The sequence below is a fragment of the Carcharhinus amblyrhynchos genome, chromosome 24 (assembly GCF_965287045.1).
Source record: "Carcharhinus amblyrhynchos chromosome 24, sCarAmb.v2.hapA, whole genome shotgun sequence".
In the NCBI taxonomy this organism is placed as follows: Eukaryota; Metazoa; Chordata; class Chondrichthyes; order Carcharhiniformes; family Carcharhinidae; genus Carcharhinus; species Carcharhinus amblyrhynchos.
The window spans coordinates 41,992,978-42,064,734 of record NC_137347.1 but is presented as its reverse complement, the minus strand read 5'-3'; the positions used below and the strand labels follow the sequence as shown (position 1 = coordinate 42,064,734).

The following is a 71,757-nucleotide window of genomic DNA, read 5'->3' as shown; positions in this document are numbered from 1 at the left end:
ACTGTACCCTAATAGGGGAACTGTCTGGGTATACTGTGCCCTAATAGGGGAACAGTCCGGGTACACTGTGCCCTAATAGGGGAACTGTCCAGGTATACTGTGCCCTAGTAGGGAAACTGTCCGGGTATACCGTACCCTAATAGGGGAACTGTCCAGGTATACTGTGCCCTAATAGGAGAACTGTCTGGGTACACTGTGCCCTAATAGGGGAACTGTCCAGGTACACTGTGCCCTAATAGGAGAACTGTCTGGGTACACTGTGCCCTAATAGGGGAACTGTCTGGGTACACTGTGCCCTAATAGGGGAACTGTCTGGGTATACTGTGCCCCAGTAGGGGAACTGTCCGGGTACACTGTGCCCCAGTAGGGGAACTGTCCGGGTGTACTGTGCCCCAGTAGGGGAACGGTCCGGGTGTACTGTGCCCCAGTAGGGGAACTGTCCGGGTACACTGTGCCCCAATAGGGGAACTGTCCGGGTATACTGTGCCCCAATAGGGAAACTGTCCGGGTACACTGTGCCCTAATAGGGAAACTGTCCAGGTGTACTGCATCCTAATAGGGGAACTGTCCAGTCATACTGTACCCTAATGAGGCAACTGTCCAGGTACAATGTGCCCTAATAGGGGAACTGCCCAGATATACTGCACCCTAATAGGGGAACTGTCCAAGTACACTGTACCCTAATAGGGGAACTGTCCAGGTATACTGTGCCCTAATAGGGGAACTGTACGGGTACACTGTGCCCTAATAGGGGAACTATCCGGGTATATGGTGCCCTAATAGAGGAAGTGTCCAGTTATACTGTGCCCTAATAGGGGCACTGTCCGGGTATACTGTACCCTAATAGGGGAACTGTCCGGGTATACTGTGCCCTAATAGGGGAACTGTCCAGTTATACTGGGCCCTAATAGGGGAACAGTCCGGGTATACTGTGCCCTAATAGGGGAACTGTCCAGTTATACTGGGCCCTAATAGCGGAACTGTACAGGTACACTGTGCCCTAATAGGGGAACTGTCCGGGTATACTGTGCCCTAATAGGGGAACAGTCCGGGTACACTGTACCCTAATAGGGGAACTGTACAGGTACACTGCACCCTAATAGGGGAACTGTCCAGGTGTACTGCATCCTAATAGGGGAACTGTCCAGTCATACTGTACCCTAATGAGGCAACTGTCCAGGTACAATGTGCCCTAATAGGGGAACTGTCCAGTTATACTGGGCCCTAATAGGGGAACAGTCCGGGTATACTGTGCCCTAATAGGGGAACTGTCCAGTTATACTGGGCCCTAATAGGAGAACTGTACAGGTACACTGTGCCCCAATAGGGGAACTGTCCGGGTATACTGTGCCCTAATAGGGGAACTGTCCGGGTATACTGTGCCCTAATAGGGGAACTGTCCGGGTATACTGTGCCCCAATAGGGGAACTGTCCGGGTACATTGTACCCTAAATGTTAGTAAAGGAGCACATCACAGCAGTGCAGAGGGAGGACAATATGCAGGAGTTAGGGATTGAGTTGCTGTGGGTGGAGTTTAGGAATAAAAAGGCAGAGATTACGATGCTAGGGGTATACTGTAGGCCACTCAACAGCCCGAGGTCAGTGGAGGAAGGTATTTGCAGAGGCATTTTGGACAGGTGCAGAAAGAATAAGGTGGTTGTAGTGGGTGACTTTAATCTTCCTGGAGTGGATTGGAAGGTGCTCGAGCTGGGGGTACGGAGGGAGAGGAGTTTGTAAAATGTGTGTTGGAAGGGTCCCTGGAGCAGTACGTAACTAGCCCGACTAGGGAGGGGGCTATACTGGATTTAGTGTTGGGAAATGAGCCAGGGCAGTTGGTTGAGGTTGAGGTAGGCGAACATGTGGCTAACAGTGACCACAAGTCCGTCTACTTTAGGATAAAAATGAGTGCCGTCCGAAGGGGAGGGTTCTGAACTGGGGGAAGGCGAGCTATAGCCGGATTAGGAGGGAGCTGAAGGACACTGATTGGGAGAGGTTGTTAGCTGGCAAGTCCACGGTTGGTAAGTGGGAGGCTTTTAAGGGCAAACTTAAAATATTGCAGGAAAGGCATGTTCCGGTAAAGAGGAAGGATGGGAAAGGCCGGATTAGAGAGCCATGGATTACAGGGGGTATCGAAGACTTGGTCAGGAAGAAGAGGGAGGCATATGTTCGGTCGAAACAACTAGAAACAGAGAGTGCGCTGGAGGAATATAGAGAGAGTAGGAGGGAGCTAAAAAGGGGAGTTAGAAGGGCAAAAAGAGGGCATGAAATGGCTTTGGCTGATAGGATTAAGGAAAATCCAAAAGCATTTTACTCTTATATTAGGAGCAAGAGAGTGGTTAGAGGGAAAATTGGTCCTCTTAGGGACAAATGAGGGGAGCTATGTATCGAGTCTGAGGGAATGGGGGAGATCCTGAATGAATACTTTGCGTCAGTATTCACGAAGGAGAGGGGTTTGGTGTCGTGTAATGTCTTGGAGGGAGCTGTAGATCAGTGGAAGGAAATATCCATTACGAGGGAGGAAGTGCTAAGGTTTTTAGGTAGCATAAAAACGGATAAAGCTCCGGGGCCTGATGGTATTTATCCCAGGCTGCTTAGGGAGGTGAAAGATGAAGAGACCCAGCACTGACGTAAATCTTTGTCTCTTCTTTGGACACAGGTGAGGTCCCAGAAGACTGGAGGGTAGCTAATGTGGTACCGCTGTTTAAAAAGGGTAGTAGGGAAAACCCTGGTAATTATAGACCAGTGAGTTTGACATCGGTGGTGGGAAAATTATTGGAAAAAATTCTTAGGGATAGGATGTATGAGAATTTGGAGCGTTGCGATCTGATTAGGGATACGCAACATGGCTTTGTTCGGGGGAGGTCTTGCCTTACGAATCTGGTAGAATTCTTCGAGGAGGTGACAAAAACGGTTGACGACGGGCGAGCCGTTGATGTCATCTATATGGATTTCAGTAAGGCGTTTGACAAAGTCCCTCACGGTAGGCTGGTAGAAAAGGTTAAGGCACATGGGATACAAGGACAGGTAGCTAGGTGGATCGAAAACTGGCTGGGCAATAGGAGACAGAGAGTAGTTGTCGAAGGGTCCTTTTCTGGCTGGAGGCCAGTCACCAGTGGTGTGCCGCAGGGCTCACTACTGGGACCTCTCCTCTTTGTAGTACATATAAACGACTTGGAAGATGGCATACGTGGTGTGATCAGCAAGTTTGCGGATGACACCAAGATGGCAGGATTGGCAGATACTGAGGAGGACTGTCAAGTGACACAGCAGGATATAGATAGATTGGTATATTGGGCTGATAGATGGCAGATGGAATTTAATCCTGACAAATGCAAGGTGATGCATTTTGGAAGGAATAATGCAGGGAGGAGTTACATGATAAAAGGTAGACCGATTATGAGTATAGAAATACAGAGGGACCTGGGAGTGCAGGTGCACAAGTCTCTGAAGGTGTCAACACAGGTAGAAACTGGGGCTCTTCTCCTTAGAAAGACGGAGATTAAGGGGGGATATGATAGAGGTGTATAAAATACTGAAGGGAATAGATAGAGTAAACAGTGGTAGGCTTTTCCCTAGATTGGGGACAATTACAAGAGGTCACGATCTAAGGGTGAGGGGGGAGAAGTATAATTTGGGTATGAGAGAAATGTTTTTCACGCAGAAGGTCGTGGGGGTATGGAACGTGCTACCGAGTAAAGTGGTGGAGGCAGGCACGTTGGACTTGTTTAAGGTTTACTTAGATAGACACATGAGCGAAACAAGGATGGAGGGTGATAGTAGAGTGTATTAAATAGGGTCAGAGCCTCGGGACGACACCGGAAATGTAGTATTACATGTTAATGTTTTGTCTTTTTATTCCACAGGTGTCGGTCCACCTTGTTGTCAAACGAGGGGCATGCACACAGTGGGTGGTGCGTGGGCTGCTCATGGAGGTTCCAGGAGTGGCCTAGTACTTCGTGTCGTTGTGTGTGCTTAATCCTGGACCAGCAGACGGGCGCCACAACAGCTCAGTGACTATCACTGCTAGCTGTGCAGATACATGGATTTGGGCCAGTGTCTGTGGGAGTTTGCGCATTCTCCCTGTGGTTGCGTGGGTTTCCTCCGAGCGGTCCGGTTTCCTCCCACACCCCAAAGATGTGCTCTTAGGCTGATTGGTGTACCAAATTGACACTATTCTCCCCTGAATCTGGCTACATTAGGGGTTCCACTCACATACACACAGAGCAGGGTAGGTGTAGGAAAATGCGGCGGCGCGGGCTCATTGGGCCGAAGGGCCTGTTTCCCGTGCTGGGATGTTCTTTGTTCTTTGTTAACTGTCCAGGTACACTGTGCCCTAATAGGGGAACTGTCCAGGTGATGAATGGGATGGATAGGATAGAGGTGGAGAGGCTCTTCCCGCTCAGAAAGGACAGTAGGACTAGGGGCCACAGCCTCAAGATAAAGGGGGGGCGGTTTAGAACGGAGTTGAGGAGGAACTTCTTCACTCAAAGGGTGGTGAATCTCTGGAATTCTCTGCCCGTTGAAGTGGTGGAGGCTGCCTCACTAAATATTTTTAAGACGTGGGTTGATGGGTTTTTGATAAGCGAGGGGATTGAGGGTTATGGGGAGAGGGTGGGAATGTGGAACTGAGCCACGACAGATCAGCCATGATCTTGTTGAATGGCGGGGCAGGCTCGAAGGGCTAGATGGCCTACTCCTGCTCCTATTTCTTATGTTCTTTTGTTCTTATGTACTGTACCCTAATAGGGGAACTGTCCAGGTATACTGTGCCCTAATAGGACAAATGTCCGGGTACACTGTTCCCCAATAGGGAAACTGTCCGGGTACACTGTGCCCCAACAGGGGAACTGTCCAGGTATACTGTACCCTAATAGGGGTACTGTCCGGGTACACTGTGCCCCAAGAGGGGAGGTATACTGTACCCTAATACGGGAACTTCCAGGTATACTGTACCCTAATAGGGGAACTGTCCGGGTACACTGTACCCTAATAGGGGAACTGTCCGGGTACACTGTACCCTAATAGGGGAAGTGTCCAGGTACACTGTACCCTAATAGGGGAACTGTCCGAGTACACTGTGCCCTAATAGGGGAACTGCCCGGGTACACTGTGCCCCACTAGGGGAACTGTCCGGGTACACTGTGCCCTAAAAGGGGAACTGTCCGGGTACACTGTGCCCCAATAGGGGAAGTGTCCAGGTACACTGTGCCCTAATAGGGGAACTGTCCGGGTACACTGTGCCCCAATAGGGGAACTGTCCGGATATACTGCACCCCGATAGGGGAACTGTCCGGGTACACTGTGCCCCAATAGGGGAACTGTCCGGATATACTGCACCCCGATAGGGGAACTGTCCGGGTACACTGTGCCCCAATAGGGGAACTGTCCGGATATACTGCACCCCGATAGGGGAACTGTCCGGGTACACTGTGCCCCAATAGGGGAACTGTCCGGATATACTGCACCCCGATAGGGGAACTGTCCGGGTACACTGTGCCCCAATAGGGGAACTGTCCGGATATACTGTGCCCCGATAGGGGAACTGTCCGGGTACACTGTGCCCTAATAGGGGAACTGTCCAGGTACACTGTGCCCCAATCGGGGAACTGTCCGGATATACTGTGCCCCAATAGGGGAACTGTCCGGGTACACTGTGCCCCAATAGGGGAACTGTCCAGGTACACTGTGCCCCAGTCGGGGAACTGTCCGGATATGCTGTGCCCCAATAGGGGAACTGTCCGGGTACACTGTGCCCCAATAGGGGAACTGTCCAGGTACACTGTGCCCCGATAGGGGCACTGTCCGGGTGTACTGTGCCCCAATAAGGGAACTGTCCGGGTATACTGTGCCCTAATAGGGGAACTGTCCGGGTACACTGTGCCCTAATAGGGGAACAGTCCGGGTATGCTGTGCCCTAATAGCGGAACTGTCCAGGTACACTGCACCCTAATAGGGGAACTGCCCAGATATACTGTGCCCTAATAGGGGAACTGTCCGGGTACACTGTGCCCCAATAGGGGAACTGTCCGGGTACACTGTGCCCCAATTGGGGAACTGTCCGGGTATACTGTGCCCTAGTAGGGAAACTGTCCAGGTATACTGTGCCTTAATAGGGGAACTGTCCGGGTATACTGTACCCTAATAGCAGAACTGTCCAGGTACACTGTGCCTTAATAGGGGAACTGTTCGGGTACACTGTGCCCCGATAGGGGAACTGTCCGGGTATACTGTGCCTTAATAGGGGAACTGTCCAGGTACACAGTGCCCCAATAGGGGAACTGTCCGGGTACACTGTGCCCCAATCGGGGAACTGTCCGGGTATACTGTGCCCCAATAGGGGAACTGTCCAGGTATACTGTGCCTTAATAGGGGAACTGTCCGGGTATACTGTACCCTAATAGCAGAACTGTCCAGGTACACTGTGCCTTAATAGGGGAACTGTCCGGGTACACTGTGCCTTAATAGGGGAACTGTTCGGGTACACTGTGCCCCGATAGGGGAACTGTCCGGGTACACTGTGCCTTAATAGGGGAACTGTCCAGGTACACTGTGCCCCAATAGGGGAACTGTCCGGGTACACTGTGCCCCAATCGGGGAACTGTCCGGGTATACTGTGCCCTAGTAGGGAAACTGTCCAGGTATACTGTGCCTTAATAGGGGAACTGTCCGGGTATACTGTACCCTAATAGCAGAACTGTCCAGGTACACTGTGCCTTAATAGGGGAACTGTTCGGGTACACTGTGCCTTAATAGGGGAACTGTTCGGGTACACTGTGCCCCGATAGGGGAACTGTCCGGGTATACTGTGCCTTAATAGGGGAACTGTCCAGGTACACTGGGCCCCAATAGGGGAACTGTCCGGGTACACTGTGCCCCAATAGGGGAACTGTCCAGGTACACTGTGCCCCAATCGGGGAACTGTCCGGGTGCACTGTGCCCCAATAGGGGAACTGTCCGGGTATACTGTGCCCCAATAGGGGAACTGTCCAGGTACACTGTGCCCCAATAGGGGAACTGTCCGGGTATACTGTGCCCCAATAGGGGAACTGTCCAGGTACACTGTGCCCCAATAGGGGAACTGTCCGGGTACACTGTGCCCCAATAGGGGAAGTGTCCAGGTACACTGTGCCCTAATAGGGGAACTGTCCGGGTACACTGTGCCCTAATAGGGGAACTGTCCGGGTACACTGTGCCCCAATAGGGGAACTGTCCGGGTACACTGTGCCCCAATAGGGGAACTGTCCGGATATACTGCGCCCCAATAGGGGAACTGTCCGGGTACACTGTGCCCCAATAGGGGAACTGTCCGGGTACACTGTGCCCCAATAGGGGAACTGTCCGGGTACACTGTGCCCTCATAGGGGAACTGTCCGGGTACACTGTGCCCCAATAGGGGAACTGTCCGGATATACTGCGCCCCAATAGGGGAACTGTCCGGGTACACTGTGCCCCAATAGGGGAACTGTCCGGATATACTGCGCCCCAATAGGGGAACTGTTCGGGTACACTGTGCCCCAATAGGGGAACTGTCCGGGTACACTGTGCCCCAATAGGGGAACTGTCCGGGTACACTGTGCCCCAATAGGGGAACTGTCCAGGTACACTGCACCCCGATAGGGGAACTGTCCGGGTACACTGTGCCCCAATAGGGGAACTGTCCAGGTACACTGTGCCCCAATAGGGGAACTGTCCGTGTACACTGTGCCCCAATAGGGGAACTGTCCGGGTACACCGTGCCCCATTAGGGGAACTGTCTGGGTACACTGTGCCCCATTAGGGGAACTGTCCGGGTACACTGTGCCCCAATAGGGGAACTGTCCAGGTACACTGTGCCCCAATCGGGGAACTGTCCGGGTACACTGTGCCCTAGTAGGGAAACTGTCCAGGTATACTGTGCCTTAATAGGGGAACTGTCCGGGTACACTGTGCCTTAATAGGGGAACTGTTCGGGTACACTGTGCCCTAATAGGGGAACTGTCCAGGTATACTGTGCCCCGATAGGGGAACTGTCCGGGTATACTGTGCCTTAATAGGGGAACTGTCCAGGTACACTGTGCCCCAATAGGGGAACTGTCCGGGTACACTGTGCCCCAATAGGGGAACTGTCCAGGTACACTGTGCCCCAAATAGGGGAACTGTCCGGGTACACTGTGCCCCAATAGGGGAACTGTCCGGGTACACTGTGCCCCAAATAGGGGAACTGTCCAGGTACACTGTGCCCCAATTGGGCAACTGTCCGGGTACACTGTGCCCCAAATAGGGGAACTGTCCAGGTACACTGTGCCCCAATTGGGGAACTGTCCGGATATACTGTGCCCCAATAGGGGAACTGTCCGGGTACACCGTGCCCCATTAGGGGAACTGTCCGGGTGCACTGTGCCCCAATAGGGGAACTGTCCGGGTACACTGTGCCCCAATAGGAGAACTGTCCAGGTACACTGTGCCCCGATAGGGGCACTGTCCTGGTGTACTGTGCCCCAATAAGGGAACTGTCCGGGTGTACTGTGCCCTAATAGGGGAACTGTCCGGGTACACTGTGCCCTAATAGGGGAACAGTCCGGGTATACTGTGCCCTAATAGGGTAACTGCCCAGATATACTGTGCCCTAATAGGGGAACTGTCCGGGTACACTGTGCCCTAATAGGGGAACTGTCCGGGTACACTGTGCCCCAATAGGGGAACTGTCCGAGTACACTGCGCCCCAATAGGGGAACTGTCCGGGTATACTGTGCCCCAATCGGGGAACTGTCCGGGTACACTGTGCCCCAATAGGGGAACTGTCCGGGTACACTGTGCCCCAATAGGGGAACTGTCCGGGTACACTGTGCCCCAATAGGGGAACTGTCCGGGTACACTGTGCCCCAATAGGGGAACTGTCCGGGTACACTGTGCCCCAATCGGGGAACTGTCCGGGTATACTGTGCCCTAGTAGGGAAACTGTCCAGGTATACTGTGCCTTAATAGGGGAACTGTCCGGGTATACTGTACCCTAATAGCAGAACTGTCCAGGTACACTGTGCCTTAATAGGGGAACTGTTCGGGTACACTGTGCCTTAATAGGGGAACTGTTCGGGTACACTGTGCCCCGATAGGGGAACTGTCCGGGTATACTGTGCCTTAATAGGGGAACTGTCCAGGTACACTGTGCCCCAATAGGGGAACTGTCCGGGTACACTGTGCCCCAATCGGGGAACTGTCCGGGTATACTGTGCCCTAGTAGGGAAACTGTCCAGGTATACTGTGCCTTAATAGGGGAACTGTCCGGGTATACTGTACCCTAATAGCAGAACTGTCCAGGTACACTGTGCCTTAATAGGGGAACTGTTCGGGTACACTGTGCCTTAATAGGGGAACTGTTCGGGTACACTGTGCCCCGATAGGGGAACTGTCCGGGTATACTGTGCCTTAATAGGGGAACTGTCCAGGTACACTGTGCCCCAATAGGGGAACTGTCCGGGTACACTGTGCCCCAATCGGGGAACTGTCCGGGTATACTGTGCCCTAGTAGGGAAACTGACCAGGTATACTGTGCCTTAATAGGGGAACTGTCCGGGTATACTGTACCCTAATAGCAGAACTGTCCAGGTACACTGTGCCTTAATAGGGGAACTGTTCGGGTACACTGTGCCTTAATAGGGGAACTGTTCGGGTACACTGTGCCCCGATAGGGGAACTGTCCGGGTATACTGTGCCTTAATAGGGGAACTGTCCAGGTACACTGTGCCCCAATAGGGGAACTGTCCAGGTACACTGTGCCCCAATCGGGGAACTGTCCGGGTGCACTGTGCCCCAATAGGGGAACTGTCCGGGTACACTGTGCCCCAATCGGGGAACTGTCCGGGTGCACTGTGCCCCAATCGGGGAACTGTCCGGGTGCACTGTGCCCCAATAGGGGAACTGTCCGGGTATACTGTGCCCCAATAGGGGAACTGTCCAGGTACACTGTGCCCCAATCGGGGAACTGTCCGGATACACTGTGCCCCAATAGGGGAACTGTCCGGGTACACCGTGCCCCAATAGGGGAACTGTCCGGGTACACTGTGCCCCAATAGGGGAACTGTCCGGGTACACTGTGCCCCAATAGGGGAACTGTCCGGGTACACTGTGCCCCAATAGGGGAACTGTCCGGGTACACTGTGCCCCAATAGGGGAACTGTCCGGGTACACTGTGCCCCAATAGGGGAACTGTCCGGGTACACTGTGCCCCAATAGGGGAACTGTCCGGGTACACTGTGCCCCAATAGGGGAACTGTCCGGGTACACTGTGCCCCAATAGGGGAACTGTCCGGGTACACTGTGCCCCAATGGGGGAACTGTCCAGGTACACTGTGCCCCGATAGGGGCACTGTCCGGGTGTACTGTGCCCCAATAAGGGAACTGTCCGGGTATACTGTGCCCTAATAGGGGAACAGTCCGGGTATACTGTGCCCCAATAGGGGAACTGTCCGGGTACACTGTGCCCCAATAGGGGAACTGTCCGGGTACACTGTGCCCCAATAGGGGAACTGTCCAGGTACACTGTGCCTTAATAGGGGAACTGTTCGGGTACACTGTGCCCTAATAGGGGAACTGTCCAGGTATACTGTGCCCCGATAGGGGAACTGTCCGGGTATACTGTGCCTTAATAGGGGAACTGTCCGGGTATACTGTGCCCCAATCGGGGAACTGTCCGGGTACACTGTGCCCCAATAGGGGAACTGTCCAGGTACACTGTGCCTTAATAGGGGAACTGTTCGGGTACACTGTGCCCTAATAGGGGAACTGTCCAGGTATACTGTGCCCCGATAGGGGAACTGTCCGGGTATACTGTGCCTTAATAGGGGAACTGTCCGGGTATACTGTGCCCTAATAGGGGAACTGTCCGGGTACACTGTGCCCCAATAGGGGAACTGTCCGGGTATACTGTGCCCTAATAGGGGAACTGTCCGGGTACACTGTGCCCCAATAGGGGAACTGTCCAGGTATACTGTGCCCTAATAGGGGAACTGTCCGGGTACACTGTGCCCCAATAGGGGAACTGTCCGGGTATACTGTGCCCTAATAGGGGAACTGTCCGGGTACACTGTGCCCCAATAGGGGAACTGTCCAGGTACACTGTGCCCCGATAGGGGAACTGTCCAGGTACACTGTGCCCCAATAGGGGAACTGTCCGGGTACACTGTGCCCCAATAGGGGAACTGTCCGGGTACACTGTGCCCCAATAGGGGAACTGTCCGGGTATACTGTGCCCTAATAGGGGAACTGTCCGGGTACACTGTGCCCCAATAGGGGAACTGTCCGGGTATACTGTGCCCTAATAGGGGAACTGTCCAGGTACACTGTGCCCCAATAGGGGAACTGTCCGGGTACACTGTGCCCCAATAGGGGAACTGTCCAGGTACACTGTGCCCCAATAGGGGAACTGTCCGGGTACACAGTGCCCCAATAGGGGAACTGTCCAGGTACACAGTGCCCCAATAGGGGAACTGTCCGGGTACACTGTGCCCCAATGGGGAACTGTCCGGGTACACCGTGCCCCAATCGGGGAACTGTCCGGGTACACTGTGCCCTAGTAGGGAAACTGTCCAGGTATACTGTGCCTTAATAGGGGAACTGTCCGGGTATACTGTACCCTAATAGCAGAACTGTCCGGGTACACTGTGCCCTAATAGGGGAACTGTCCAGGTACACTGTGCCTTAATAGGGGAACTGTTCGGGTATACTGTGCCCTAATAGGGGAACTGTCCAGGTATACTGTGCCCCGATAGGGGAACTGTCCGGGTATACTGTGCCTTAATAGGGGAACTGTCCAGGTACACTGTGCCCCAATAGGGGAACTGTCCGGGTATACTGTGCCCCAATAGGGGAACTGTCCGGGTACACTGTGCCCCAATAGGGGAACTGTCCGGGTATACTGTGCCCTAATAGGGGAACTGTCCAGGTATACTGTGCCCCAATAGGGGAACTGTCCGGGTACATTGTACCCTAAATGTTAGTAAAGGAGCACATCACAGCAGTGCAGAGGGAGGACAATATGCAGGAGTTAGGGATTGAGTCGCTGTGGGTGGAGTTTAGGAATAAAAAGGCAGAGATTACGATGCTAGGGGTATACTGTAGGCCACTCAACAGCCCGAGGTCAGTGGAGGGAGGTATTTGCAGAGGCATTTTGGACAGGTGCAGAAAGAATAAGGTGGTTGTAGTGGGTGACTTTAATCTTCCTGGAGTGGATTGGAAGGTGCTCGAGCTGGGGGTACGGAGGGAGAGGAGTTTGTAAAATGTGTGTTGGAAGGGTCTCTGGAGCAGTACGTAACTAGCCCGACTAGGGAGGGGGCTATACTGGATTTAGTGTTGGGAAATGAGCCGGGGCAGTTGGTTGAGGTTGAGGTAGGCGAACATGTGGCTAACAGTGACCACAAGTCCGACTACTTTAGGATAAAAATGAGTGCCGTCCGAAGGGGAGGGTTCTGAACTGGGGGAAGGCGAGCTATAGCCGGATTAGGAGGGAGATGAAGGACACTGATTGGAAGAGGTTGTTAGCTGGCAAGTCCACGGTTGGTAAGTGGGAGGCTTTTAAGGGCAAACTTAAAATATTGCAGGAAAGGCATGTTCCGGTAAAGAGGAAGGATGGGAAAGGCCGGATTAGAGAGCCATGGATTACAGAGGGTATCGAAGACTTGGTCAGGAAGAAGAGGGAGGCATATGTTCGGTCGAAACAACTAGAAACAGAGAGTGCGCTGGAGGAATATAGAGAGAGTAGGAGGGAGCTAAAAAGGGGAGTTAGAAGGGCGAAAAGAGGGCATGAAATGGCTTTGGCTGATAGGATTAAGGAAAATCCAAAAGCAGTTTACTCTTATATTAGGAGGAAGAGAGTGGTTAGAGGGAAAATTGGTCCTCTTAGGGACAAATGAGGGGAGCTATGTATCGAGTCTGAGGGAATGGGGGAGATCCTGAATGAATACTTTGCGTCAGTATTCACGAAGGAGAGGGGTTTGGTGTCGCGTAATGTCTTGGAGGGAGCTGTAGATCAGTGGAAGGAAATATCCATTACGAGGGAGGAAATGCTAAGGTTTTTAAGTAGCATAAAAACGGATAAAGCTCCGGGGCCTGATGGTATTTATCCCAGGCTGCTTAGGGAGGTGAAAGATGAAGAGGCCCAGCACTGATGCAAATCTTTGTCTCTTCTTTGGACACAGGTGAGGTCCCAGAAGACTGGAGGGTAGCTAATGTGGTACCGCTGTTTAAAAAGGGTAGTAGGGATAACCCTGGTAATTATAGACCAGTGAGTTTGACATCGGTGGTGGGAAAATTATTGGAAAAAATTCTTAGGGATAGGATGTATGAGCATTTGGAGCGTTGCGATCTGATTAGGGATACGCAACATGGCTTTGTTCGGGGGAGGTCTTGCCTTACGAATCTGGTAGAATTCTTCGAGGAGGTGACAAAAACGGTTGACGACGGGCGAGCCGTTGATGTCATCTATATGGATTTCAGTAAGGCGTTTGACAAAGTCCCTCACGGTAGGCTGGTAGAAAAGGTTAAGGCACATGGGATACAAGGACAGGTAGCTAGGTGGATCGAAAACTGGCTGGGCAATAGGAGACAGAGAGTAGTTGTCGAAGGGTCCTTTTCTGGCTGGAGGTCAGTCACCAGTGGTGTGCCGCAGGGCTCACTACTGGGACCTCTCCTCTTTGTAGTACATATAAACGACTTGGAAGATGGCATACGTGGTGTGATCAGCAAGTTTGCAGATGACACCAAGATGGCAGGATTGGCAGATACTGAGGAGGACTGTCAAGTGACACAGCAGGATATAGATAGATTGGTATATTGGGCTGATAGATGGCAGATGGAATTTAATCCTGACAAATGCGAGGTGATGCATTTTGGAAGGAATAATGCAGGGAGGAGTTACATGATAAAAGGTAGACCGATTATGAGTATAGAAATACAGAGGGACCTGGGAGTGCAGGTGCACAAGTCTCTGAAGGTGTCAACACAGGTAGAAACTGGGGCTCTTCTCCTTAGAAAGACGGAGATTAAAGGGGGATATGATAGAGGTGTATAAAATAATGAAGGGAATAGATAGAGTAAACAGTGGTAGGCTTTTCCCTAGATTGGGGACAATTACAAGAGGTCACGATCTAAGGGTGAGGGGGGAGAAGTATAATTTGGGTATGAGAGAAATGTTTTTCACGCAGAAGGTCGTGGGGGTATGGAACGTGCTACCGAGTAGGGTGGTGGACGCAGGCACGTTGGACTTGTTTAAGGTTTACTTAGATAGACACATGAGCGAAACAAGGATGGAGGGTTATAGTAGAGTGTATTAAATAGGGTCAGAGCCTCGGGACGACACCGGAAATGTAGTATTACATGTTAATGTTTTGTCTTTTTATTCCACAGGTGTTGGTCCACCTTGTTGTCAAACGAGGGGCATGCACACAGTGGGTGGTGCGTGGGCTGCTCTTGGAGGTTTCGAGAGTGGCCTAGTACTTCGTGTCGTTGTGTATGCTTAATCCTGCACCAGCAGACGGGCACCACAACAGCTCAGTGACTATCACTGCTAGCTGTGCAGATACATGGATTTGGGCCAGTGTCTGTGGGAGTTTGCGCATTCTCCCTGTGATTGCGTGGGTTTCCTCCGAGCGCTCCGGTTTCCTCCCACACCCCAAAGATGTGCTCTTAGGCTGATTGGTGTACCAAATTGACACTATTCCCCCCTGAATCTGGCTACATTAGGGGTTCCACTCACATACACACAGAGCAGGGTAGGAGTAGGAAGATGCGGCGGCGTGGGCTCGTTGGGCCGAAGGGCCTGTTTCCCGTGCTGGGATGTTCTTTGTTCTTTGTTAACTGTCCAGGTATACTGTGCCCTAATAGGGGAACTGTCCAGGTGATGAATGGGATGGATAGGATAGAGGTGGAGAGGCTCTTCCCGCTCAGAAAGGACAGTAGGACTAGGGGCCACAGCCTCAAGATAAAGGGGGGGCGGTTTAGAACGGAGTTGAGGAGGAACTTCTTCACTCAAAGGGTGGTGAATCTCTGGAATTCTCTGCCCGTTGAGGTGGTGGAGGCTGCCTCACTAAATATTTTTAAGACGTGGGTTGATGGGTTTTTGATAAGCGAGGGGATTGAGGGTTATGGGGAGAGGGTGGGAATGTGGAACTGAGCCACGACAGATCAGCCATGATCTTGTTGAATGGCGGGGCAGGCTCGAAGGGCTAGATGGCCTACTCCTGCTCCTATTTCTTATGTTCTTTTGTTCTTATGTACTGTACCCTAATAGGGGAACTGTCCAGGTATACTGTGCCCTAATAGGACAAATGTCCGGGTACACTGTTCCCCAATAGGGAAACTGTCCGGGTACAGTGTGCCCCAACAGGGGAACTGTCCAGGTATACTGTACCCTAATAGGGGTACTGTCCGGGTACACTGTGCCCCAAGAGGGGAGGTATACTGTACCCTAATACGGGAACTTCCAGGTATACTGTACCCTAATAGGGGAACTGTCCAGGTACACTGTACCCTAATAGGGGAACTGTCCGGGTACACTGTACCCTAATAGGGGAAGTGTCCAGGTACACTGTACCCTAATAGGGGAACTGTCCGAGTACACTGTGCCCTAATAGGGGAACTGCCCGGGTACACTGTGCCCCACTAGGGGAACTGTCCGGGTACACTGTGCCCTAAAAGGGGAACTGTCCGGGTACACTGTGCCCTCATAGGGGAACTGTCCAGGTACACTGTGCCCTAATAGGGGAACTGTCCAGGTACACTGTGGCCTAATAGGGGAACTGCCTAGGTACACTGTGCCCTCATAGGGGAACTGTCCAGGTACACTGTGCCCTAATAGGGGAACTGTCCAGGTACACTGTGGCCTAATAGGGGAACTGCCTAGGTACACTGTGCCCTCATAGGGGAACTGTCCAGGTACACTGTGGCCTAATAGGGGAACTGCCTAGGTACACTGTGCCCTCATAGGGGAATTGTCCAGGTATACTGTGGCCTAATAGGGGAACTGTCCAGGTACACTGTGCCCTAATAGGGGAACTGTCCGGGTACACTGTACCCTAATAGGGGAAGTGTCCAGGTACACTGTACCCTAATAGGGGAACTGTCCGAGTACACTGTGCCCTAATAGGGGAACTGCCCGGGTACACTGTGCCCCACTAGGGGAACTGTCCGGGTACACTGTGCCCTAAAAGGGGAACTGTCCGGGTACACTGTGCCCTCATAGGGGAACTGTCCAGGTACACTGTGCCCTCATAGGGGAACTGTCCAGGTACACTGTGGCCTAATAGGGGAACTGCCTAGGTACACTGTGCCCTCATAGGGGAATTGTCCAGGTATACTGTGGCCTAATAGGGGAACTGTCCAGGTACACTGTGCCCAAATAGGGGAATTGTCCAGGTACACTGTGGCCTAATAGGGGAACTGTCCAGGTACACTGTGCCCTAATAGGGGAACTGTCCAGGTACACTGTGGCCTAATAGGGGAACTGTCCAGGTACACTGTGCCCTAATAGGGGAACTGTCCAGGTATACTGTGCCCTAATAGGGGAATTGTCCAGGTACACTGTGGCCTAATAGGGGAACTGTCCAGGTACACTGTGCCCAAATAGGGGAATTGTCCAGGTATACTGTGCCCTAGTAGGGGAACTGTCCAGGTAGACTGTGCCCTAATAGGGGAATTGTCCAGGTATACTGTGCCCTCATAGGGGAACTGTCTGTGTATACTCTGCCCCAATAGGGGAACTGTCCAGGTACACTGTGGCCTAATAGGGGAATTGTCCAGGTATACTGTACCCTAGTAGGGGTACTGTCCAGGTACACTGTGCCCTAATAGGGGAATTGTGCAGGTATACTGTACCCTAATATGGGAACTGTCCAGGTACACTGTGCCCTAATCGGGGAATTGTGCAGGTATACTGTACCCTAATAGGGGAACTGTCCAGGTATACTGTGCCCTAATAGGGGAACTGGCCGGGTACACTGTACCCCAATAGGGGAACTGTCTGGGTACACTGTGCCCTAATAGGGGAACTGTCCAGGTACACTGTGCCCTAATAGGGGAACTGTCCAGGTACACTGTGCCCTAATAGGGGAACTGGCCGGGTACACTGTACCCCAATAGGGGAACTGTCCGGGTATACTCTGCCCCAACAGGGGAACTGTCTGGGTACACTGTGCACCAATATTGTCCAGGTAACTGTCCAGCTAAATATTTACAGAACTATTTGAAATGACCACTCATTTCCAAGCAGATCGATTCTGCTCTTCCTGCTGCGCAGTCTTTATGGCACTGTTGTCCGTTAGTGTTGCATCTGGAGCACTTCCATTTACACATTCAAGGGGGAACTCTTCCATTTACGCATTAATGAGTTCTCCCACCTCTTTGAGGTTCCAGTGGAGTTTTTCCACTGGGGGTCCCTACCTTTTGGCAGGTTTTACAGTGGATTTTCAGGGTGTGACTCCTGAACCCGGACATACGCACTGGATTGACCCCTTCAGAGCCTTGGCATCTTACTAAACCTTGATGAAAGTTTCTCCCCTCTGACAGACTAGGGATAGTTAATATAGTTTCACTTCAAACCTTTTATTAAGAAATATTTACAAAGACCTCAGGCAATCGAGATATTTATTATTCTGCATCAAGCTCTGCTGGGCCTCTTGGTCATTGCTGATGTCACAGTTAGATCATTAATATCATCATGCTCTCATGACAATATCCATTAACCCATTACAATAATGTGATCATGACTGGAGTGATCTTTGGAGTGCTGTCCAATGATAGATATTAGACAGTGCACTGTGGTTAATCCTGCCCAGCTTCAAAACAATGCCAGGTGATCTTTCATGCCCAAGGCACAGTGTCCAATGGTTAGCACTGCTGCCTCACAATGCCAGGGACCAGGGTTCAATTCCCGGCTTAGGTCACTGTGTGGAATCTGCACATTTTCCCTGTGTCTGCGTGGGTTTCCTCCGGGTGCTCCGGTTTCTGAAAGACGTGCTGGTTAGGTACATTGGCTATGCTAAATTCCCCTCAGTGTACCCAAACAGGCACCAGAATGCAGTGACTCAGGGATTTTCACAGTAACTTCATTTCAGTGTTAATATAAGTCTGCTTGTGATACTAGTCAATTAAACTGATTGTGCTCAGCATGTGACTTGCCCAAGTTCAAAATGTTTCTACAAAGATAATGTTAAGGACCAGATGAGAAACTCCCAAGATATACTATGAAATTAGCCTAGACCCCCAACTATTTTTGATTTTGGCATTAGGGTGAGCATAAGGTCTTTCACTCCAGCTGCTATTTAATTAACCCACTTGGAAACTTTCATTAAAATAAACTTTATTTAACAACACAGTTGAAATATAATGAAAAAAACATACCTTTTACCAACTGAAATACCTAAACATGACAAGATATAAATCTTAACTGCTAGCTATCTTTATTAGTTCCAATTTAAGCAATATCCCCATAGATGTAAATTCCTCTTCAGATTCAGACTTATGTGAATTTCCAGTTCTCCAGCCTTTTAACCCTTTTAGGCAAAAATACAGAGAGATACCTGTCTTCTGACTCTCGCACAGCAGCCTCCAGAGAAAACTTATCTTCACACAGCAGAACTCCAGTGAAAGAGAAGAAAAATAAATCTTGCCTGTTGTAGACCTCTAGAGAGAGATACCCTGTTAAGAGTAACTCTCTTATTTTCTAGCAGATCCCTAGATTTCAATTTCCAGAAAGAGGGAGGGAGAGAGAAAGGAATACTGCTTTTGTCAAATTCAAATTGCAATTGCTTGCTTGGTTCCTCTCTGTAAGCCTAGCTCCACCCACTCACATGATTTTTCTACTTGACAATCAACCTAATCAACCCCTACTCCGAAAACCCCGGGGAAACTCCTAACATAAAACTAATGCATTAACCCGGATTAAAACAAACACTCTAATAATTAGGAGCAAATAACATTCTGCAGAATCAGCAGGTGGGTTAAAAGCAAATTACTGCACATGCTGGAATCTGAAACCAAAAGAGAAGATGCTGGAAAATCTCAGCAAGTCTGGCAGCATCTCAAAGGAGAGAAAAGAGCTAACATGGGGTCATCTGGATTTCCAGAAGGCATTTGACAAGGTGCGGCATATAAGATAAAGGTGCACAGTGTTACAGGTAATGTATTAATATGGACAGAGGATTGGTTAACTAACAAAAAGCAAACAGTGGGGGTAAATGGGTGTTTTTCTGGTTGGCGATCAGTGACTAGTGGTATGCATCAAGGATCAGTGTTGGGACCGCAATTGTTGACTATTTACATAGATAATTTGGAGTTGGGGATCGAGTGTAGTATGTCAAAATTTGCAGATGACACTAAGATGGAAAAGAAAAGTGTGCAAAGGATGCTGAAAGTCTGCAAAGGGATAAAGATAGTCTAACTGAGTGGGCGAGGGTCTAGCAGATGGATTACAATGTTGATAAATGTGAGGTCATCCATTTTGGTAGGAAAAACAGCAAAATGGACTATTATTTAAATGGTAAAAAAATTGCAACGTGCTGCTGTGCAGAGGGACCTGGATGTCCTTGTGTAGGAATCCAAGGAGTTGGTTTGCAGGTGCAGCGGATAATTAAGAAGGCAAATGGAATTTTGTCCTTCATTGCTAGAGGGATGGAGTTTAAAAGCAGTGAGATTATGTTGCAGCTGTGTAAGGTGCTGGTGAGGCCATACCTGGAGTACTGTGTACAGTTTTAGTCTCCTTACTTGAGAAAGGATATACTGGCACTGGAGGGGGTGCAGAGGAGATTCACTAGGTTGATTCCGGAGTTGAAAGTGTTGGCTTATGAGGAGAGACTGAGTAGATTGGGGCTATACTCATTGGAATTCAGAAGAATGAGGGGAGATCTTATAGAAACATATAGGATTATGAAGGGAACAGATAAGAAAGAAGCAGGGAAGTTGTTTCCACTGGCAGGTGAAACTAGAACTAGGGGGCATAGCCTCAAAATAAAGGGAAGCAGATTTATGACTGATTTGATGAGGAACTTCTTCACACAAAGGGTTGTGAATCTGTGGAATTCCCTGCCCAGTGAAGCAGTTGAGGCTCCCTCATTGAATGTTTTTAAGGCAAGGATAGATACATTTTTGAACAGTAAAGGAATTAAGGGTTATGGTGAGCGGGTGGATAAGTGGAGCTGAGTCCACGGAAAGATCTTATTGAATGGTGGAGCAGGCTCCAGGGGCCAGCTGGCCTACTCCTGCTCCTAGGTCTTACGTTCTTATGTTTCGAGTCCAGATGACCGTTTGTCAAAGGTGGGTTGCTGGCTTTAGACAATTCGACACTGTAATGCGAGTTGAAGTATAAAACAATCCCTTCTGAAGAAACATGACACAAATACAGTTCTTAAAGGCACAGTATCGTCACAATAGCTGGCATGTTGATTGCACGTCCTGTGTTGTTTTTTGATACTATGAAATTCTCCCTGTCTAATTTGGATGCGAATCCATCACAATAATATGGAGGGTTGATGCAATCCTTCCACTTTTGTCCAAAACTCATTGATTTGTGATGTTTCTTTTGGTAGGAATAATGGTAGGAAGGATTATTACTTACGTGGAGAAAAACTGCAGCAGGCGACAGTGCAGAGGGACCTCGGGGTCCTTGTGCATGAGTCGCAAAAACCCAGCCTGCAGGTGCAGCAGGTGGTCAGGAAGGCGAATGGGATGCTGGCCTTCATCGCGAGGGGGATCGAATATAAAAGTAGGGAGGTCTTGCTGCGGCTGTATAGGGCATTGGTGAGGCCGCAGCTGGAGTACTGTGTGCAGTTTTGGGCGCCGTACTTACGCAAGGATATTTTGGCCTTGGAGGGAGTGCAGAGGAGGTTTACTAGGCTGATGCCGGAGTTGAGGGGGTTGAGCTATGAGGAGAGGCTGAATAAATTAGGCTTGTACTCGTTAGAGTTCAGAAGAATGAGGGGAGATCTCATTGAGATGTATAAGATGATGAATGGGATGGATAGGATAGAGGTGGAGAGACTCTTCCCACTCAGAAAGGACAGTAGGACAAGGGGGCACAGCCTCAAGATAAAGGGGGTGCGGTTTAGAACGGAGTTGAGGAGGAACTTCTTCACTCATAGGGTGGTGAATCTCTGGAATTCTCTGCCCGTTGAAGTGGTGGAGGCTACCTCGCTAAATATTTTTAAGACGCGGGTTGATGGGTTTTTGATAAGAGAGGGGATTAAGGGTTATGGGGAGAGGGCGGGAATGTGGAACTGAGCCACGACAGATCAGCCATGATCTTATTGAATGGCGGGGCAGGCTCGAAGGGCTAGTTGGCCTACTCCTGCTCCTATTTCTTATGTTCTTATGTTCCAGGGTAAAACAGAATGGTATTTTTATCATTAACAGTCTATCCTTGTGTGAATTTCCCAGCTGGCTGCAAGTGTCCATACCCAATCAAATATTTGCTTGAGACTCAGTATGTCTGAAAATTACAGCACAGGAACAGGCCCTTCAGCCCTCCAAGCCTGCACTGACCATGCTGCCCGACTGAACTAAAACCCCCTACCCTTCTGGGAAACATTTTCGCATCCTATTCATGTATTTGTCAAGATGCCCCTTAAAAGTTACTTTCGTATCTGCTTCCACTACCTCCCCCAGCAGTGAGTCCCAGGCATCCACCACCGTTGTGTAAAAGACTTGCCTCGTACATCACACACACACATGATTTGCAGTCACCATTTTAACATACTGCCTGCGTTCAAAATTTTTAAAGTCTTGCCTGAAAATTCTTATTATGCTGGAGCGTAACACTGGACACTGGACAGGCAGCCAGCTTCCAGACTTTGCTAGTGCAGTTCTATAACTGTGTCTTTGCACAAACAAAGATTGGCCCTTCGATACTTCCCTCACTCCTTCATACCTTAAGATTTCAAGGTATGGTGTGTTAATATGTAATACACTGTGATGTGATAGTTAATGTATACCATGATTATAGGCTTATCTTTTATCTGGTCTATAATTTCCTCCTCTTGTGAAACTCTTTCTTTACATTGGAAGGGCAGCACAGTGGCACCGTGGTTAACACTGCTTCCTCACAGTGCTAAGGTACCAGGTTCAATTCTGGCTTCAGGTAACTGTGTGGAGTTTGCACATTCTCCCCATGTCTGTGTGGGTTTCCTCTGGGTACTCCGGTTTCCTCCAAAGATGTGCGGGCTAGGTTGATTGGCCATGCTAAATTGACCCTAGTGTCAGGGGGACTTGTAGGGTAAATAAATGGGAATAGGACCTGGGTGGAATTGTGGTTGGTACAGGCTCGTTGGGCCGATGGCCTCCTTCTGTACTGTAGGGATTCTATGATTCTATGGAAACAGGACTATTAAGATGGCCACTGCAAATCGTGTGAGCTTTGGAATTCTCAACCAGACAATCCTGAATTTCAAGCAAAAATCTGAGTGCGGGCACTACGAGGAAAAACTAGAATCAGAGGGTCCAACTTCAGGATAAAGGGATGATCCTTTAAAACAGAGATGAGGAGGAATTTCTTCAACCAGAGAGTGGCAAATCTGAGGAATTCTTTGCCGTGGGGGCCAGGTGGAGTGTTTTTAAGACAGAGATAGATAAGTTCCTGATTAATAAGGGGATCAGGGATTATGGGGAAAAGGCAGGAGAATGGGGATGAGAAAAAAATCAGCCATGATTGAATGGCAGAGCAGATTTGATGGGCTGAGCGGCCTAAATCTGTTCCTTTGTTTTATGCTTATGGTTTATGGTTTAGTTGCAGCCAAGTGGGAAAATCACAGGTATCTTTATTTTACCCTGCCACTTCTCCCAAAGTAATTTTATCCATTATCCACGAATGGATAAAAAGTAAAAGTTGAACTCTCGATTGAAAAGCCAGATAATGTGGATGCTGGAAACCTGAAATCCAAGCAGAAAGTGTTGCAAATATTCAGCAATTGTGGAGAGAGAAAATAAATTAACGATTTATGTGAAATATGACACTTAAGAACTGAGGGGGGTAGAAATGTGATTGGTTTTATGCAGCCGTAAGTGGGAGTGGGTTTAAGAACATAAGAACATAAGAAATAGGAGCAGGAGTAGGCCATCTAGCCCTTCGAGCCTGCCCCGCCATTCAATAAGATTATGGCTAATCTGTCGTGGCTCAGTTCCACATTCCTGCCCTCTCCCCATAACCCTTAATCCCCTCTCTTATCAAAAACCCATCAACCCGCGTCTTAAAAATATTTAGCGAGGTAGCCTCCACCACTTCAACGGGCAGAGAATTCCAGAGATTCACCACCCTTTGAGTGAAGAAGTTCCTCCTCAACTCCGTTCTAAACCGCCCCCCCTTTATCTTGAGGCTGTGCCCCCTAGTCCTACTATCCTTTCTGAGCGGGAAGAGTCTCTCCACCTCTATCCTATCCATCCCATTCATCATCTTATACGTCTCAATAAGATCTCCCCTGCAGAACAACCTGGAAGATCTGGAATAGGGTTCAGGTTGGGAGCGATTAAATGATCAAGATGTCATAGAACAAAACAGCAGCAATGGCTGTAGTAAAGAAACAAAGCTTTGGTCCAGAGAGAGTGTAAATGTGTGAACAAAAAACAACTCTGTCTTAAAGTAAAACACGAGGAATAAATTCAAACTGGAAATTGGGAAAAAGAATCAAAATTAGTGTCAAGTTTCATGTTCTGAAGTTGTTGAACTCAAAGTTGAGTCCAGGAGGCTGTAAAATGCATAATCAGAAAATAAGAAGTTGATTTGATTTGATTTATTCTTGTCACATGTATTGGGATACAGTGAAAAGTATAGTTTCTTGCCTGCTGTATAGAGAAAGCATACCATTCGTAGAGCAGGAAAGGAGAGAGTGCAGAATATAGTGTTACAGTCATAGCTAGGGTGTAGAGAAAGATCAACTTAATTTGAGGTAGATCCATCCAAACATCTGACAGCAGCAGGAAAGAGGCTGTTCTTGAGTAGGTTGTTATGTGACCTCAGATCTTTGTATCTTTTTCCCGACAGAAGAAGATGAAAGAGAGAATGTCCACGATGCATGGGGTCCTTGATCATGCTGGCTGCTTTTCCAATTCAGCGGGAAGTATAGACAGAGGCTGGTTTGTGTGATAGACTGGGCTTCATTCACAACCCTTTGTAGTTTCTTGCGGTCTTGGACAGAGCAGGAGCCATACCAAGCATACCAAGTGATACAACCAGAAAAGGTGCATCTATAGAAGCTGGTGAGAGTCATAGCAGACATTCTAAATTTTCTTAGCCTCCTGAGAAAGTAGAAGTGGTTGTAAGCTTTCTTAACCATAGCATCAGTGTGGAGGGACCAGGACAGGGTGTTTGTCAAATCACCAGTTGAATGTCTTTCTATTTCTTTGCCCCAAAATCTTATTGAAAATTGTAGCATCCTTACTGCAAACTGAGTTGAGATTAGTTAACTCATCACAGACCTGTCATAGAACAAAGAACGACACAGCACAGGAAACAGGCTCTTCGGTCCTACAAGCCCGTGCCATCCATTTTAACACTCAGTGAGTGCCTCATTCCAATCCTTCTTCTACCTGCGACTATTGAATTTGCACCTTTTTATTTATGCCTAATAACTGAGTAGTTGAAGTTCACTTTAATTATCTTTAAAAATTATTACGTACAGTAGCAGTTTTATGGTTTTGGACTCGCAATCCAGAGGCCTCGCAATAAACTGGCCACATGAGTTCAAATCCCACAATACCAGTTGGAGAATTTCATTTTGATTCATTATATCAGGAATAAAAGGCAGGATCAGTAATGATGATCATGAAAACACCAGCTTGTCATAAAAATCAATCTGCTTCACTAATGATGGAGGGAAAGCTCTCTGGCTTTTACTTTCTGCACCAGCCTCTTGTGCAGCACCTTGTCAAATGCCTTTTCGAAATCTAAAGTTTTTTTTTCAAAGTTAGTTTATTTGTCATAAGTAGGCTTACATTAATGCTGCAATGAAGTTACTGTAAAAATGCCCTAGTCATCACACCCATGAGCCTGTTTGGGTACACTGAGGGAGAATTTAGCATGTCAAATCCACCTAACCAGCATGTCTTTTGGACGGTGGGAGGAAACAGAAGCACCTGGAGGAAACCCATGCAGACACAGGGAGAATGTGCAGATTCTGCACAGGCAGTGACCCAAGCCAGGAATCAAACCTGTGACTCTGATGCTGTGAGGCAGTGGTGCTAACTTACTGTGCCAATGTGCTGCCTGAAATATACTATAATCTACAGGTTTCCCTCTATCTATTTTCTCTCTTACATCCTTAAAGAATTCTAGCACACTTGTGAAACATATCAGTCTTGTGTGCAAGTCCAAACTGACAGCAATGTGACTCTCCTCTCTGAAAGGAATTAGTAAGCATTTGGTTATATTCAATCCAAGATGGCGATGGAATGAGATGACTTCTTACAAGCTGTGCCCAGCATACCTTCTAACATTCAATATGGAGGCTCACTGCCAGATTCTCAAAGGCAACTAGGGATGACATATGCTGGCTTTGCCAGTGATGCGCACATTCTGTAAATAAATAAAAATACAGATACTGTCTTTCTCTATAACTGATGTGCCCTGCCTCTTTGTTTCTGGTGGATAGCTATGTGGAGAAATTGGGATGGAATTTATTGAGATGTTTTCCTACAGAACAATTTACTGAGCTCTGTACATTAGAGTTAATAATGTATCACTATCTTTCTTGAGTATTTTGAAGCATATTTCATAGATTAGAACTGTTTCCTTGGAGAGAAGGAGGCTAAGAGGAGATTTAATAGAGATGGTTAAAATCATGAGGGGCTGGACAGAGTAGATCGGGAGAAACTGTACCAGCTCATAAAAGCATCAGGAATGAGAGGACACAGATTTAAAGTGACTTGCAGAAGAAGTGAATGTTATACGACAAAAAATGTTTCACACAATGAGTGGTTGGGGCCTGAAATACGCTGCCAGGTTCAATCAAGTCTGCATTAAATGATTATTTGAATAAAAACAATGTACAGGGATACGGGGAAAAGACAGGGGAATGGCAGTAAGTTATAATGCCCATTTGGAGATCCAGTGCAGACACAATCGGTCAAGTGGCCTCCTTCTGTGTCGTAGTGATCCAGTGATTTTGTGAAATTTGCAAGTACATCTCATTGCTGTGGCCTGTGTTAGCAACATTCAAAACAACTGTGCAAAAAACAAAAGCAAATAAGGTAGGACAAGCATAAAAACGGCCTTAATGATCCTCATTGCTATGCCCCACCCCCATAGCACATTGTCCCATTTGCCACGGATATGATAGCTTTGAGGGTACCTGCCACATTCTCATGGCAGATTCAGATGTTTCCTTATGTCATACCCAAATACTGGGACCCAGGAAGACAGAAGTTTGGAAACCAGTGTGATCAGCTGTGAGACTGCATTCAATAGGTACCCCAAAATGCTTGAGTCACCTGCAACGCGCTATCCCGGCCAGATGTGACTTTCTGATTTGATTTGATTTATTATTGTCTCATGTATTAACATACAGCGAAAAGTATTGTTTCTTGCGCGCTGTACCGACAAAGCATACCGTTCATGGAGAAGGAAAGGAGAAAGTGCAGAAATGTAGTGTTACGCAGTGTGGTGTTCTAGTATCAACCTTTCCGCATCCCATTTAGGTTAATTGCCTGGGCTCCAATGTGTATTCCTGCTGCTGGCACCTGACAGTCAGATTAATTCATTGCCCCAGACTCGGCGCAATAAACTGAATGACATGTGCAACAATCACACCTTCACATGACAAAGGGGGGGAGAGGGTTTGATATTTGAAGAGTCTGTGTAAGCAGGTATGATTTCATTGAGATTTTTTTTTCTCTTTCCCCACCTCTTTCCCTCCCAGACTGACACCGGATTATGTATATTTTTTTTGAAGTCTCTGGGGTTTTGGTTGTTAGGTAAACACATTGGCTTCACTTGTGAAATGTGATCAGTGCTGCGGGTCATGTGACAGCTCCCTTTAATAACTTGTTACAAGCGCTTGGATACATTTCGCTCACGTGGGCTCCGGGTTAATTTGGACGCAGGGTCGCGGCGCCGGCTTCCCAACCTGATTGCTTCCCTTGCTGGGATTTACCAAAAGTTCAGCGGATTTTTTTGGTTTCCCCCCTTCCCCTCCCCACTCCCTTTTTTAAAAAATTTTCGCTAACTTTTATCCCCCTTTTTCCCCCCCCCCTCCCCTTCCTTTTCCACCCTCCCTTCCCCACTTGCTCTGTCATTGCAGGCACGCTTTCCAGTGAGGTTTGAGAAGATGAGGTGGACAGAGATTGCGATGGGAGTTTCTCTGTTGGCGTTACTCTCCCGAGTTTGTGAGGGTCAGGAAGAAGGTACAGCATTTCTGGTTGGAGGTGACCCCGGGAACAAGTCTGTTGTAGTGTTCTGTGTTCGTGTCGAGTTTTATTTTTCAAGCTAAATCTGGGAGGCAGTCAGAAATCTCTAACTGGAGCCTTGCTCCTGCGGGCTATGACTGTGTTTCTCGACTCTTTTATAACTGGGACAGTTTGGGTTGCAGAAAAGTAATGCGCATTTAATATCAGCACACTCAGGGTGTGATTTTTATTTCAAATCGTTTGTTTATAACCCAGCCACAAACAGTTTTTAATTTAACATTTAGTGGCTGTTTTATTAACACGTGTGCAGTTTGACTAGAATTAAACTGAATGCCCCTGGGAGAGGTTTAAAATGCGTCGCTGGGAAGGTGAAATTTTCCATTCTTTTGTTACTGCTGCTGCCTCCGGTGTTAAGGTAATGTCACTGTACATTTGGGAGTTAAAAAAAACTCTCCTCTTCGTGTTGGTTGGCGGTTTTGAATATTTAATATTTATGCCAAATGATTAGCCAAGCACTCTGCGCTTTTCGGTCTGATACACAGAAATGTACAGGTAGTCATGACAATATCGTTTCTTTTTTAAAATAAATCACCTCTGGGCTGTGCCGTCTGCTAATTGGTGTCACAATTGGCAATAGGAATTAAAGTTGTTTTCAATGCTATAAAGCAGCTAGTTCATATCACAATGTTAGAATTTGGTGTAAATTAAAGCTCCCCAAATCTTGCTTGAGATTCGTTTAAATATGCTGTGTGTTTTCAATTGCAGCAAGATAAGTGTTTATAACTCTGAGTTGAAGGCTGACCCTGAAACCAATGATCCAAACATTCCTCCTATTAGCCTGGCTCAGTAACTCCCAGAATCTTGACATTTTGGGTAGCTCTGATACCAGGTACTGGCGAGGCTGAATCCTTTACAGTGTCTTGGATTAAATAACAGCAGAAATGTGAGTAGGTCACCTGAGCCTGCTTCATCGTTCACCCAAATCCTAGCTGATCATCGCTCACAACTCCAGCTTCCCTTCCCCGGCCCCTCCATTCCCTTTAATATCCAAAATTCTACCAACCTCTGACCTGAATGTTCTCAATGATTGAGCATCCACCACATTGTATTAAATCTTTAGGTTTACAACATGGAAACGGGCCCTTTGCCCCAACTTGTCCATGCTGCCCTTTTTGTTTAAAGAAACCACTAAACTAGAACATAAGAAATAGGAGCAGGAGTAGGCCATCTAGCCTCTCGAGCCTGGCCCGCCATTCAATAAGATCATGGCTGATCTGAAGTGGATCAGTTCCACTTTCCCGCCTGCTCCCCATAACCCTTAATTCCCTTTATCAGTCAGAAATCTATCTACCCGTGACTTAAACATATTCATGATGTGGGAATGTTGTCAGACTTTTTACTGAGTTAAACATATTCAACAAGGCAGCCTCCACCACTTCAGTGCGCAGAGATTCACTACCCTCAGAGAAGTTGTTCCTCCTCAACCCTGTTCTAAACTGCCCCCCCCCCCCCCCCAACCCCACTTATTTTGAGGCTGTGCCCTCCAGTTCTGGTTTCCTTTCTAAGTGGAAAGAATCTCTACCTCTGCCTTATCTAGCCCCTTCGTTATCTCATGTCTCTATAAGATTCCCCCCTCATCCTTCTAAACTCTGAGTACAGGCCCAAGCATAATGAAACTGAAGATGAATTTGACAGATTCAGATACTGAATGGAGTAGCACAATGTCACTGACTATATCTCTTTTTAATAAGAAGATCTCCACTTGGTGGTTGTGTGAATGGCTTCCTCACTGCAGAGGCTCGTTCTGGTTGACCCTGTTGAATGAAATCATTCAACATGTTTTGACCAAGAACTGAGAATGGTTTTGAAGAGGGGGAGGGTCAGACTAGTGGTTAAATGTCATTTCTTTGCCTAGACGGTACATCATGGAATTTATTTGGCTTGTATTAAAGCTGATATGTATTTAATTGCTGCAGATGGGGCTACTTTCAAATCAGTTTGAAGAATGGGAAGATCTGAGTGGTGAAGGAGGATTGTATTCACTGGAGTTTAGAGTGGGAGGGAACATCGTAGAAACTTATAAAATTCTGAGAGGGTGATATTGAAATTGATGACCAGCTATGATGATGGATGGTAGAGCAGGTTCAAAGGACAGAATGGCCTATTCCTGCTTCTAGTTTCTTTGCTTGTAAAGATACAAGTCTTGCTGGGCTTTGAGGATATTTGACACTTTCTCTCACATTGAGCCAGTGACAGGTTAATTTTAAGCTTTTCTGTGACTGGTGGGCACCAGAAAGTGTCCCGTAGACCATGGTAACAGCATACTGACTTTTTGGTTCCTTAAACGCATCTTTGTCATGGTGCTTTTCATTATGCCTGGAAGTTCTCGACTGCTAATGGAATTTTTTGTGAAGTGTAGGCACAGTTGAAAAGAAGGAAATGTACACACGGCAACTGTTTCGTATGATGTGGCGATGGCTGGGTAACTTGTTTCAGTAATGCGGATTGTGTATTGGCCAAGGGAGGAAGAATCCCAGGAAGAGCACCCTAGGATTATTTTACATCCACCTTTCTGCCACTGCCATACTGCCAGTGTGGCGTTCCCTCGGCACTGCAGTTGAGTTCAGCCTAGGCAACAGGTCAAGTGCTGGCAACCCTGCCCATCCCTAAGTGCCCTTGATGGCTGGCCAGGCTACTTCAGGGCTGGCACCATTACTACTGTAAGTTGCATGTGGGTCAGACAGGGTAATGAGGACAAATTTCCATCTCCAAAGAGCACTAGTAGCCAACTAGGTTGATGAGACAATTGAAAGCCTTTAATTCTAGATTTATTGATTTTGAATTTAAATTAGTCCCACCAGCTGTAATGGGGTTTGAACCCATTCCCAGAGTATTTATCTGGCTTCTGGATTGCCATTACACTGCCATCTCCTCCTGGTTTTAAGCTTAGTTAATGATTTATTGGTTGTTAATGATGCCTTTAGAGGTACTGTTGGCATTAACTTCTGTAGGGTGACACTGGGGCAGTCAGTGTCACTCTTGTTGATCCCTGAAACTGGCCCAAGTCCCAGTTACTAAATTCAATGTAATTGGAGTGAAAATTTTATAGCTGAGACTTTTTTACTACTGAGTGTAAAGAAGTAAAGACTTTCTTTGCACATTTAACACCCCTAAACATATACTTGTCTTAAAAGTTAGTGAGCCCTGAGATGTGGTCACTATTGCTGTCCAGGGCAATTTGGCAATCGTTTCTAAGAGAGAAAATGCTGGAAAATCTCAGCAGGTCTGTCAGCATCTGTAAAGAGATTAAAAAAAGCTGACTTTTGAGTCCAGATGGCCCTCACTCTCTCCCTTAAAGGTCATCTGGACTCAACATCAGCTCTTCTCTGTCCTTTATAGATGCTGCCAGATCTGCTGAGATTTTATCTTGGTTTCAGATTCCAGCTTTGATAGTAATTTGCATTTATTTGGCAATCGTTTGGTTTTTCTGGTCCATGATCAGTTCATTTGCTTTTGGGGGTAACAGATGAGTGGTTGAGTAGATCTAGAAAACTAAATTACTTAAAGTAGTGATATAACATCTTCAGTGTCCAGTTTAACAGGTCACTGAGGCTTCAGTTAATAACCAATCTGAAGGAAAGTATTTCTGGCAGTGCATTATTCCTATGTATCTTTCTGGAGTGCATTTTAAGAACATAAGAAATAAATAGGAGCAGGAGTAGGCCATCTGGCCCCTCGAGCCTGCCCCGCCACCCAACAAGATCATGGCTGATCTGTCGTGGCTCAGTTCCACTTTCCCGCCCTCTCCCCATAACCCTTAATCCCCTCTCATCAAAAACCCATCAACCCGCTTCTTAAAAATATTTAGCAAGGCAGCCTCCACCACTTCAACGGGCAGAGAATTCCAGAGATTCACCACCCTTTGAGTGAAGAAGTTCCTCCTCAACTCCGTTCTAAACCGCCCCCCCCTTATCTTGAGGCTGTGCCCCCTAGTCCTACTGTCTTTTTTGAGCGGGAAGAGTCTCTCCACCTCTATCCTATCCATCCCATTCATCATCTTATACGTCTCAATGAGATCTCCCCTCATTCTTCTAAACTCTAACGAGTACAAGCCTAGTTTATTCAGCCTCTCCTCATAGCTCAACTCCGGTATCAGCCTAGTAAACCTCCTCTGCACTCCCTCCAAGGCCGAAATATCCTTGCGCAGGTGCGGTGCCCAAAACTGCACACAGTACTCCAGCTGCAGCAAGACCTCCCTACTTTTATATTCAATCCCCCTCGCTATGAGGGACAGCATCCCATTCGCCTTCCTGACCACCTGCTGCACCTGCAAGCTGGGTTTTTGCGACTCATGCACAAGGACCCCGAGGTCCCTCTGCACCGTCGCCTGCTGCAGTTTTTCGCCACGTAAGTAATAGTCCTTCCTACCATTCTCCCTACCAAAGTGGACCACCTCACACTTGCCAACATTAAATTCCATTTGCCATTTCCTGGCCCATTCGCCCAGCCTATCTAGATCCTTCTGCAGACTCTCCACACCCTCCGCACAATTTGCCTTTCCCCCAATCTTGGTGTCATCAGCAAATTTCGACACCCTACACTCGGTTCCCTCCTCCAGATCATCTATATAAATGGTAAATAGCTGAGGCCCCAGCACCGACCCCTGGGGCACCCCACTAGTCACCAACCGCCAATCCGAATAGCACCCATTGACCCCCACTCTCTGCCTCCTATTTGACAACCAATCCTCTATCCATGCTAACACCCTACCCCCAACTCCATGTCCTCTGACCTTCTGCAGTAACCTCTTGTGAGGTACCTTATCAAACGCCTTCTGAAAATCCAGAAAGACCACATCCACCGGCTCTCCTCTATCCACCGCCCTAGACACATCCTCATAGAACTCCAGTAAATTTGTCAGACACGACTTCCCTTTAATGAAACCGTGTTGCGTCTGCCCTATCAAGCAATTCCCTTCAAGATGCCTCGCAATTTCCTCCTTAATGACTGATTCTAACATTTTACCTTCCACAGACGTTAAACTAACCGGCCTATAATTCCCCGCCTTTTGCCTGGCACCCTTCTTAAACAACGGCGTAACATTAGCCGTTTTCCAATCTTCCGGCACTTCCCCGGAATCCAGCGACGTCTGGAAAATAACCACCAAGGCATCCACTATAACCTCCGCCATTTCTTTCAGAACCCTCGGATGCATTCCATCCGGTCCTGGGGACTTGTCCACAATCAGCCCCTCCAGTCTGTCGAGCACCACCTCTCTAGTAACAGTAATGTCATTAAGACCCTCCATCACAATCTACCATTGTGCATCTCTTTCAATGCACGTTCCTATCCTCCCATAAATTTCAGTCATAATTCTGCTGCCTGTATCATAACTTGCACTCAAGTCATAGCCACCCACCATCCCTGCTAGAATACAGGAGTAGTGGGTGGCTAGGGGAAGCCAGTTAGCTCATTTGGCTGGATGGTTAGCATGTGGTTTAGAATGGCACTGATAGCATGGGTCAGATCCATGTTCTGGCTGTTATACCTGCCTCCTCATCCTACTCTGTACTAAACTGACATAAGCTGTGGCTTAGTAACAGCTATAACTCTGAGTCAGCAAAGGAAGAGATGGGTGAGATGTAAATACAAGTTGTTGTGCTACCAGCTGCACCTAACTGCCACTTTGCACTGAATCTTTAGGCCTTGCCACTGAAGGGGCTGGGTGTAGGTTTTCAGACTGCCAGCCAGCATGCCAGTTTCTATGTGCCATCCTGCTCTTTGGGAACATGGCCAAAGAGTTTGGGGGGGGGGGGGGGGGGGGGGGGGCGTGCAGTAGCAGGGCTACCCACTCAAATCGCAGTTGGCCAAATCAGGTTGGCTAAAAGTCTATTGCCAAAGGCCCTGAGATGTTGGAACAGCCTTGCTGCCTGGAGGCAGTTTCCTGGTGATAAACCCATGACAGCTGTGGAATTCTAACTTGATTAATAACCATGACCCTGTCATTGTTTTAAATCTGTTACCACCTCCCCTTAGGGAAGGAAATCTGGTGTCCTTGCTGGATTGTGTGACACTAGACCCACAGCACTACTGTTGGCCCTTAAAACTGCTCTCTGAAATGACCTGATAATTCCTTCAGTGCAAAGGCAAGTGGGAGGTGTGTGTTGACCTTGCCAGTGACACCCACATCCCTTGAAGGAGACCTGGGACCCAGTTGATGCCTCCTTGCCAGCCTGGCTTTAGCTGCAGGATTCCTCTGCTGCAGCGTTGGACTAGGGTGGACTTTTAACCTTCAAATTTAAAAAAAAATGTTGGCGTGGGTGCTTCTATTTTGGGTCAACCTCTCTGACTTGGCTGCAGTGGCAGCCTGTGTCCTCACTGCTGGGAGGGTCTGAAAGCCTGTCTGCTGGTCTCCATTTAGACAGGCAGCCCATCCAGTTATTGACAGCACTGGGTACTCAATGGAGTTTAGAAGGATGTGGGGGGGTCTCATTGAAACTTTCAGAATACTGAACGATCTGGATAGTGTGCATGGGGAATTATTCCCATTATCAGCAGAGACTAGGATCAGAGGGCACAGCCTCAGAGCAAAGGCCTTTAGAACTGAGATGAGGTGGAATTTCTTCAGCCCGAGGGTGGTAAATGTTCGAATTCATTGCCACAGAACGCTGTGGAGGCCACGTCTTTGGGTGTATTTAAGACAGAGTTAGGTTTGTGATGGGTAAGGGGATCAAAGGTTGTTGTGGGGAGGGGGAAGAGTTGAGGGTGGGATTGAGAAACAAATCAGCCATGACTGAATGATGGAGTAAACCTGATGGGCCGAATGGCCTAATTCTGTTTCTGTATCTTACGGATATGAAAATAACTGAAATGTTATAGTATATTAGCCTGTAATTTTTGTATAAATTTGTATTACAAGATACCTAGAGTACAATGTGCAAAAACTGTCTCTGTCCCTTTTGTACAGTCTAATAATGGCAGTGATTTTCAGACTGCTGGATGTTTGTCTCGGAAATCATGTCATGAGTTTACTGTCCCCCAGCTGGGGAGCTGTAGGGTCCAGACACAGCAGCTTAGTGTTATTGACAGTAAATGAAGATCAGGTGATGCTGAAATTACTCCAATCTGCTCGTTCATAACGGAAGCAGAGTCCAGGACTGACGTGTAATCAATTTCATTCCCTAGCTGTGCTAAGAGACACAAGATTGAAAACAAAACTAGACTGTAACAATGGCCATGTTGTGGCAGCTGAGTTTATTTGTCCATTTGGAAGGGTAAAGCTGCATTTTAATGGCACAAAAGCTTCTGGGAGATGAGTGAATGAAGGTTTGTATTGCAATAGTCCATGAGGTCAGTAGTTTTTTTTTGCAGTTCTGTAGAATTGCTGTAACCTCCAGGCAGCCAGTAACATTTAACAGTAAAAATAAAAACAGAACATGCTGGAAATACTTGCCAGGTCAGGCAGCTTCTGTGGAACAAAACCGAGTTAATTCATCAGTACATAATTTTTTTTCAATATATAAAAGGTAAGAGGCAAAAATAGCCATTGGACCGCTGGGGAAGTAGTAATAGGAAACAGAGCAGTGGCAGAGGAACTGAAAAGTTACTTTGCATCAGTCTTCACGGTGAAAGACATCATTGGAATGCCAGAGCTCCAGGAGAGTCAGGGTGAGTGTAGTGACTGTCGCTAAGGAGAAGTTTCTGAAGAAACTATAAAAGGTCTGAAGGTAGATTAAATCACCTGGACCAGATGGTCTACACCCCAGGGTTCCAAAGAGATGCTGAGGAAATTGTGGAGGCGTTGGTGGTGGTCTTTCAGGAATCACTGGAGGCAGGGAGGGTACCAGAGGACTGGAAAGTAGTGAATGTAACATTGTTTAAGAAGGGAGGAGGGAGCAGCCGATGGGTAATTATAGGCCAGTTAGCCTGACTTTGGTCATTGGAAAGATTTGAGTCCATTATTAAAGATGAGATCATACTATTTGGAAGTGCATGAAAAAGTAAGACTGAGTCAGCACAGCTTTGGCAAGGGGTGGCCCTGTCTGACAAATCTGCTAGAGTTCTTTGAGGTGATAACAAGGAAGTTGGATAAAGGAGAACCAGTGGACGTGACTTATTTAGATTTCCAGAAGGCCTTTGACAAGGTGTAAATAAGTGGCCATGGTGTTACAGGTAAGATCCTGGCATGGATAGAAGATTGGTTAACTGGCAGAAGGCAGAGTGGGGATGAAGGGGTCTTTCTCAGGATGGCAGCTGGTGACTAGTGGTGTGCCTTGGTTCAGTGCTAGAACCACAGTTTTTCACGATATACTTTAATGATTTGGAGGAAGGAGTTGTAGGCACTGTGGCTAAGTTTGCAGATGATGCAAAGATATGTAGAGGAACAAGTAGTATTGAGGAAGTGGGGGGGTGGGGTGCTGCAGAAGGACTTGGACAGGTTAGGGGAGTGGGCAAAGAGGTGGCAGGTGGAATACATGTGGAAAAGTGCGAGGTTATGCACTTTGGACAGAGGAATGGAGGTGCAGGCTATTTTCTAAATGGGGGGGGAAATGCTTAGGAAATCAAACACACAGGGCCGTGGGGGGGGGGGGAAGTGTCCTTATTCAAGATTCATTCGGTAGTTAGGAAGACAGATGCAATGGTAGCATTCATGTCAAGAGGGCTAGAATACAAGATCAGGGATATACTTCTGAGGCTGTATAAGGCTCTGGTCAGACCCCATTTGAAGTATTGTCAGCAGTTTTGGACCCCACATCGAAGGAGGGATGTGCTGGCCTTAAGGGTCCAGAGGAGGTTCACAAGAATGATCCCTGGAATGGAGAGCTTGCTGTATGAGGAACAGTTGAGGACTCTCTGTACCCATTGGAGGTTAGAAGGATGAGGGGGATCTTATTGAAACTTACAGGATACTGAGGGGTCTGGAATAGAGTGGACATGGAGAGGATGTCTCCACTAGTAGGAAACACTAGAACCAGAGGGCACAACCTCAGGGTAAAGGGATGATCTTTTGAAACAGATAAGGAGGAATTTCTTCAGCCAGAGAGTGGAACTCTTTGCACGAGGCTGTGGAGGCCAGCTCACTGAGTTCCTTAAGCCACAGATAGGCTCTTGATTGATAAGAGGATCGGGGTTATGCAGAAAAGGGAGAATGGAGATGGGAAAAATATCAGCCATGATTGAATGGTGGAGCAGACTCGATGGGTCGAGTGGCCTAATTCTGCTCCAATGTCTTATGAACTTGGTGACCTTGCAACACATTTTTATTCAGCTGGTAACGCCAGTTTTAAACAAGTACAAAGGTAGGGGTGGAAGGCAGAGGAGATTAGGAAAGGGATGATGGTGCAAGGCAAGAGGAGACGGCAACGGGATAAATGAGAAACGCAAGGTGGGTCCGGAGCTGTAAATATTGAGTCTGCAGCTGTCAAAGATATTGGGGTAGGGTTTAAGATCTGAAATCGAGTATGGAAGGTTGTAAAGTGCTGAATCAAAAAGACGAACTTTGTTGGAACAATGACTGAGTCGTCGGCATAGAAACCCTTTGATTTATTCTTATGGAAGCTGGTCCTAATGGACTGAGTGCCATTATGCCCCCTGATATTGAATGGACTTTTTTTTAATAGATCAATCTTCAATAACTGGAGCCAGCATAATATTTCACTTTTGGTGTCCATTTATTGCTGCATTAAACTAACCCCTGACAAATTGTCAACAGTTATAATCTCCAGTTGATTTCTGTTCTGTAGAGCAGTAAGAAGGTGCATGTTCATTCTTTAAACATTCAGTTTAAAGTCGTGTTTACTGTATGTTTTGGTTTTTCAGAATGTGCAGAATTGGAGACGTGTGAACGTTGTATTGCTGGCGATGCTTCACTGAACTTAACAGACTGTGTATGGGCACACTGTCAGTCAGGTTAGTGCTTTATGTAATCTGACACGTGGAGTAATGTAGGTATTCATTTGGCTGTCTTTATAGGAAGACTATTTATTAACATTCCTCCAAGTTGACCAATCTTACTGCACATCCAGAACATTAATTTAAATGTTTTTGGAGCCCTCAAAGGTTGTAGAGTTCATTCAGACTCCATGGAATCCTTTATGGGTGTTTACCAAGTGTGTACCCCAAAACAAATAACTTGTGTCTTATTAGTGCCCAGATATTGAGATTTCTGACTAGAATGTTCATTTCTCAACCTTTCACATTTGACCAATATATCTCCAACGTTACAGCAATAACATGCCCCACAATTTGCATTTGCTGTGTTTTAATGGGAAGGATTCTCTACAGGAGAATACTTCCCTCTCTGTCGCCAAAATATAAGACAAACATCACTTTCCTGCTGGGAGCAAACTCTAATTATAATGCTATCTTTTCCCCAAGGCAACTTCAACACCTTGGGCTCAGATGGATGCTTTGAGATGACATCAGTTGTTGACTCCTGCAGTCTCTGGGGTTTAGCAATCTTTGTTCAGACACTGATCTGGAATTGTAGATTATCCTCTTAATTCCTTATTGACCAAGTACCTGATCAGATTAGCTGGTGTAGCATTGGGGAATTATTGATACCTTTAGTTTGACGTTTGATGACACGGTATTGATGCCAGAAGCAGCCAGTGTAAAGTGGTCCTTTTCTAGATTGGTCTGTTTTGATTTGCTTATTTTGAATGTTTGGACTACAGAAAATACTTCTCGTTGGACCCAAGAGTAAAGACATTTTCCTGACTGCCTTTCCAACCTGATCCGTATGTTCTCACTCTGCAACTAATCTCCAGAGGAAAGATTAAATGTTTGACATTTTTCAAATGGTGACATTAGTTTCCTGTGGACTCCAAATGTTCTCTTCCCTCTATGATTTGACTTTAAGACTTGCATTGATAGAAAGTGTTTCAAAACCACTACGCGTCCCCAAAGTGCTTCAGAGTCACTGCAATACTTCTGACATTTTTTTGTAATGGAGGCAACACAGCAGCTAACCTGCATGCAGCAAATGTAAACTCGCACAGATTACAACCCAGTCTGGTTCAGGATACTAGGGAGACGTCACACCACTGATTTAACATCTCGGCCAAAAGATGGCGTCTCTGACAGTGCAGCACTCCCTCAGCATTAGGCTGGTTTCTTGTGTTTGTGTCCTGCACTGGGGCTGGAACCTGGGGCCTCAGAATGCTACCAACCGATCCCTGGATGCTGTTGCACAGTGAAGTGTTTTGCCACAAAGTCCAGTTGTGGGCACCATACCTTTAGGAGCGTTGTATTGTCCTTTTGTGGGAATGTAGATTTACCAGAATGAAACCTGGATTCTTGATGGCTAAGTGATGAGATTTAACTATTGTTGTAATCTCTGCAATTTTGGCTGAGTTGACCAAAATTTTCTGATAAAGGGGGACAGCGAGACAGCTAGAGAACCTATTTTCACTAACCAGAGAGTCTGGGGTGCAGAGGACATAATCTTAAAACTTGGAGCCAGAGTGACATAGCAAACTATTCTGTACTAATACAGTGTAGGATAGAGGAGGATGAGGTTTGGAATGTCTGCAAATGGCAATTGATACTAGATTGAACCCAAGGTTGGTTTTTCTGTTGGGCAGAGGCAAGTATGAATGAAGTAAGGTTGCAGATCAGCACAATCTAATTTGGGCAGAGGAATACAGTCAAGGGGCTTGGAAGGTGTGGGGTAGGATTCAGGCACCTCCTGTTCCAGTGATTGAATGAATCGTGCTTGTGGTTCTTGAGCATATTGCATATTAGCTGAGGAGAGGTCTTTACAACTCATGTTGCCTAGGTAAGTGAGTAACTTAAATATTTAATAGAACTTGGCGTGAGTAATGGAGTACAACAGTTTGATATTTTAATGTGGTTGAATGTTTGTGAAATAGCTGGGTATGGAAAGGCACTGCACCATTTGCTAACTGGCTTGTAATGCTGAGGTATAGTGTGCTGTCTCAGCTGACCAATTCATTAGTCATGCTTTAGCTCCTTCAGTCTTCAGGGCAACTGTCAGCCATCAGATGCCAATATACTGTTACTGGTCTTGTGTGGTGTTAGGATACAGATAGGAACATTGGCCACTGTTCAGTGACCCAATAAAAACTTGGTCCATTAGGAGGAAGAAAAGAGCTGTTTTACACTTTTTTCTGTTTCTAAATCTCTAATTGTGGTAAACATTTAAAGTGTAGATTTGGTTTCACTTGACATGCAATATGTATTAAAGCCATAAAATGCTCATTTGCAATCTCTGAAATGTTGGGCTGTTCTGTGCTTTTCCTGTTGGTTGCTGTGATACATTAATGTGGTGATGCTGCAGTTTGCCAGAACCTGCACTTTACTAAAATTAAGTAGCATTTGTGACTTGGCAGCGTTTATCAAACAACTTGATATCCTTTCCTACTGGGCTGTTGAAGATATAAAACTGAGTTTAGTTGGTTTTCTAAAATGTACACCTAATATTAGTGGGTGGCACAATGGTTAGCGCTGCTGCCCCAAGGCACCAGGGACCCAGTTTTGATTCTGGTCTTGGATGACTGTGTGGAATTTGCGTATTCTCCCCGTGTCTGCATGGGTGTGCTCTGGTTTCCTCCCACACTCGTGTGGGTTAGGTTGATTGGCCATGGTAAGTGCGGGGATAGGATGGGGGCTGGACTGGGTAAGATGCTCTTTCAGAGAATTGATGTAGACTTGATGGGCCAAATGGCCACCACCTCCACTGTAGGGATTCTATGGTTCTAGGTTAGGAAGGTAAATCTTGGCTAGAATCAGCCCCCATGGCAGATCATGGTCCTAATTTATTTTTAAGCATGGTCTTTAAAAATGATAAGTTAGCAGCTGAGTTATAAAGTGTGATCTTGTACCTCTGCTGGTATCAAAGGGGGAAATCCACGTAGATTTAGCCCCCAAGGAAGAGTTTTTAGTTGCAACAGAAAATGACCTCATTGGTTGGAAATCTGGAACTGAGATTGCATGACAGGTCTTTTGAAAGAGCAACTCAGTTAGTGCCTCACTAGTTAACTTGAGGACTAGAACTAAAACATATGTGGCATACAGACTTATTAATAAAGCAGGAAAAGCCTCAAGTTGTTGTCTGTGTAGAGTTTACACATGTTTCCCCATGTCTGTGTGGGTTTCCTCCCACAGTCCAAAGATGTGCAGGTTATGTGGATTAATGGGGTAAATATTTCGGTTTTGGAGAAAGGGTTTGGATGGGATTCTCAGAGTTGGTGTGGACTTGATAAGCTGAATGGTCTCTTTCACTGTAAGGATCCTATGAAAGGAAAAACACGGATTGTGTATGATTGGACGCATACTGAAAGTTTGGAGTTTCCAAAGCCAGTGCAGTGTAGGGAAAAGACAATTAAAATCTTGTGTTATAGTTTGGAATGATGTACAAGGCCGAGTGTGGAAGTCAGAGTGGTGTTCGGGAGGCTGGTAACTTGGGTTCTCACTGTAGACACAACATGTTCAGCAAAGCGATCTCCAAATCCCCAATGGAGAGAAAGCTGATCAATTTTGGGTTTGAGAAATGATTCAGAAGAAGGTTTGGAGCCCTGGACAATGTGGGAGGAGGAGAATGAACAAAATGAGACTAAATTTGGAAAAAAACACTTTTTTTATGGACTCAGTAGTTTTTTTCCAGCTCCTTCTCTATTGGGACAGAATATGAATGATACTTGTGGAAAGAATGATTTTAACATATTCATGGTATTGTTATAAAGGAGTTTGAAATGCAGTCATTGAAATTTATGACTGCTATTCTTCTATTTGCTTTGACAAAATCTGGAATATTAGTGCTATCCCTGACAGTAGGGCTGTGACTTGCACTGAGTGGAAATTAGTCAGGTTGCCACTCCACTTTCTCCAATCCTGAAATGTTGCTGTATCATTTTTGCCCAATCTTCAGACTCTGGGCTGGGTGAGAGGGGCGCAGTCCAATGGGTTCTTGAGGCCTTGTCATGGGTAGCAGAGTCAAAGGCAAGGAAAATGTGTCAGTCTTGCTGCACCAGCTGCTTTTAAGGCAGGTAGGTTTAAATATCGGCCACTTTATAAGAAACAGGGAGAAGGTAAAAGTGGGGGGGGGGGGGGGGGGGGGGAGGTGTATGGGGGAGGGTGGGTGAGAGGACAATGGAGTGCCAGTGGGGAGGCCACTTGGGAACAGGTGGGTGTTGTCAGGGATCTCTGTGATGGGAGCGAGTTGTCAGTACTGTAGGTATCCAGGAGTTAGGGTTTTTGTTCAGTTTTTAGCTGGGTAACTATTGCTGTGAAAAGGACAGATTACCATTTGAAGTTTATGATTTTAGTTCAAGTTTCTGTCCAAGATAACTGTCCATTGGGAGTTTGAATTTGCTGGGATTTTGCTGACTTGAGGTGGGGTAGAGTTTGGGGTCCCCCAGTATCTTTGGGAGCACTAGGTGTGCCACCCCAGAGATTGGATGTTGTGTACCCAATGTGTTTAAATCTGTTTTGTTCAAAAACATTTACCCGAAGACATTGGCCTCTGATCTTTGGGTAAGCGTTCTCCAAGGCAGCCTTCACGACAGCACAGAGTTGCTGAGCAGAGACTGATAGCCAAGTTCTGCACACGTGAGGATGGCCTCAACCGAGATCTTGGGTTCATGTTATACTATTTGTAACCCCCACGATTTGCCTGGGCTTGCAACATCTCACTCACTGTCCTGTCTAGAGACAATACGCATCTCTTTAACCTATGCTTAATGCTCTCTCCACTCTCATTGTCTGCACCTTTTTAAAATTGGGGTTTTGAGATCCTTCTCAACATGAGTGAAGTGGTGGAAGAAGTGCCTGCGCAGGCTGAAGTGTAAAAGGCAAAAGATGAGGCAGAGGTCCAGGTGAACAACTGAAGATGCAGTACTGACCAAGCTTTGTTAAATCTTGCATGGCAAATGGCCTCTGCTTCTGTCTTTTACATCTTTTCTAAGACCATTGGTTTAGAGGCACCTTGGACGCTGGTCATGAGAAGACCTTGTATGTTGATCTGTTGTGGTACTGTGCCTTTATGTACGGTGGTTGCAAAACAAAATGGGAAAACTAAAAATGACTTGATTAGCTGTAAAGACTCGCATTCTAATCAGTATTCTGTAAACTGAGTGTGTCTCTTTATATGCCCTGTTTGTGATCGGAGCTCTCCACTTACCTGATGAAGGGACAGAGCTCAGCTAGTGGCATTCGCTACCAAATAAACCTGGTGTTGTGAGACTTCTTGCAGTATTTACCCCAGTCCAACACTGACATCTCCATGTACCCAATAGCCATGCATGAAGGTGCTGGAAACACATACCTCCCTCCCAGATCAGGGGTTAAGGTGCCCCTTTGGTAACAAGTGTGTTTGACCAGTGTGTCCATTGTCTTTGGGATGGCCTACGTTCTGTATATTCAGTCATCTGAATTGCAGCCTGCTTATGTCTTAAGTTGCAGCCTGCTGTTTTGGTGCTTGTCCAATTATTCCAGCGAGCTCTGTAAATTGCCATTTTAGGTGGCCCATTTGGCCACATTCTGATGGCTCCAATGTCAAATTTTCAAGCAAATGTTGACCAGAAGGCTCACCTGCCATGAACCGTGCCATGTACTCAGATTGGTATCGCCAGTGACAGCTGTATCCATGGTACCTCACGATTACAGATGTCTGCTCAGTATTAATGAGGAACATTGACTGCTTGAAACAGTGTTTGAGTTGGACAATTAAAAGTGATCTCATTATCTGATCTCAATCCCTTGCCTTCCAATTTTGTCCCACAAATTGCTATTCATTTTGCAGATTATACTAACAGGCTAGCTTTTAGAAAAAAAATTAACTTATCAGAAAACAGCAAGGCTGAAATGTATCTGGCAACATCGCAGATTACTTCATTCTTGGCTTCTGATGTCATTCTGATTTTTGGGATCTTATTGTGTAGGATAGTGCTTCTCAAATCTTTTTCTGGAGTGACTGGGTTTAAACACCAGGGATACAGGCACAAGAAAAACACCCCCAAGTCACCCACCATTTAGGAGGCTGTGTCTTGGGCCTCTGAACTTATAACTCTCATGTTTGCAGGGGCCTTGCAGTTGATCCTTTTTAGAGCTGTCAAATCCCAGTCTTTTCTGTATAACCGTCATTGTTGTCTCCAAGCTCGTGACTCAATTTCTCCTTCCGTGACCCTATTGTTGGGGGGAGGTGGCTACTATTGTCCTTCTGGATGGTTGAGGTTCCAGCTTTGGAAGGTGTGGCATGTTGCTATAATGCATCTTGTGGCAGGCACACACTGGCTACGTGCCAGTGGATGAGTTAGCAAATACTTGGGGTGTGAATGAGTAGCTGAGCAAGCGGGCTGCTTTGTACAGGATGGCGTTGAGCTTCTTGTGATGTTCGAGCTGCACTCATCCAAGCAAGTTTTAAAGTTTTTTTTAGTGTTACAAGTAGGCTGACATTAACAATGCAATGAAGTTACTCTGAAAATCCCCTAGTTGCCACACTCTAGCACCTGTTTGGGTAACTGAGTGAGAATTTAGCATGGCCAATGCACCTCACCAGCCAGTCTTTTGGACTGTGGGAGAAAACCAGAGCACCAAGCCAGGAACTGAACCCGGGTCCCTGGTGTGGTGAGGCAGCAGTGCTATCCATTGTCGCTCATCACACTCCTGACTTGTGTCGTTATAGATGGACAGGCTTTGGGAAGTCGGAAGGTAGTTGTCTGCCACAGAATTCCCAGCCTCTGACCTGTTCTTTTCTCGTAGCGTGCAGGTAAACAAATGCCTACCAATTGCATCTGCCAAGGAGGCGGAGCATGAATTGTTGCAGCTTTAACCTGGATGGATGATGAATTTGATACTTCACTGGTATTGCATAATTAACCAGGGCGACATTTTGACTTGCATTGTATAAGAGGTTACTGGGGATTTGAACCACCTCGGCATTCCCAGCAATAGAAATCGCCCAAATAAAAGCAAAATAGTGCGGACGCCAGGAATCTAAACTAAAAGCGGAAAATGCTGGATAAATTCAGTGGACTGGCAACGTCTGTGGAGAAGCAACTAATTTTTTTGTCTACAGAATCTATCTACTTTTAATTTCAAAAATCCCAAAGTAGTAACAAATTGAATCCCAAATATTACGGTGAAATTGTTTGGAACCAGTTCAATGGGTGAAATGAAGTTAACAAAGCTTACTCCAATTGTAAACCCTGTATCAGATCTGCATGGACGTACTGTAATATTGTATTGGGTGTTGTTTTGATTTTGCTTGGTTGTCTGATGTCTTCTGCCACAATCCCACCAAAGTCTTACTGGCTCAAAACAGCCAGGAAGTCTCAACACCAGGATAAAGTCCAGCAAATTTGTTTGGTAGCATGAGCTTTTGGAGCACTGCCCCTTCATCAGGTGAATCACTCCAAAAGCTTGTGCTAACAAATAAACCCGTTGGGCCTTAACCTGGTGTTGAGATTTCTGTGTACCCCAGTCCAACACTGGCATCTTCACCTGTTTAAGAGCCAGATATTGGGTGTGAGGGCAGTCTTTGATTCACTTGTTCTGAGCCTGCCCTGTAAAGGCAGCAGCAATGGCAGTAAAAGAATCCTTACCTTTATTTGGGGTGAGTTGCTGCTTACTTTGGGTTTCTTGAGCAATGTTTCTGGCTTGCTAGTTTCTTGAGGAGCTACAGTTTGATGGTGAGCAGGAGCTGAATCTGGGGCATGGTGCTTTCTGCCACAGGCTAGGCAGAGGTAGATGCCAGGGAGGAAAATGGGCCTATTTTCTGGGATTTAAAAGAATGAGGGACTATCTCGTTCACATATGTGGGGAAAACATTTCTTGAGGGTTTAACCATGTAAATGTTGAGGCTCTCTCTAAGTGACACCTGTCAGCACTCCAGCCCAGAGAAAATAGCCTTGTGAAATTTCACCTATCTGATGGAAACTGCTAAATTGTTTTTAAACATAACCTGCTTCACTGCATTTAAGGTCTTTCATTGGAGAAGGAAGTGACTTTTATCAATTCTTGCACTAGTGAAATTTCTGCTATTAGGGATTGACGGTTGATTCAATCTTTCCACCACCTGTCCAAAACCAGTAACAAACCACTCCCAACCACAGACTCGGTCCATTTTGAAATAAATATTTGTCCTTTTCAGTATTCTAGATGGCGGCTGCACTCTTTGAGTGAGGGTAGTTACTGTTGTGACGCTTTGAGAGAAATGTATTGTTTTGGGATCCAGGAAGACCGATTTTTCTGATTCCAAATTTTAATGCCAGGCAGTTAAAATAGACATATCAAACTGTCTCTCATTTCACAGAATCCTCTTTCTATCCCCTCTTAGACCGTAAGATGTAGGAACAGAATTCGGCCAATCGAGTCTGCTCTGCCATTCAACCATGGCTGATATTTTTCTCATCCCCATTTTCCTACCTTTTCCCCATAATCCCTGATCTCCCTATGAACCGAGAATCCATCCTTTTTTTTTAAAAGACACTCAATGACCTGGCCTCCACAGCTTTCTGTAGCAAAGAGTTCCACAGAATTTGTCATGAATCTACAGTTCTCTAATCTCTAAAAGAAAATGTAGACTTGCAGTGCACTGGCTGTCTTTCCCAAACCCTGGACTGGTTAACCCCCCTACTTCCTGCCTCAACTGGTGTTGCATTAATTTGTCACCACCTTTATATGGCAGATATTTGGAATTGTGCTTGGCTCTGCAGGCAAGATGGCAACAAAGCTTGAAGACAAGTAAAATGCATTTTGTTGTACAAATTGGTAAACATGTATCAGTGAATGAAAGCTTTGTCTATTTCAGAATGTTTTGTACTCTGCGCTGTCCTGAGTGTGTTTAAAACCATCTGGATTGGGGGGAGGATAACTGACTTCCTTTGCATTTGTCTGTAATGTGTTGCTGTTTTTACTGATAGTTGTCTACACTTTGCCACAGAGGGAGCAGCACCCTGTCTGTGTGCGCAGCTCTCCATGGTGCATCAGACAGTGTCCACACCAAGAGGTGGTGCTGATGCTTCTGTAACACTGAAGAGGGAAGAAATGGTGGCATCCCTGTGAGATGTTACAGGTCACCAGGGTGACCCCTATAGCAGCAAGATTGCAGGAACTAGAAGAATGTTGTGGAACAGTCTACCCCTCCTGCAAAGCTCAATTTTTTTGGTCACCATTGGTCTAAAGTTGTTTTAGTCACAAGTTGGCTTACATTAACATTGCAATTAAGTTACTGTGAGAGTCCCCTAGTTGTCATACTCTGCCTGTTTGAGTACATAAATGTTCATGGAATCTCAGCTGTGCAGAAAGAGACCATTTGGCCCATCAAGTCTGCACTCACCACAATCTGACCCAGGCCCCATCGCTAACCCACATGTTAATCCCCTGACACTAAGGGTTAATTTAGCATGGCCCGTCAGCTTAACCAGCACGTCTTTGGTCTGTGGAAGGAAACTCAGAAAACCCACGCACTGGGGAGAATGTGCAGGCAGTGATGTAAGGCTGGAATTGAACCTGGGTCCCTGGCACTGAGGCAGTTGTGCTACTGTGTACATTGAGGGAGAATTTAGCATAACTAATGCACCTATCCAGCACGTCCTTTGGACTGTGGGAGGAAACTGGAGCACCAGAAGAAAACCGTGCAGACTGGGGGAACATAGTAACACAGGGTTAACACTGCTGCTTCAACATGCCAAGAACTGTGGTTCAATTCTGATTTCAGGTGACTATGTAGAGAGTCTTTGTTCTCCAGGTGTGCAGTTTCCTCCCACAGTCCAAAACTCTGTGGGTTAGGTTGATTGACCATGGTAAATAACCCCTTGGCGTCAAGGGGACTACATGGGGTTACAGGGATAGAGCTTGGGTGGGATTGTTGGTGCAAACTTGATGGGCTGAATGGCCTCCTTCTGCAATGTAGAGATTTTATGAACATGCAAACTCCACGCAGGCAGTCACCCAAGCTGGGAATCAAACCCAGGTCCCAGGTGTTGAGGCAGCAGTGTTAACAACTGTTGCCATATTGCCCTGTTGGAAATTGGACAGACATCAATATTAAAATAAAAAAAACTTGTTTTTTTCTAGACTTCATTGGTACTTAATATAACCTCAAAGACTGCACAACAGACTGTTTTGGTCCATTGAGCCTATGCTGGCTCCTTCAAAGAGCAGTGTAGTTAGCCCCATTCCTTGCTCTAAATCTCTCATCCCGACAATCTTCCAAGTGTTTATATTGAATCTGTGTTCTTTGCCCTATCCATCCATTCCAAATCCAAGCCACTAGATTTGTTTGTTGCTTCTGCTTTTTAATTTTTTTTCCCATTTAGTTGCCCATCCCTAATTGCCCTTTAACTGTCTGACTTCCCATTCTCAAAGGACATTTGAGTCTTGTGTGCTGTGGGTCTGGGGTTGCAGGTAGGCCAGGTTAGAACAGCATATTTCCTTCCCTAAAGGACATTAGTGAATGGGATATGTTCATTATCACCATCAAAGTCTAGCTTTAGTTAAATTTAAATACCACCAACTGCCTTTGACCCATGCAGCCCTGGGATTACTGTTCCAGTGACATCTCTAGTTATCAAACTTTTGACTATCAAAGTAACCTTCTAAAGACTGTCCTCTTCAAAAGACTCTTTACAGTGAATGTATTAATGGTCTGGAAACTATTGAAGTGTATTCTATATGTGGAAAGATGTGCTGGTCAGATATATGCTAAATTCTTCCTCTGTGTACCCAAACAGGTGCCAGAGTGTGGAGTCTCAGGGATTTTCACTAACTTCATTGCAGTGTTAATCTAAACCTATTTGTGATATTAATAAATTGAACTTTAAATTTACTGAACGCAAAATCTTAGTTCTGATTGCACACAGCTGCTGATATCCCAGGAAGCATTTGGATTCTTGTAACAGATTACTCGTTAACTAATAAAACCAGTTTTAGATTAATCATAAAACCTAATGTGGTTTTGCAGTTTTAATGATGAGACACAGTGCTTAGCACCACTGCCTGAAGCTTCAGGGACCTGGGTTTGATTCCTGGCCTGTGTGGAGAGGGTGTCTGTTCTCCCTGTATCTGTGTGAGTCTGAAAGACGTGTTTGGGTGCGTTGGCCATGCTAAAGTCTCCCTCAGTGTACCCAAACAGGTGCTGGAGTGTGGCAACTAGGGGGTTTTCACTAACTTCATTGCAGTGTTAATATAGGCCTACTTGTGACAAACTTTTTAATGCTTGATTTTTATCTTTTTTTTATAAACTTGTGTCATCTTTCCGCTCTCCTCAGGTGCTCCAATGGGGTTTAATTTTTTTTGCCCAGCATGATCTTCGCTTTTGTTTCCCACCTGTTTTTAAATTGCAACTGCTGAGAAACATCTTTTTCTAAATCCACAAGTTCTAGAGACCTATTTTTTTGAACAGGTTTTTTAATGGCTGGAAAATATGAATCTTATCAGTGGTTTCTAGTAACTGGTTACTGTACAGTAAGTGTTTACAATATGTAAACTGATGCTTTGTGTGTTGCAAATAGTTTATAACATCAGCAGTGCAGACCTAATACAGTTGCAGTAACATCACCTTGCATGTAATCTAATCTTCAGTGTGGTTAGTTACCCTCCTGTATCAGATGTCTGTTGCTAAGTAACTCAGAGTGCTGAATTAATACACTGTAAAATTTAGTAGATTCTTTGTGGGACATTTACCTGACTAAAAATAAGTCTGTACGCAGGAACCAGAGGATTGTTTATGGGATAAATGCTAAGTAATCTTTCTATGCACAGAATTTAGTGCAGAAGGATGCCTTTTGGCCCATCGAGCCTGCACCGATGACAATATCATCCAGGCTGTATCCCTCCCGAAAGACCGAGTATTTACCCTGCTAATCCCCTGACGCTAGGGTTAATTTAGCATGGCCAGTCCGCGTAACCCTACACATCTTTGGAGTGTGGGAGGAAGCTGGAGCATCTGGAGGAAACCCATGCAGACATGGGGAGAACATGCAAATTCCACAGTGACCCAAGCCATGCCACATGGTTTGATGCACCATAGTTCCCAAAAACAGCAATATAACAATGAACTAGATATTCTTTGGGATGTTGCTTGAAGAATACTTGTCCCAGGGCTGATGGAGTAAGTGCCCTATTCTTCAAATTAATATCAGAAAGCTTCCTGCCCACCTTGGGGCACATAGAGCCTCTGTTTGACATGTCCTTCAGAGGATGCCTCCAACAATGCGCTAATCCCTCTATAGCATCAGTCTAGCCCTGGAGTAGAAGTTGAACCTATAACCGTACTCTGGCAAGTGCACTACAACCAATAGCTTCTATCTATGGAAAAGATAAACTTTATTAAGAATTGCTTTAATTTGAAAACTTGCAATTTAAATATTAGTTTCACGTCTCCCCTTACCCCTGCCTCCCCAACCTAATTTTAAGCTTTACCTCCTGCACAATGCGTACTGTTAACTCCAGTTTGGTCTGAGAAATCGTCTATAAATCTGATTCATGATCTAAATTGGCCTTTCAGACAGCACGCACAGTAAACAAGCAAGTCTTTGTTCAGAGCCTAAATCTAATCACATTATTTTACACCCATGCTTATAAGCTTTGCTTGCAGAAGTAACCTATGCAACCAAAATGTCTTGCCAAAGGTTGTTTTAGAGATTGCTGTTAGTTTTTGATAAGCAAATACTTGGTTAAGTTTTTGATGCAAAGTGTGGATTATAATGTTCAGGCTATTAACACTCTGGATAAGTTCCTGCATGTGTGCAGTTAAAGACTTGGAAAGTTGCTCCCCCCCACCTCATTGTGCACACCAGTACCTTACCAAGAGACCGCATCAAGCACATGAAGGGCATGAAACTTTTCAGTACTTATCCAATAACCACAAAGTAAATCTGCAGTTTGAACGTAAATGAGTTTTTAATGGCTCGATGACAAGTCTAGCAAGATGGGGATGGGGGATTTGAAGACCAGGCTGATGTTGCTCAACCAGGGCACATGAGTCAGTGAGCACAGAGATGATGGATGAAAGAAACCTGGTTTGAGTTAGTAGCTAAGGAAGGTAGGATACCAGCCAGAAGAGCATTAAGGGACAATCTTACCCTATCATCCCGCCAGCCAAGATCATGGAAAATCAAATTTGTGCCCAATTTCAAGCCTTTTATCTAACCAGCACCAGACATCCAGTGAGATCTCATGATTTAAATTTTATAATAGAATTTAAATATTACAAGTGGTCCCAGGACACCGTCATATGGCTCACTTGCCTTGGACCTTACCTGTGAAAGTCCTCACCGGTGAAGATTGGGTATGGTCCTCATCAACAGGGACCTGACATGATGACCTCGTCAGTAGGATCAGATAACATTGGTGTCCTGCAGAAGGTTAGGGGCAGGGGGTGCCCCTTGGACATTACCAGCCTGGGACACTGACAGTGGGGGTGGGGAGCAGGTGGACAGGAGTGGGGGTGCTGCATAATCTGCAATCAGGATCGGCAGTGTGGGCATGCTGCTCACTGCGATTGACCAGAGGGGTGGCGATCAATTGGCCCATGTCCGGGGGGGGTTGAATTGGCTGGTCTGTGAGGGGTGGGTGGTGATCAGCCACAGAGGCAAGCGATGGGATTGTGGGGGGTGGGCAGCAGTGTCAGATCTCTGTTCTGCATAGGTGGAATTGCACTTTCTGCTGTGAACTGGGTGGGGTTGATGGAGGGAGCAGGTGAATTCAAGCCCTTCCCTCGCTGGTGGGAAACAGATTTTGCTGCTTTCTTTGATCGATATGGTAAGATTGGATTTTTAACTCGCCCCAAAAAAAAAGTGCGATTCTCTCCCTTTTTTTCTCTCATTTGGCATTTAGAATTCCTTTTGTAAGATCGCCTCCTCGGTCATTAACTGTAGATGTATCTGATGCTGTTGCCTGTAGTTTGTATCTGAGCTGAAATGGGGTTGGAGCGATGTAACAATTGGCGCTACTGATTCCGAAGTGTGGAATCTGCTCAAACTTGACTTTTTTCTTGGATCATTTTGAAGGGATTGGAACAGGAAGTGAATGCACAGGATATGTACACTGAGCTTGAGGTGAATAGGCCTCATGTATTCACAGTGAACACTGGGAAGTATATCGAGGCAAGGGAATTTTTAACTGTAATTTTATTGCAATTTCTGTTAAATGTGCTCTGGAAAAGCAGCAGTAATTACTGTTTTGAAGCCAATTTTTCTGAAAGCTCCTAAATGATAAAGTGAGGAGTTTCTGTCTAGGATCAGGTAGCTCTTCCTCCCCCAAATCACCAGGCAAGGTAGTAAAATTAGTCTCTTATCTTTCAGAAACTTTGTGTGTCTCAAAGACATCTGATAATCTCACAGACTGCACCATACATGATGAGCCTTCAATGTGTAAAGGTAAGAAAATACATTGCTTCCCTTAAACTGCCTGAAATGGTCTCAAAATTTCCCACAAATGTGAGTTTTCCAAAACTAACTGCTGTTCTAACTGTTTCTGGCAAGTTTTCCCAAAAATATCTGTCAGCGTTCCGATTGACACCCACCAATTCTATGGAGAAAATAGTGCTTTATTCTGTTGAGCCAGGAAGTAATCCCATCCACTTTTGGGTTCTTGTTGAGAGTATTTTAGTGTCAAAACTATGCTCACATTAACGCTGCAATGAAAATCTCCAAGCATGGAATTAGAATGTTTCGTGCACTAAATTACAAGGAAACAATAATTGGAACAGTCAGAAATCTGCCTGATTACTTCCTGCATTAAATCTCTGCATGAATTTCCTAATCATTCTAGTTGTTCCAGTTGAGCCAATGAATAATCTGGGATTTTACCTGTAGACTTTAAGGGAAGTTGGGTTTTCAGTTTGATATCCCACTGGGAGAGTTGTTATCTTCCCCTCTCTTCAGTTTGACTTGGAGTTTCTAAAAACAGGCTTGGGTTAGAATGGTCTTTCTTGTAGTATTGGGGGACTGACTACACGTGTTCCAATGCAGCTGTAATGATTGAAAGGGGTGGATAAAATCTGTCCATGTGGGATGTTGGCTTTTTTTTTTGAGACCATAAGTGATGGAATTGGACAAGACACCCCATATTGTGCAATTAACTCCTGGGACCCAAGCAGAGATTATGGTGATCTCCCTAAAGGAGAGATTTACAAAAGAGACTATTACCAAGCCTAGCGAGTGCATAAAATTAAGTATTTTCCAGCTGAACTAAGGTATTTGATAGGAGAAAAGTTCTATTTCTTTAGAAAGTGGTTTCAATGTAAAATATTTTTTCACTGATCTGGAATATTCCTGCAAATGTAATTCTGTCTCCTCAGTTCTGAAGTTATCTGCTATTTCTCCTCCTCCTACTACTACTCCTGTCTTCAACACTACTAGCATTGTGACTGTCTCCTCTAATACAGGTAAAATAACACTAACTATTCTGCTTCAACTGTCGTATGGATAAATTCTATTAATGTTTTTATTTGGATTTCCACTATTTGAAGTTTAAGGCAGGTATTTTTCAGGCTGAGATTCAACACTGAACATGGTGGGGTACAGAAGGGATTTGAATGGAATTGTCCATCTGTTGTGCTTCTGCCAATGGGACAAGTGTTACAAGTGCTCACCTGAACTGCATGATGGCGTCTGCTACTTGTCAGTGTGAAGTATTAACTCTAATAACACGGCAGCAGGCAACTTGGTCAGTTGGCTATGAAAAATTGTTACTGCTGACTCTGCAAGCCCTTCTCTGTGGGAAGTTTAAAAATTCCCAGCGAGTGTTTTCTCCATGTTGGTCCATTTTGAGATAGGGTGAGAAAGCAAAGTATTTGGAATGTTTTTCAGATTCCAGTACGTAAGAGTTTTGAGATCATGTGGCGAATTGCTTCAAGAATTCTGCATATTTGGGTCAAAACATGTTGTTCATCTCAAACTCCATACATCACAATTTCATTAATCAGTGATTTTAATGTTACAACTTGTTTCCAGTTAGACTGAGGGTGGAACAAAAACTTGAGTCAAACATTCTACTGTTTGCGCTCATTCCTGTGATATTCGCTGGATCATGTCTTGATCAATGAAAATTTTCTATGATGACTAAAATTTGGAGCCAGTTTTGCTGTGCTTTGTGTGTGCTGGTATATTCTTGGTCAGCTGAATCATGATGTGGTATGCCTTTCCTTTTCTTGACCCTGTATATAGCTTAAGGTACATGTATGTCTTTAGTTCCCAAGTAAAGGTTAGCTTGATTAATGGGTTTATGTATCTAGAGTTACAGAAATAGTGTACTAATAGAAAACTGGTTCATGTACCAATGAGATTCTTTGCATGCTAATTTGTACGTTTCTCCCTTTGCCACCACTATCAGCTGAGGAAGTTTCCACCACAACTGAAGGTATGCATTCTCTCAATTAGTGATGTGTTCTGTTTATTGATAGTGGCATAGTGGTTAGCACTACCACTTCAGTGCCAGGGATCAGGTTTGATTCCCAACTTGGGTCATTGTCTGCGTGGAGTTTGCACATTCTGTCTGCGTGTATGTTCTGGTTTCTGATCACAGTCCAAAGATCTGCAGGTTAGGTGGATTGACCATGCAAAGGTGGGTAGGGGGATTAGAGTAAACATATGGGATTACAGGGATAGAGTGAGATTGTTGTATGGCTTCTTTCTGTGCTGTAATGATTCTAATAGGAACAGCTTCATTTAGTTTTAGTAACTCCTAGTTAAATCTAGGTTTGTTCTTGTTTTTATGCAAATATAGTATTAACAGAATATTAGAATCGTAATGCTTTTCATTCCACATGTGCCGTTGAAGACTTTGTTTTTAAACTCATCTACTAGTTTAAAGTTAATGTTATCTTTTCAATGCAAATCCACTTATTGGCTAGGTCTTTCCAAAAGTATGATTATTACAAAGTAATTGTCAAATTAAAGTCTAATACAAATGCAAGCACGTATTAGGTGCATAGAATGGTACTGCTTCATCCCTTGTATGAAATGTTTCCCAAAAAGCTGCAATTTTATTATAAGCCTTTATCTTTTTGCATGTAGCCCGAACACTGCACGGGCACTTTTTTTTTTATAGGAGTACAATATCTATTAATCTGACCTGATGAATTATTTGCAAAACTGTGTATACAACAAAGCTTCTCTAGACTGAACACATTATGGAGCTCTCGCAATTTTAGCACATATATTTTCTAGGATTGTATAATGTGTACAACAGGACTAGTCCTCATCACAATCAATTTGTTTTATAAACTGTGTCTGCAGACCCTTTCCCCATCTACAAAGATGATTTGGATAGTCTGCTCTAATGGAGAACATACTCATTCGATTAGCATATTCCAGGGATTAAGCCACATTTGCAGTGTAGCAAAAGAACATGCTGACTCACCATTTAGCACAGCAACGATGTCAAATGTTGCACCCTCCCTGATCTGTTACTGTTCAGTTTTGTGATCTGAGGCATCGATAGTGCTCTATACAGCTGAACACAATGTTCTTAACCAATTTTCTGTTTTAACTCCTGCTTTAAAAGATGTTTGAGAAATTTGGTTAATTTTGAGACGACCTGGAACATTAGATGGGATTATTTGACAACAACTGAATAGGTAATTGCACTTGTATACCTGTTGCTACATATTGTGTTGCACTTCATTCAGTAGAAAATTTAATGTGGGTTAGTTTGAAATGAATTGAGAATAATTTCAAGCACATCATGCTCTCAGCAACTCTAAATTGACCTTGCAGCCCTCCTGGAGCAATGGGGAGATGTTATACCATTTGAGGTCAAAATGGCCAGTGAGACAAAATTTCCCATTTTAGTGATTGAGGCTCTTTTTAATTAGATTGAGATGGCACAGTGGTTATCACTGCTGCCTCAGCATCAGGGACCCAGGTACAATTACAGCCTTGGGTCACTAGTTGTGTGGAGTTTGCATGTTCTCCCCATGTCTGTGTGGATTTCCTCCAGGTGCTCCCATTTCCTCCCACAGTCCAAAGATGTGCAGGTTAAGTGAATTGGCCTTGCTAAATTGCCCCATGGAGTCCTAAGATGTGTACATTGTGGATTAGCTGTGGTAAAATGCATGGTGTTATGGGAATAGAGTGGGTGTGGGAGTTCTTGTTAAGATGCTATTTTAGAGAGTCAGTGTAGACTTGATGGTTTCCTTTTGCACTGCAGACATTCTATGATCTGATTAGTTTGACTTGCAAGCACCCCACACATCCTGGTAATCTTACTAAAGATGGTGGGTTTTTTTATTAAATGGTGCATTCTCCCTTTAAGATTAATTTTCTTGGTTAAGAGGAACAGTTGGCCTGAATCCCATACTGATTCACTTTTCCGTCAATTCTTGTTCCCACTGCCCCCATTAGGTTGTAGAGAGCAGGAGTTTGATGTAAAGATCCATAGGCGTTGAGTCTATGTTGTGCCTGTAGCTACAGTGTTCTACCAAGTAGCCTGATGAGAATATTCATAAAACTATAATCAGGGTGACTGTTTGAATTGAAAATGTGCCCTGTGAACCTAATGTGCCTCGTAAAATTGTGTTCCTGTAGAGACTGGTGTTACATGCAAAGTATCCAAACACTTGACTTTCCTGATTTATGGATGCAAATTGAAAGTGTTTCAATCTAAACAATTTTCATTAATTTGCTTGGATTTGAACAGCTCGTGTTCCCTATTAGAATTTATATGAAGTCACAATGGTAAAATCAGCTCTTTCCATGTTCACCATTACAAAGTATGGCTGATCCAATCCCTACCGTGCAAGAGGATGCCATTCAGTGACTCTGGATCAACCACAAGCCCACCCAGACCCTATTCTTGTAACCTCTATCTTGCTGATTTCCCTCCTGACGTTAAGCTCAATTTACCATGGCCAATCAACCTAACTCATCTTTGGATTGTGGGAAGAAACCAGAGCACCTGGAGGATGCCCACACAGACATGGGGAAAACATGCAAACTCCACAGACCCAAAGCAGGCCTTGAGTCCCTGGCGCTGTGAGGCACCAGTGCTCAACACTGCCGGTGTGGGGTGAGAGAATAGAACCAACGTCTCAAGTCTGGTTGACCCTTCATCAGAGCTCTGAGGATGACACTGTCATCCAGAAATATTAACTGTTCTCTCTCCACAGATGCTGTCAAACTGGAGATTTTCCAGCATTTCCTGTTTTTGTGCCTGTTGATGTGGATGAGCTGATACATTATGTACAGAAACATTTTAGTAATCCCAGGTTTGATTGATTTCAAGCTTGGATTTAAATGACCTTTAGTATCTGGGGTACATCAATTAATTTTCATTTTTACTGTTCAGGGATTTGCATCTCCAGCCATTAATCCACCTCGTGCCAATTGTAGCAATTGCAGCAGTTACCTAATGTTTTCTAATCTCATGTCTTCTGCAGAACAAGTAATGGTAGTACTTGTCATGCAAATTGGATGCTGCATTGGGGAATTTGATACTAGATATTACTAAAATCTAAGTTTTCTACTTTATAACTCTGGAATACAATGTTTCTATTAGAACATAGAACACTACAGCACAAACAGGCACTCCGGCCCACAAGTTGCACCGATCGTATCCATGTCTACTAAGCCATAGAACTATCTAACTCCCGATCCCATATACTCATCAAAAAGTCTTTTTTAAAAGACCCCAGCAAGTTCGTCTCTACCACTACCAGCAGTCGATTCCACTCATTCACCACCCTCTGAGTGAAAAACTTACCCCTAATATCTCCTCTGTACCTCCCAGCACCTTAAACCTGTGTCCTCTTGTAGCGACCATTTCAGCCCTGGGAAATAGGGTGGATTCTTGGAGGCTATCTATTTCTCAACATTTTATAAACCTCTATCAGGTCGCCTCTCAACCTTCATCTTTCCAGGGAGAAGAGCCCTAGCTTCTTCAACCTATCTTCATAACCCATGCCTCCCAATCCAGGCAACATCCTTGTAAATCTCCTCTGCACCCTCTCGATAGCTTCCACGTCCTTCCTGTAGTGAGGTGACCAGAACTGCGCACAGTACTCCAAGTGGGGTCTGACAAGGGTCCTACAAAGTTGCAGCATTACCTCCCGACTCCTAAACTCAATCCTTCAATTAATGAAGGTCAGTACACCATATGCCGCCTTGACCACATCCTTCACCTGCAAGGCTGATTTTTGAGTCCTATGGACCTGGACCCCAAGATCCCTCTGCTCCTCCACACTGCCAAGACTCCTACCCTTGATATTGTACTCCTTCATCCCATTGGCCCTGCCAAAATGGACCACTACACACTTATCAGCATATTATCTGCATGTATCCTGCTATGGACTGTGTGCATTGTTAGATACCTTTTTTTGTGATGTCTTTCAATTGAGGGCACTACAGTGGTTAGCACTGCTGCCTCACAGCACCAGGGACCCAGGTTCAATTCCAGTCTTGGGTGTCTGTCTGTGGAGTTTGCACGTTCTCCCCATGTCTGCCTGGGTTTCCTCCAAGTGCTCCAGTTTCTTCCCACAGTTCACAGATATGTGGGTTAGGTTGATTTGGCCATGATAAACTGGTGTCAGGGGGATTACAGGGTTAGGACAGGACCTGAGTGCGATTTGCTATCAGTGAGGCTCGATGGCCTTGTTCCGCACTGTTAATTCTATAACTGTCATACAAAGGACTGATTAAATTCCATTACCTGTCACCTTTAATGTATAATTCTTTTATCATGTACCTATTGGTTGAACCCACAGGAAGGTAGGTACTTGAAGTGCAATTCAGTGCCAATTTTACCATTAATGTTGGAAGTAGCCCAGGGAAGTTCAGTGATTTTGTTCAGTCAACTTGTTGGGGCCCATAGCTAATTACTTTGTGGGAGTATTAGTATAAGAAAGGCTTTTGGGTTGCATTAACATGGGTGTCTTTTTCTGATGCATGTGTAACATCAGGAATTAAATGATATTGAAAGGGTGACTGTTGTGTACTGCACTGAGGGAAGACTTCCCCAAGTGCAAGAAACCACATTGAAGAATCAATTCACACCACCCGCCCAGAAAAGGACACTCGTAAAATGCTCTGCTCTTGTAGCACACTGCTGTGACAGCTGAGGCTCCTCCATTAGGGGTTTAAGAAATTCATGGGTCTTTTGACTGTTTTCCTTGCTTGCAGAAACTGCTGCCACCACTGAGGTTCCAACCACTGCTCCTGTGTACTCACCCTCCAGCTTCGACCCGGCCAGTTTTATTGGAGGGATTGTCTTGGTCCTCGGAGCTGAGGCAGCATTTTTCTTTGCAGTCAAATTCTTCAAGGCGCGAGATGGGACCTACCAAACTCTGTAAGAATTAACTGTTTCTGCGTGTGGTGTGCTGATCATTGCTGTCTTGCTGTGCACTTAATTCCCCAACCTATGCTTTGCAAGTAGCTTGTGCTTAGTGTTGCATGTGCTTCCTCTCGTGCTTTGTTTGCTAACGTACAAAGTTTTTTAATGTTATGAGTATTTTCTTTGCCCCGTCTATTTGAATTATTTAATGTACAGACAGGCAAGATAAAGTCATGTTGTGAAACTTGTGTTCACAATAGGCCCTAGAAAAATCATGCAATTTGTAATAAAATTCCCTCCTGCAGTATCTTGCATTTCTTTTTATAACAAATATTTAATACTTTAGAAGCTGTGAGGATTCAGGATAAAACTCTTCTGGGGTATTGTTAGAGGCAAGATCTGAATGGGTTTACAGAAGAATTGATCTTGTTCTTCTAATTTGCATTAACTCTAACACTATCTCCCAAATATTTGTCCTCCATCCACAAGATACAAATCAGGAGTGTGATGGAATACACTCACCTTGGATAGGTGCAGCTCCAATAACACTCAAGTTTGACACCATCCAGGCAAAGCTGCCCATTTGATTGGCATTCCACCTATAAACAGCCTTGAGTACTGACCTCTCATGGGCAGGCATTTGGCAGGAGCCTATCCGTAGAGGACATAAGCAGTTTCCATTGCTTTAGCCAGAAACTGGCTTAACGCTGTGTATTGCTTGTTTCTCGTCTCCTCACCCAGTTTATCTCTGGCCTCATCTTTCCTAAAGGTGTTATCCAAATTTTACAGTTCCCCTCTTGTCCATTGAAATATTTCTGGTGGCGAAGATGATGGGTACAATCTCTTGCTGCCCAGTCACGCCATGCTCCTGCTGCAGCATAGACACAAATTTTGGCAACATGCCAAATTTCTCATAGAAATTATAGACTCTTTACAGTGCAGGAGGAGGCCATTTGGCCAATCGAGTCTGCACCGACCACAATCACACCCAGGCCCTATCCCTGTAACCCCATGCACTTACCCTAGCTAGTGTCCTGGCACTACAAGGTAATTTAGCATGGCTGATGCACCTAACCTCCACATCCTTGGACTGTGGAAGGAAATCGACACAGACATGGGGAGAACATGCAAACTCCACACACTGACCCAAGCTTGGAATCAAACCCAGGTCTCTGGTACAGTGAGGCAGCAGTGCTAACTGCTATGTTATCATGCTACCTGCTCACTGCAGTGTGATTGGAAAATCAGCATAGGGCATCAAGGAGTAGTGAATGGTGATGGGAGCTCTAATCTTCCATTCTTTTTTCTTCCCTTTCTGTTCCCCAAATCACTTGAGTGCAGTGGGCCATGGCTTTTGGCTGCCAACTCTTAATGGAGAATGGCACTTTATTAATCTGCCATGTACTCATAACCCCTCAATCATATGTCCAAGACTTAAATAAAATATCATTGGGTTTCTGCTGCCACATGTGGAGGTCATTCCACATTTCCCCTGTCTGATCGCTACAACTCCAGTACCACCTTGTTCAGTGTCTTTGAAACCCATAACCTGACCTCACCAGTCTGTCCAAAATTTCAGCTGTCACCAGCTTTTGAATGCGAGGGGGTGTGAAAAAGGGGGAGAGAATTGTTTATTTTTACTTTTGATAGTGTTAGCTGATTCACTTGCCTCATCAGGTGAGGGGGGGATGAATATGAAGAGTATTTTGCAAGGTCCAGTGAAACTTCTGTTTGCATTCATGTGTTTGTTAAAACCTTTTATTACAAACTGTTGGGGTGAGGCAGTGAAGTGGTTCTAGATCTCCCCTCGAGCAGTGAGTTTCATTGGTGCCAAGACTGGCATTGATAGCCAGGTGTTTGTAATAAGGTACTGCTGCAGTGTGCGTGCTTGCATTGTCTCTGTGCCTGCTTCATTTGTCTTTTTTTTCTGTTTCATCTTAACCCTTTACATGCTGCAAGTAGTGAGGAGGCACAGTAAATTGTGTAAGAAGTGGCTGCAACGTCTCTCTTCTACAAAGGAAGTAATAGTTTGTCCTGAGCACGAACAGCAAAATAAAACTCCATTTACACAAAGTCTTAACATACACTTCAGTGCATTTTTATTTGTGTGGTGTGCATTTGTTTAAATTCTGTTAGCAATGACTTGCTATTTAATTTTGAGATTTGAATGTATGAACAGCTAATAGCACAAATATCTGGTTAGTGATGCCCAGTAAAGTTGTGTGTTTTTTTTTAAAATCTGCATTTATTCCTGTTTAATGGCTTGGTTTAGCTACTTTGACATGGGCTAGAGAATTTTCCTGCAACCAGCATGGTTTTGGTTTGCAATGTTCATCGGGTTGCTCAGTAAAATGAACTGGGATTGTACTTCATGTAGTTTGCCACCTGGGTTGTTTTTTGGGGTTCTTCTGCATATTTTCAGTTAGAGATGGGTTCATAACTAACTTTGGGAGACGAATGGTTTCCTCCCACAGTCCAAAGATGTGTGGGTTAGGTGGATTGGCCATGCTGAATTGTCCCTTTAGTGTCCCAAGATGTGCAAGTTAGAGAATTTGTTGGGTTACAGGGATAGAGTAGAGGGTGGCCTGTGTAAGATGTTCTATCAGAGGGTTGGTGCAGACTCAGTGGGCCAAATGGCCACCACCTTCTGCACTGTGGGTATTCTATTCCATTCTAACCATTAGTGGAAAGTATCAAGATATTTTGACCCTTTGTGTATTTTTCACTATCCTGTCCCAGTCCACAGTGAAGTGTCCAGCTTCTCCTGGCTGAAAAGGAGTTCCATGTATCAGGATTAAGAATAACTGTCTACAGTAATGGCCAAATGCCATTGTCACAGATTTATGTTGCCGTAAATGTCATTTGCACTATGGTGCTTGCACGGGAGCTTTTTGATTGACAGATGACAGTAAGTGAATTAAGCTTCTGTTAATCAGTTACCCAAAGAGAGCCTTAAAGCTGTTTTTCTAATTGTCGGAAAACTGAATAACTTGTGTTAATTAATTCTTGCTCAGTTGCAGTCTGCACATCCAATTATTGAATAACGGGCAAGAATGAAGTCTTTAGTTTAAAAATGCTTTGCTAATTGGAATTGTAGTTGTCTAGAACAAAATTATGTAGGATGTGATTTTTTTCAAATAATGGCAAGCTGTGTATCTCCAATCTCCAGCATGTACAGCAAAGGCTCAGGTGTCAGTACTGCACCAGTGTGCTCTGAGTCAGCTGCCTTGTGGCTGGGAATAGTCAGTGCCTCTGGGTAAATGCCTTGCCTTGATTTCATACCTTCCTAGTGCAAATGTGCTCTGAGGATGATAAATGTGTCTCACTGCACTGACCTGTTTTAAAACAAATAAACTAGTCTTAAACTTGTCATGATAAGCATTATGTTGTTAATTTTGACCTACTCCAGAGTGGTGTCTGTTGGAGACAATGTGGAGCCTGGCCTTTTGGTTTTGTTCCATATACAAACTATTCAATTGTAATTTAAAGAGACAGCAACTTTTAATTTTATTACTCAGCTGACTTCCTGTATATGATTCATTTTAGGTAATAGCATTTTCATACGTAATTGTATAGTTCCCTACAATCACTTAATACTGCTGTCTCACAACAACCGGGGTCCAGGTTCGATTCCTGGCTTGGGTCACTGTCTGTGTGGAGTTTGCACATTCACCCCATGTGTGTGTTGGTTTCCTCTGGGTGCTCTAGTTTACCCCCTCAGTCCAAATATATATGGGTAAAGTGGACTGACCATGCTAAATTGCCCCTTAGTATTGAGGACTAGCTAGGGTAAATCCATGGGGTTATGAGGCTAGGACCTGGATGAGATTGTGGTTGGTGTAGAATCAATGGGCCAAATGGCCTCCTGCACTATAGGAGTCTGTGACTGTAGTTTATCAACTGAATTTAGATGGTATTTCTACCCCAAATACATGTCATTTTATCTGAAACAAACACATTTCTACTCTACCACAGACTGCACTGATCTAATGAACAAATAAGCCTTGTAGAGTAACATTTTTCTCTAGTATTCAGGTGGGTTGGGTAAGGATTTTCCATTGTATAATTTGGGGCCTAAGATTCATGAGTTTAAATTTAACTGGGGAGAGGCTGGAAGGGAGAAGGTCAGATACCTAATTCTCATTTAGATCATTGACAATAACAGAAGGTTTATTGTCCTTCTGGAAGCTAATTTTTTGCTGCACTAGTGTACAGTATTTTCAGTATTCTACCTTTGTCGGATCCAGCAACATTTGCAAATCTGATGTGCTGAGTGTTTTTAAAAAGTCAACTGTACTCCAATCCCACCTGCACTGTGCCTTTGCAGTAACATTGCCTCTTGATGTTTCTAAGTAGTGGATAGCAAAAGTGCTGGTATTTCTGAATCAAAATGGTACAGTATTGTTTTATATTGGTATGCTTAATGGCTACACAGAGGAGACAATTTGGCCAAGGTTCTTTTGAAGAGCTTTTCTGTTAGTTGCTCACCTTGTGCTGCTGCATTTTTTTTTCCCTCCATGTAGGCAATTTCCTTTTTAGGGCAGTGGGTTCCTGTGTCCAGACAGTCAATGCATTCCCAGTCCTAATTAATTGCATAAAGTTTTTTTTCTTTCTGTTGCCTCTGGTTCCTTTGACCATCACTAATGTATCTTCTCGAATGGGGAGCAGACTTGAGTTTTCAAAGTGTTGCTAAAGGTTTTGAAATGCAACACATTTTCTGCTAGTGTGTTTGAAGGTGGTATTTTTCCTACTCTGACATCAACCCACTTTCTTTTGCCACCTTCCTCTGTTTTGCAATCTTCAATTGTTTATCAGATGAGTATCATTGTTGACGTCCAGCATTCCTTGTCCACCCCTAACTGCTATTCGCAATCTGCAATTGTTCATTCAGCTATGTCTACTTTCTTAATCTTCAGCTGTCTTTTTTAATCTTCAGGCTCCTGTATACAGATCGTTGCAATGTTCTTGCTACTTTCTATTCCTCTGTTCACTACCTCCCTCTTACCCTCTACTTTGTTCATTTTAATATAAAGCATTCTGAAGATCTCTAACCTAAGCCACTGAATAGCCTGTTAACTAGCATAATCAGCCAGTATTATGTTTGACACACTTAGTGTTTTAATAGTTAAATACAATTTCTGTTGAGGTTGAATCAACACCTAGTCCAAACGGGTTTTGTGGGAGCAGGTAAATAAAATTTTAGGGTAGTGCAGTGGTTAGCACTGCTGCCTCAGCGTCTGGACCTGAGCTCAATACCGGCCTTGAGTTTGCACATTCTCCACATGGGTTTCCTTCCCAGCTGCTCCAGTTTCCTCCCACAGTCCAAAGGTGTGCAGGTCAGGTGGACTAGCCATGCTAAATTGTGCCTTGGTGTCCCAAGATAGATATATATTGTGGGTAGATCAGTCATGGTAAATGTGTGGGGAGAGGGCCTGGGCAAGACACTGTCAAAGTTGGTAGAGAGTCAAAAGGCTGAATAGCCTCATTCTGCACTGTAGGGATTCAATGATCCTAGTGAATTTTGGCTGTGACGTGATATTCTGATTTTGCAAAGCTTCATGTGTGGAAATTGGGGATTACTGAATGACACTAATTTGATTTTTGCAGTGCTTCCAGCATAATAATGGGAAGCAGTCTGAAAATGAACAAATAGGGGTGGGTTGTGCAACAAGAAATTGAATGTCTAACACAATTTGGAGAATATTAAGGACTAGTGTGTGTGTATATATTAATATATCCCAATCTAATGAGCAAAAGATGCTGTCTCTTTATTTCAAATGAGTTATGTATAATGTATTTAACTGTTGAAATGATACTTTTTTTTAGTGATGATTAAAACACCTCTCTTCTGTTGGAATAGGATATGATCGAGAATGGAAGAAATGGGCTGGAAGTGGCCAAAAAATCCGCAGTTGCCAGCAAACATTGAAGTTCTCTTCACTAATGCCACATTTTATTGCATTTCAGTGGAGATGTTTTAAGATCTGTTTGCCTTTGACGTGGTGGATTTAATTGGCTGCAAATGTTAGTACATACAGAAGTGATGTCTGTGCTATGACCCTCAGTACTTTATTGAGAAGATATTGTACAAGGAGATTGATGAAAAGATCTGATTAGTCGTTTGGCTCTTTTTGGACCAGACCAGATGACAATGGTGTTTTTTTTCCCCCCAATAAAAGATCTTGCCACAGACTGTTCTTTGCTTTTAAAGGACTTATTCTGAATCAAAATCCAATGTTTTAAGATTCAGTTTCAACAATTTGTGAAACTAAATGTCACTACATATTGGTTACTGAAACTTTTGTACCTGGTTCTGGTGAGCAGAGTGAAGACAGCTACATTGGTGTTCTGCTATAATAAAGTGTAACAATGCAATGACAAACATGTGGAAGATTGATAGAATGAGTGTACTGTACTTGTGTGCTAATAGGTCCCATTGATGTTTCCAGTGCACAGACCATATATTGATGGGACCTCCTGTGCTTTTGTCTTTTCTGGTTTAAAGAGTTGTCATTTGCATTTAATTAAACTGTAATGATACTACTGTTACAACAGTTCCAATCATTGCCACACTGGCCACCTCACATCACTGATTATCCTTAAATATTTTTTCTTCTTGAAGTCTAATTGGGCAATTGCTGCTCCAGTGCTCCAAACTGGGTCTGCGAAAGCTGTGAGATGCTCTTAAACCAAATCCCCAAATCAGCTGAAGGGAATAAACAAACTGTCTCCAATCCTCAAAACTTATTAACATAGCCATCAAGTGTGGCACTTTGAAAATAACCATCTGCTTATAGATGTGGCAAACAAGGTGCTTTAAGTGGACAGCCATCTTTCTCTAATCATACTGTGATCTAACACTTAACCAATAGGGACTTCTTACTGTGCCCACTCCAGTCCAATGCTGGCATTTCCACAATATGGACATAATACATTCCAATAAGTTCCTGTTTTCTTCACCTTCAGTTCTGATGAAGGGTCATCCAAACACTCAACATTAGCTCTATTCTGTCTCCACAGATGCTGTCAGACCTGCTGAGATTTCCTAGCGTTTTCTGTTTGCAAGTAAATTTCCCATTTAACCTCTTGAGCTGGGTACATGCTAATAGATGCTTAAAAATTGGAGTTAGAGAGATTCTATCTAGAAATAGTGACTTGACTATGATTTTATAATTAACCCCAATTGGATTGCATCATGTATGAAATGGCCTACAGTGAGGGCCAGAGATGGTGCTGGCTGCTTACACTCCAGTTTGAAGTACCCTGCAGTTAGTTTCTGAAGGTGGATTTCCATTTTGCAACTGAAATTCACTATTAGATTTATGTGGTGAATGAAGATGTTCTAAAGGCAGAATGATGCTCCTTTTTTAACATTTCCATAATCCTGGTAAAATTTGACAGCTCCCCTCTTGGGCAAATTGGGTTCATTCTGCATTGCACAATTTACTTAACACTGGCTTTTGCTCGTATAAATTGAATCCATTAATTATGGTCTCCAATTCTGCAGAGGATTAAACCACCGATAGAAACTTAGAACTTTCAGGAAACAAGCCTCCTCTGTGTAATTCCAGTTATAAAAAGCTGCAACATCATCTCTTTGGCCTCTGGGTGATATTTTATCACCACTAATGATGACAAATGTATTTTTGTGTACCTCTGGCTGCTAATCTCTTTCAATAGCAGCAATTTATACAGTGCCTTTGACATAATGCAACGTCCCAAAGACACTTCACTGGAGTGTCACAAAATGAAACACAACACTGCAGTCACTCCAAATTAGAGGCATGGAAACTAGTCCTCATTCATGATTCAAACGCTTTCACTTTTTGCGTTGAGCTGTTCTGATCATTTTTGAACGAATGTGAAGAATTAAGATAAATTGAGGTTTTTCCCCCGCTCCAATTCTGGCAGCTAAAATGGCTGTGCCCCATTTCACGGCTGGTAAAATGAATGTGCTGGTGGCATGGTGGTTAACACTGCTGCTTTGAAGCACCAGGGACTTGGGTTCGATTCTCTGCTTGGGGAACTATCTGGAGTTTGCATGTTCTCCCTGTGTCTGTGTGGGTTTGCTCTGGTTTCACAAACTAAAGATGTGGGTTAGGATTGGCTGTGCTAAATTAACTCTAGTTTTGAGGGGATTAGCAAGGTAAATATGAAGGGTTATGTGAATAGGGTTTGGGTAGGATTGTGGTCACTGTAGACTCAACAGGCATGTAGGGATTCTACAAACTTTTCATTTTTGGCTTTCATGTAATCTGCTGGAAGCAAAAAGTTTTGCACCAATTGATTACTTTTCAAATGTAGGTACTTGTAGGCAAAATGTATGTGGGTAATAATAAATTCTTGAGTTTTGTGGGCTTATTGAGGGGATCTGCTCCAGAGCTGTTATTAATACAGGTCTGACTGGATCAGGGTGCACAAAACCAGGTCAAAAGATTGTACTTCACTTAAATTGGTGATGTGATGAATATTTAACTCCATTTTCAAACCTTTTGCCTCCTTGCTGTGTGTGGGGGGAAGAATCCCTGCTAAAGTTGAAATATTCTAGCATTGTGTTTCCATGCTAAATCTTGGTGTAATTTCCAAAAGACGGGTGGAACAAAATTGACCCTATCTGAGCTTGCTGTGCACAAGAGAAATCTGCTTCAGCTTTCATTGCGCTTTTTCCCAATTGACCCAAATGTGAAGGATTTCTGTGTATATTTTTGGTCATACCAGCTTCAGATTCTGCTGGGATTTGTCTTTTTTCAGGATGGGAGGTGGACTGGAAATTTGAGACTTAAACTTAGTTGGAGTAATTCAATCAGATTTGCCCTGCCCGGTTAATTATCATTTGATTAAATGCTGGAATTTTGGTGTTGTGCTATATGTTGCTTCCATTGTTTTGTATGCTCTAGCTGAGAAACGTGCAATTTGGAGACAGCAGCAAAATACTTCCTCTTTTTGGGAGAAGCCATTTGTTACTTCCTGTTTGAGTTTACAGCTACCAAGGCCCTTTATTTTAAAATAAAAACTCAGGCTATATGAGCTCAGTTATGAACAGAGTTTTAGAAATATCAGTGGCAAGTTTCTTTGAAGACACCACTATCTACTGTCTGGATTTAATTGATAATGGTCCTTCTGCTCCTCTGTTGCCTTCAGCTCTGAGTAGCAAGATCTGGGCACTTGTTGCAGTGGAGTTTAAGCACGATAGTTAAAATGGCCAATGTATACAGAGCTAATATTCCTTCCCTTTGCAAAGACGTGAGCAAGCCAATTGTGTTTTCTACACCTGACTTGATGCACTGAGATTCATCCAAATATTATCTCATAGAATCCTACAGTGCAGAAGGAGGCCGTTCAGCCCACAGTCTTCCCTATCCCTGTAACCCCTTGCATTTACTCTAGCTAATTCCCCATGATACCAAGAGGCAATTTGGCATGGTCAAACCATCTCACCTGCACAACTTTGGACTGTGGGAGGAAACCAGAACAGCTGGAGGAAACCCACACAGACATGGGGAGAACCTGCAAACTCCACACAAACAGTGACCCAAGCCAGGAATCGAACCCGGGTCCCTGGTGCTGCAAGGCAGCAGTGCTAACCACTGTGCTGCCCTATGAAGGAATATGTTTAGGAATAAGACAATACGATCAAATTGAGATTTGATTATTACTAGAACCGTCAGCTTGGCACGATACAGAATAATTCATGTATTTGCCTACAAACATTGAAGGCACTGACACACAAATAAAGTTGCTTTGCCCAGAATCTCTCCACTGGACCCCACTCAGATCTAACTCTGGATTTGTATCAGGCAAAGCAAAATCCACACTGCAGTGAGTGTAAATGCCCTCTTATTCAACGTAAACACAGTAAAAAGTCTGACAACACCAGGTTTTAGTCCAACCGATTTATTTGATAATACTCTCAAGCTTTCGAGGGAACACTCTTATTCAACAACAGATGTACAAACTGATGCAAGGAATGAAACCTTGTCCTGGTGCGTTAACTGAACAACCTGGAATGTATATTTCTTCATGAGCCCCCTTGGCAAACTGGCTAGAATTTCCTAATTTAAACCATTAACAAATACCCTCCTTTAAATAACCAAACTAACAACAATTCACTCTCGAATCTTGGGGTGAGTGGGTTTGGTATAATCGGGAGGAGAAAAATGAGTACTTTGTTAGCTGGCAGAAACCTGAGTTAGGAGTCCAAGCTGATAGGCCTGATGTAGAAATGTGTCATTACAATAGACAGGGTTTCCCATATCAGCTCTGTCTAAACTACTCTCAGACCTGTCCATCAGGGAAAACATTTGCAATCATTTGATTTTAAAATTTTTGCAATAGTTAAATTGCAGGTTGCTTTGGGACATCTGGCCTGTCATTAGCAGGCTTAAATTACTTTACACCACATGAGTCTGAGCCTCTACTGAGCCCAGTGTGGATTCCCACTGCATCGCGCAATCCTCATCAATACTACAAGTTACCGTGTTGGTGTCCAGGGTGATGTAATGGATACAGTGCAAAGTTGGTATGAGACGTAGGGGATGAAATGTCACTTAATGTAGTAAGAAGTGATCTTGAAGTTGAGGCTGTGACCTGTTGCCCTTGGAGCACATTCCAGGATTGTTAGAGATTGCCTTTTTTTGTTCACTCCATGGGGGTGATGTACGCTATTTAGATTTATCAGTATCATTTCACATTGAAGCACATCTACACCACAACTTTATTCATGTAGATACGACTTTATTGTGGACCGCACATGCCTCTGGCACCTTGATTATTAAAGTGGCAAGAAAATAATTAATATTTTATAAATGATTTGAGACTGTTGTTCACGTTGACTTTCTGAAAGGAGGACTGCCTTTTTTTCTCCCTTTTCAATACCGAATGGAAGATCTACTTGACTGATGACTCTTTTCCCTGATGGGCATTTTAAATATTGCTACCAAGATGGCTGTACTGTTGACATCACCAACATCTTTCTTACAGATTAGTTACTGTCTTGAAGACAGCTTTCTTGGCTTTGGCTTTTCTTGGCTTTGATGACATGACATTTTGTTTAAAGCACCTTATGTTAAGTAAGCTCATTATAGTGTTTCTGTTCTGGCTGTAAAATTGCTTCTTTAAGGACGGTTTTTTAAAGAAATTGTTCCATAGTTTTGAGAAAGGTCATGTCCAGTTGTTCAAAACACTGATTTTCTGCTCTTGCCGAAATCATTCTCAACTTGTGTGGCTTTCACGTTTAAAAGAACTGCCATAATTTGTCACCAGTCAGGTAGCTGATATTTGCGTGGATGAATGGTCCGTTCCTTTGTTTGAGATGCATTTCTTTTTGTCTTGATGGTTTTTGTACAATACTTTAGAAAAATGCTTGGATTGCAATTGCACTATATTATAATCACGTGTGCATTATACAGTGCTCTGTATTTTTCACTAATTGGTATGTAGTTACATGCCATACTATTGCTGTGATTGTTCGTGTTTAAAAAAATTAAAGATTTGATTTATTGAAATAAATAGTTTGTGTGCATTTGTTGTTTTAAAATGTGAACTTGATGGACTGCCCATTTGAACATGGGTTTTGAAGTTGGTGGAGGGGAAATCATCTCACACATGAAGAGGAAAATTAAGTTTCAAAAAACCCGCTGAATGCACAACCTTATTGAAAACGGTTAAAAATCAGGACAATTTTGGCAGATTGCAGTTGCACGGTATTGACAGTGGAAGGTTTAATTAATTTTTGCCAGTTTTTTTTGTGTGAAGAGAAGTTTTCTTTTGTGTTTTCATGCAGTTTTGGAGGCTTAGTCAGAGAATTGTAGAATGGCTACGGTGCAGAACGAGGTCTGCCCAGTACGTTCCAGCTCTTTGACAGAGCAATGTAGCTAGACCCACTCCCCACTCTGACCCCAAATCATGTTTCCAGTTCTTATCCATTTCCCTTCTGAAAGATTAAACGAATCTGCCACCCTTCCAGTGTCTCCCAGACCAGAACCACTCTGCATTTTCTTTCATAAAAGCGACCATGAGGATGTTTTTTTAAATCTCTTCCCAATCACCAAATCTTTAATTACGATCCTTACTCCGTTGCACTTTTTTGTAGAATAAAAACTAGAAATACTAGGCAACATCTAGAATCACTACAGTGCAGAAGAAGGCCATTCAGCCCACAATGACAACAATCCCACCCAGGCCATGTCCCCGCAACCTCACATATTTATCCTGCTAATCCCCCGACGCTAAAGGGCAATTTATCATGGCCAATCCACCAAACCTGCACATCTCCGGACTGTAGGAGAAAACCAGAGCACCTGGAGGAAACCCATGCAGACATGGGGAGAGTGTGCAAACACCAAACAGACAATGACCCAAGGCTGGAATTGAACCCAGATTCCTGGTGTTGGTTAGCGCTTGTGCTTCACATTGTGGGAGCAGAATGGGGTTGAAGGTTCCTGTTTGTCACCTGTAGTTGGGTGGTGGGCAAGGAAGAATGATAGAGCAATGTGTGGTGCAAGGCCAAAGGAATTGGTCTTGAGACAAGGAAAGAAACAAGATTCCTCCAGAGGAGGTGTGAATGTTGGGAGAGCTGCTGTCCAAAGACCAGATAAAAGAAATACGAAGGAAATGAGAGGATAAAGCCAAAGCAGCAAGGAAATGTGAAATGGGGAGGAGATGTTATAATAAATTGTTGAACTTAATGTTGAGGCCAGAACGATGTAAAGTGCGGAGTCGATAGATGAGGCAATGTTCAGTGAGCTTTATTGGAACACCAGCAGGCTAAGGACAGGCCAGAGTGAGAGAAAGGTGGAGAATAGTGGGAGGTGATGGCCTCGTTATTATCGCTAGTCTATTAATCCAAATACACACAATGTTCTGGGAACCTATATTCAAATCCCACCCCAGCAACTGGTGGAATTTGAATTCAATAAAAAACATCTAGAATTGAGAATTTACGGATGACCATAAAACCATTATCAATTGTAGGGGAAAACCCATCTGGTTCATTAATGCCATTTAGGGAAGGAAATCTGCTGTTACCTGGTCTGGCCTACATGTGACTCCAGAGCCACAGCAATGTTCTTGACTCTCAACTGCCCTCCATTGGCAGCTTGGGATGGGCAATAAATGCTGGCCAGCCAGTGACATTGATGGTCCACGAAGCAATAAAAATAGTTGGAA

The 71,757-nt window shown here is 44.9% G+C and overlaps 1 protein-coding gene across 2 annotated transcripts; it reads left to right on the top strand.

Annotated features, from left to right (window-relative positions):
• Positions 1-27,013: 27,013 nt before the first annotated feature.
• On the top strand, positions 27,014-64,782 carry cd164l2 (CD164 sialomucin-like 2). Of its 2 annotated transcripts, XM_080211113.1 has the most exons (8): positions 27,014-27,106; positions 27,249-27,351; positions 37,174-37,263; positions 51,624-51,698; positions 52,622-52,708; positions 53,656-53,682; positions 58,440-58,605; positions 64,451-64,782. In XM_080211113.1, exons 2-8 carry the CDS (start codon positions 27,276-27,278, stop codon positions 64,455-64,457), a joined length of 528 nt encoding a protein of 175 aa, XP_080067239.1. In that variant the 5' UTR covers positions 27,014-27,106; positions 27,249-27,275; the 3' UTR covers positions 64,458-64,782. The 2 variants fall into 2 exon arrangements, with proteins under 2 accessions (XP_080067239.1, XP_080067240.1); XM_080211114.1 differs by lacking the exons at positions 27,014-27,106; positions 53,656-53,682 and having other exon boundaries at positions 27,180-27,351.
• The last annotated feature ends 6,975 nt before the right edge of the window (positions 64,783-71,757 follow it).

Bases quoted from the DNA above. Each gene is read 5' to 3' on its own strand.
- cd164l2 (XM_080211113.1), top strand. From the start codon at position 27,276: ATGAGGTGGACAGAGATTGCGATGGGAGTTTCTCTGTTGGCGTTACTC. The intron at 51,699-52,621 runs GTAAGAAAATAC...CTGTCTCCTCAG, and splicing joins TGAGCCTTCAATGTGTAAAG to TTCTGAAGTTATCTGCTATT. The intron at 52,709-53,655 runs GTAAAATAACAC...CACCACTATCAG, and splicing joins GACTGTCTCCTCTAATACAG to CTGAGGAAGTTTCCACCACA.